This window comes from Mchenga conophoros, linkage group LG6, assembly GCF_057382185.1.
Source record: "Mchenga conophoros isolate Kocher_MC1m ecotype Shallow Benthic linkage group LG6, M_conophoros_male_GT1.1, whole genome shotgun sequence".
In the NCBI taxonomy this organism is placed as follows: domain Eukaryota; kingdom Metazoa; phylum Chordata; class Actinopteri; order Cichliformes; family Cichlidae; genus Mchenga; species Mchenga conophoros.
The window spans coordinates 33,418,337-33,479,657 of NC_140531.1; the positions used below are offsets into that span (position 1 = coordinate 33,418,337).

The 61,321-nt window shown below is 37.3% G+C and overlaps 3 protein-coding genes and 1 pseudogene across 5 annotated transcripts; all 4 read left to right on the forward strand.

Moving 5' to 3' along the window:
- Positions 1 to 2,094: 2,094 nt before the first annotated feature.
- Positions 2,095 to 7,370, forward strand: LOC146573038 (polymeric immunoglobulin receptor-like). Its single transcript, XM_085277559.1, has 7 exons — positions 2,095 to 2,192; positions 2,397 to 2,723; positions 3,015 to 3,335; positions 3,422 to 3,715; positions 5,612 to 5,656; positions 6,029 to 6,118; positions 6,214 to 7,370. The coding sequence occupies exons 1-7, from the start codon at positions 2,156 to 2,158 to the stop codon at positions 6,252 to 6,254; spliced, it is 1,155 nt and encodes a 384-aa protein (XP_085133685.1). The 5' UTR covers positions 2,095 to 2,155; the 3' UTR covers positions 6,255 to 7,370.
- Positions 7,371 to 11,781: 4,411 nt separating this feature from the next.
- On the forward strand, positions 11,782 to 23,921 carry LOC146573039 (polymeric immunoglobulin receptor-like; annotated as a pseudogene). Its single transcript, XR_014892876.1, has 10 exons — positions 11,782 to 11,877; positions 12,100 to 12,426; positions 12,680 to 13,001; positions 13,088 to 13,381; positions 17,338 to 17,373; positions 17,466 to 17,546; positions 17,639 to 17,715; positions 19,468 to 19,567; positions 22,896 to 23,222; positions 23,728 to 23,921. The product of XR_014892876.1 is annotated as a polymeric immunoglobulin receptor-like (transcript).
- A 7,448-nt stretch (positions 23,922 to 31,369) lies between these two features.
- On the forward strand, positions 31,370 to 43,820 carry LOC146573040 (polymeric immunoglobulin receptor-like). 2 transcript variants are annotated; one of them, XM_085277554.1, is made up of 11 exons: positions 31,370 to 31,480; positions 31,678 to 32,007; positions 32,314 to 32,634; positions 32,730 to 33,050; positions 33,181 to 33,285; positions 33,379 to 33,480; positions 35,471 to 35,764; positions 38,387 to 38,422; positions 38,516 to 38,596; positions 38,689 to 38,765; positions 41,382 to 43,820. In XM_085277554.1, exons 1-11 carry the CDS (start codon positions 31,444 to 31,446, stop codon positions 41,487 to 41,489), a joined length of 1,812 nt encoding a protein of 603 aa, XP_085133680.1. In that variant the 5' UTR covers positions 31,370 to 31,443; the 3' UTR covers positions 41,490 to 43,820. The 2 variants fall into 2 exon arrangements, with proteins under 2 accessions (XP_085133680.1, XP_085133679.1); XM_085277553.1 differs by having other exon boundaries at positions 33,181 to 33,480.
- Positions 43,821 to 45,255: 1,435 nt separating this feature from the next.
- LOC146573041 (polymeric immunoglobulin receptor-like) lies at positions 45,256 to 54,317 on the forward strand. The gene is made up of 16 exons (XM_085278518.1): positions 45,256 to 45,358; positions 45,570 to 45,896; positions 46,440 to 46,760; positions 46,884 to 47,180; positions 47,987 to 48,046; positions 48,352 to 48,441; positions 48,536 to 48,609; positions 49,578 to 49,698; positions 50,030 to 50,085; positions 50,350 to 50,366; positions 51,137 to 51,309; positions 51,517 to 51,843; positions 52,818 to 53,138; positions 53,262 to 53,558; positions 53,790 to 53,821; positions 53,964 to 54,317. Exons 1-16 carry the CDS (start codon positions 45,322 to 45,324, stop codon positions 53,976 to 53,978), a joined length of 2,565 nt encoding a protein of 854 aa, XP_085134644.1. The 5' UTR covers positions 45,256 to 45,321; the 3' UTR covers positions 53,979 to 54,317.
- The last annotated feature ends 7,004 nt before the right edge of the window (positions 54,318 to 61,321 follow it).

Below are 61,321 nucleotides of genomic sequence, written 5' to 3' on the forward strand. Positions count from 1 at the left end.
GCTACATTGTAAGAGTCCTTCAGTTCCAGATATTTGGGCAGAAATCGAGCAGTGAAATGTTAAAAAGTTATGTTTACTAATTGCAATTTTCATGTAATTTTTTTTTTCTGTTTGTTGCAACTGAAAATTACCAGGTGCAGTGCTTTTATTTCATTAACATGGTAATGCTGTATTTAGCTTAAATTTATGATAACATTATTATATTTTTATTATTATTGTACATTTATTATTACTTCATATCATTAGTTGACATAAATTAGCCTTTTGCCTTAGTAAACAAGAGCATAGCACTATATTCCCGAGATATGTAAAGTAAAAATAAAATACACTGAAAGAAAAGGAACAGAAAAATCCACAAAACTCTTGACCTGATCAGTTACTCAAACTAATCCAACCTTTTCAGATTTGTAGAGAATTTGTTGCTGCTTGACTAACATCATGAACTTTATTTTTTTCCACCTCCTCTGAAGAAAATTAAATTTTTTTTTTCAAAAGTTACACTTTCAGTGTCACTTGTTAATGTGTCACTGTGAGCACTCTGCTGGTGCTGTTTTATCACTTCAAATACCCTCTTCTCTTGGATATTAGCATATATCACTGGTGAGACTGCTTAAATCTATTTGTGAGTGAAGAAGTAATCTCTGAATTTGTGGAAATGTTGACACAAGTTGTTGTAGCATTCAGTCCTTCACTCTGACAAGTTATCAGCCAACATTAACGAGTTTGCTCAGCATACTACATCCCAAAACTGCAAGGTTGCAGCTCACAGTCACACCTACCTGCTAATCACAGAGTAAAAAATGTTTAATTTTACTCAACAGACCTTGAGTACAGACGTCTTGTACTAGTTGTGCTACATAGCAAAATGTGCTGAAGAGGTCTGTTTTGAAAGAAACAGCTGATGAATTGTCAAAAAAAAAGTCTGAAAAAATATGTAGAAAAGTTACCAAAAGTTACTTTCTGTGTGGAGTTTGAATGCTGTTTCCAACCTTGTATGGGTTCTCTCTGGATTCTTCCCACAGTTCAAAGACACGCTATGGTTTACCCTGCCCTTTGGCCTATGACATCTAGGATACATTCCAGACCCTGAACTGGATAAGAAAATGGATGGATGGATTTTTTCCCCCTAGTTATTTAAAGACTATGGCACTACATGGTGAGGAGCTAATGAGCTTTAAACTATGTAAACTGGCAAACTCTGATAACACTAACAATAATGAACCTGATCCTGGCTAGATATAGTTCAGCTCATTTCAACACACAGCTTGAGCTCTTGAACCAGTCTCTAGGAGAGGGCCTGAATTCTGTTCAAATCTGGAGTTGCCCTTTGTGAGAGGCGGCAGGCAACAGCTGACAGTTCAGAATACCCAGACCTCTTGAATTTACTTTGTGTGGGGACTCTGTCATCTTACAAGGAGACATTAACTCTCACATGAACAATTAAGAAAACCTGGAGGGGCATGAAAGAGACAGACTCCCTGATCTAAACCTGAGCAGTGTGCTGTTATTGGACTTCTGTGCAATAAATAAAAGTTAGCTGAAACCATATTTTTCCTATAACTAATTTCATGCTGAAAACATAAGAGTGTCCACAAGTGCATGTGGAACGAGTAAAACCTAGGCTGCAAGTCGACCTGAATTTACAAAACTTTGGAATACAAGGTATGTTTTTTGTTTTTTCACAGAGAGTTTTACAGACAAGAAGCTTGCCTTAAAAAATAAATGCACTGAAAAGGAGACAAATGGAAGTGAGTAGAGGCAAGAGAGAACGCGTGAATGATAATGAGACAGGTGTAATGGTCACTTTTAAGACTGTTTTCTGAATATTAACAAACCAGGAAATTAATGAACTGAGAACACAGCACAATAATCTTCAAACACAAATGTTTCTCAGATATACAAAATTCATTTCATGCAATGTAGCTGTTTCACTTTTTTTAACAGTGATGTTTATGTAAAACGTTTGAATACTTCCTCTACCATAAGAGGATATATGTCAGCTGTTTCAAAAATGACTGCTACTTACTTTTAGGGAAAGCCCAAGTAAGAATGCTCTACCTCCTCTGTGTTAAAGGTCGAATTCCACCCCTCCTTTCAAACTCCTGTGGCAAGAAGGGACTCCTATTGTGTGCATAATATTGTGTGCAACGCAAAGATGTGGAGCCTTCAAAACCTGCTTTTCATCCTCTGCAGTAAGTCCTTTAAATGAGTAAATATATAAAGATTAACAACAGATGTAGTTTGAATGGTACGTTTTACTTTTTTAGTACTGAGGAGCTGTATGACACACCCGGTATTGTTCTTGGTAATGTCTTTATACAACAATAGCATTGCTATCACGACAGCTGACATGACAAAATTTAAATTATTTTGTTGTTTTCACATTATCTTTCTAGTTTCTCTGAGATGTGCGACCAGTGCAGTAGGGGTGCTCAATGTCACTGGATATCTGAGAAGAGAGGTTAACATTTCCTGCTCTTATGATCCGGGTTATGAATCATATGAGAAGTACCTCTGTAAGAACAGTTGTGGCAGGGGTGATGTTCTTATTACAACAACAAACCCAGTGAAGTATAAATACATGATCCATGATGACAAAATAGCACGAATCTTCACAACGACCATCTCTGATCTTCGTTCCATGGATGCCGGGAAATACTGGTGTGGAGTGAAAAAATTTTTGAAAGATGTCTACACTGAAGTCGAGCTGAAACTAGTAAAAGGTAAACAAAAACTTGGTCAAATTCTGTTGCACACTGAAAGCGAGTTACAGCGAGTTACAGGGATTCAGGAGTTACAGTTAAAGATAAGGAATTCATAGGTAGTTTCTGTTTGTTCAGCATTATCTGTTTCTCTGCTGTAAAATTTAAACCACTATATGAGCATCAAATGATGGAAAACAGTCACAAGTTTAGAAATGTAAACTTCCTCATTGAGTTGAATATAAAATCCTTAAGTTTTATATACAGCTGTTTGTGTAACATGTCTTCTGATGCTTTTACCCCTGTTGACAGACCGCTGCTGTGATACTGTGACCAAAATTCTGAATTATCAGGGATATTCAGAATCCATTAGTTGTCCGTATGAGCGTCAGTACCAGAACAGCCTGAAGTACATCTGCAGAGGAAACCGGCCCTCCACATGTCTTCAGCAGGCACTACTCACCTCTGACAACAAGGAAAATGGACGATTCAGACTTGATGATGATAAAATGTTAAAAGAATTTACAGTGAACATCACCAGTTTGAGCCAAGAGGATTCAGGGTATTACCTTTGTGGTGTCCGAAGAAACTCTGACTTGGATGTTTTCTCTGCAGTTCTGTTGGAAGTTGAAGGTGAGCAGTCAAAGCTTCTGTGCATTTAATTACATCAGTTGAATATTTGATAATTCTGAAATAATCTTTTTCTTTCATTTATACAGAGTTCTGCTGTGTCAAATCAACTAAAATAAATGGTACTGTGGGGCAGCCACTAACTTTGCAGTGTCCTTATTCTCCACAACACCGGGATAACAGGAAGTTCCTCTGTAAGGGAGACCAGCACAACAGCTGCATGGACATGACCAATCAAAGCAGGTTCACTGTCCATGATAATGTTTCTTCCAGCTCTTTCTTGGTGATGATTGTAGAGCTGGAAGCAGCTGACGCTGGGACATACTGGTGTGGGTCAGATTCACAGTGGAAAATTGGAAACTACACCAAGATGGAGCTGTCGGGTGAGTTGGACACTTTTATACGGGATAATGTAATGAATAGATTTGTATGCTATGTTCTTACTTGAGAGCAGTTCAGTTGTCGAACCACAAACTTACCGCTGCTGGTAAATCACTCTGAAATAATAATTGTTGGAACAGGTATTCACTGCCACTTGTGAATTAAATTCTTTGCATGTAAATTCAAAATCAGTGCTAAGAACTCAGCAACCACGCATGCAAGAAGTCATCTGTTTTCAGATTCACACAGTTGCAGGTAACTCTGCTTTTGAAGCTGAATCCTGGCTTCTCCAATCAGCTAGCTTTATATAGTTTGAAGAGTGGAGGCCAAAGTATGAGGGATCCTAGTGTGAATGGTCACTTTCAAAGTAGTGATGCCACAGACTCTGTGATGTACTGATTAAGGTTACTGTTCTAAACCCTATGGCAACAACATAAGCGCTGTTTTAAACCATATTTGTTTACAATTACAGAAAATTAGTTTTGTTGAATTAACTATTAACACTTATATTGTTTGCTCTTTAGCAGTCAATTCCTATTCCATATGTTCAAAATTGTAAGTCATTTTTGCTAGTCGTTCATGTCTTTATACAATGAAAAGGCTATCATTGCACTTTTTTTGCCTTTTAATAGCCTTATTTCTTCGTCATTTATAAACTCTCATAACATCTTGAGTACAATCGACAGCTACATTAAATTCACAAGATCACACAAGATTTCAAACTGCAGGAAAATCACTGGAGTTATGAAAGACAGAAAACTACACACACACTACGTGTCTGCTATCGCTATGTATTATGGTTTAACCTGTCAAGGACAATAGTGTACAGAAAATTCTGCATCAAGCCTTGTAATTCATAGCTTTCCTACTTTTGTTAAGCCTCAATTGACAGCTTGTGGCATGATGGTTAGTGCTGTTGCCTCAAGCAAGAAGGTTCTGGGTTCAAATCCACAATCTTGGTAGTGTGCAGTTGGTTCCCACTGGGTATTCTGGTTTCCTCCCACAGTTAAAAGTCATGCAGTTATTAGAGATAGATTAATTGGTGATTCTAAATAATCCATAAGCGTGAATGTGAGTGCAAATGATTGTTTGTCTCCATGTGATAGACTAGCAAGCTCTCCAGAGTTTACCCTGCCTCTTACCCTATCACTTCCAGGTTATGGCCCAGCCCCCCTGCAATCCAGATAAAGGAAGATAGAAGTTGTTGTAAACCCATTAAATTTTTATGTTAACCAGACTCTAGACTTTGTTGAACATTATGTAATATGAAGACAACATGTAGTATTTAAGTGACCAAGTGAAAATTAATGAATGGGGTGAAAGTTATTGAATAGTGTTGGAATAAAGTGACAAAATTGTGAAGGATCAAAAAATTCCAAGAGCTCAACTTACTTCATCTAAACATGTGTCAGTCATGTTTTATCAACACAATATGCACAGGTTTATTGAATATGAATAAGTTGTGTTGAAAACTGTGTCAACTTTGAGGGTCATATCACTGTGTACTGTACACTTCCTGTACACTTCTCTTTGCTACAGTATCAGGAAAACAATTGTGAAGGACTTTTTGGCACCATGAAATCTAGAACAAAACCTTTGCTCTCAGCATCTAGGAGTATAGCAAGGAACCAAAGACGGTATTTCTGGTTGCGTTGCAACAGTAGTGCTGATCTAGACAGTGGTTGTGCCTTTTTCCTATATTTTAATTTTTAGTTAGATTCAGTTGACTGGAACAACAGTTTGGGATTCTTGTAGGATTCAAAATATCCCTTCAGTCGTGCCATGTTGGCATCAACATCATAGGCTGAAACATAGAACAGAGCAATCCCACAGATGTGTGAGTTGCCGTGGTCATTTTTTTAATGTCATTGTTGAAATAAAGTTGCTTTCTCCTACAGTTTTTCTGCAGCACACTCTGGGAACTCTGGAAACAAATAACCCAGGTAAAGCTAAAGATACAGTATATGTGTCTGTTAGTTAGCTGCTAAATGCTATGACAACAGTAATAGCAAAATAAGTACATTTCCACAATATAATTAGGGTTAACATGTGGTTTTGAGTGCATGCTGGGCCTTTAATTCAAGCTAATGTAAAAAAAAAAAAATCTAATTCAAATTAAAAATCAAATAGGTATGGATGTGTGCATCAATGCAACAGTTAAGTTAAAATACACATAACTTTTAATAAAAAGATAATGAAACCATTATGTAAACTAAGCCCACAGTTCTGCTGTTATGCCTGTGAAAATTGAATGCCTTGGAAAATGCTTGCTTTAAAAATGCTTTTACAGTGTTCTGTTTTATTTTTTTTTCCAGCACTCTATGTGGTTTACGTTGTAACCCCTGTGCTCCTACTGATGTGTGTCCTGTTTATTCTTTATAAGTACAGACGTTCCACAGTTAAAGGTATCATTTACATTCATATACACAGAGAGATCCTTACATTCAAATATGGAAAAGCATGCAAAAAAGTGTAACCAAATCTAATGCTCTGTTTTTAGGTGATGAAGCCACAAGCAGAAATACCCAAAATAAGCTATAGAGCTCAGAGGAAGCGATGCGGGCAGCAGAAAGTGGAGTAAGAGAAGTTTAAAGCCTTAATAGAGTTTTGTTTCTTTAATACACTTAATTATAAATATAGGGCATAAAATAAATGACTGATTTTTATTTTTAGTTGCATTTAATATGTAAAATTTATTTGTGATGTAGCACAACTGGAATTTCATGAAGTCTCCCATTTGGAGTCATTGCCCATACATTTTTATTTTTGATGCTGAGAAAATAGCAAAGTGATGTATGAATGTTGATGAAGTCCACACTATAGCATGGGTTCAGTCTCGTTCTGTGACAGTGGGCAAACAGCTGAAAGTCACAAAGGTCAATATAATTGCAATTGGAAACTTGAATTATGTATTCAAGAAAATAACTTATGTACAAGAGAAGTGCTCCCCTGGCCTTGTTTAAGTTCTATGTGGGTTTCTGACATTAATTGTTGATGAATGAGTATATCATAGTGCAGTCTTTTATTGTGACACATAGGGGAGGCTATCGGCCAGCAGCCTGCACTTACAGAACCATGGATACATAATTTATGTGCTGCTGTTTTGATAATTTCAGTCTTTGTGTTTTAGATTCTGTATTTAAAGAAGTATCAACTGTTTGTACTTTCTTCAGTTTTCTTTAAATATATTACAAGTCTGGAGAGACATACGTGTATCTTCCCTCAGTAGTGGAGGTATACACTTGTATGCAATGACATACAATGACAAACATTCTACACTGGCTGTAGTGCTACAATAGAACATTCAAAAATGTTTCCATGAAATCCCAAGTGTCTGTAATACATGTCACTCATAGTTCTGTTTATTGTGTTGTTGTTGTTTTTAATGGAACTCAAGAAGCTGAGATGACTGGTAGCCACTATGAGGATATCGGTGGAGATGAAGTATCTATCAAAACTTTACCAGAAAAAAAAAAAATCTACCGTGATACAAAATTTCAGCAGAAGACTGTTTTGTTTTTTGCTTGATTTTCATAACAAAATCTGCTGTTTTTATAAAATTGTAGAAAAACCAGAATATAAATTATCAACATGAGTGTAAAGAGAATTAATAAGCAAAGCAAAAAAAAAAGTGCATGGAATTAATTTTAAGTTTAACAGTAGAATTATTTTTGTTTAGCTTAGTATTATATTTTACTGATGCATTCAAAGAAAAAAGAAAGAAAATAAAACACATGTCCACAAAACTGTTTAACTGGTCAGTTTTTCAAAGCACCTCCAGCCCGTTGCAGACGGACATCCTTCAGAGGAGCCAGGAAATTAAACTTCCTTCATTAGCTTTCAATGTCACTGCTATTGTGTAGCAGTGAATACAGTTATTGTGGTGGAGTATTTAAATAAGTGTATTGGAAAAGAATCCTGTTACTCCTGAACTGTTATCAGATTCTCTTCATGTGTGTTAATTTTAAAAGCTAACTTTATAAAATTAATAATAATAACTCCCATTTTAGAGATAGAACATAAATTGCTATTTAGAGAGTAAGTTGTTTAAAATAGTAGGTTTGATTTTCCTGACTAACTATCATGGACTTTCCAGATGACAGAAATATATGTGTGTGTATATGTGTGTGTGTGTGTGTGTGTGTGTGTGTGTGTGTGTGTGTGTGTGTGTGTGTGTGTGTGTGTGTGTGTGTGTGTGTGCAGTCTCCTGGAGAAGCGGGGTAAAGGTAGCTGAGGTAGTGTGTCAGAGAGGAGGATGCTGGAAAAAAAAACTCCTCAGCTTCGGGGACAGTCCATCTCACCGTCTCACCTCATGCATTCATTTTATTCACTGTGTCACTTTCTGCCTATTTGCACTGTGATAGCTTAGTTGGTGTAAAGTGAATCCTGTGACTTTATTTTTAATTGCACTGACTATATAAAAGGCACACCAATTTCCTTTTGGATTAAAAAAGTTCTAATCAAATATTTGATTTACTCTGCTTCTTCAGTGTGTGAATTCAATAGTTTTACAATACATTTGATAAGGATTATGAGAAGTACCTTGAGAGAAATACCTGTGTAAGAATCACTGTGGCAGTGATTATGATTTTATTATAACAGCAAATCTAGTGAAAAACAAATATGCAATTCATCATAACATAACAGTGTCTTCAAAACTCCCACCCCTGATCTTCATTCTACCGATGCTTAGAAATACTGGTGTGGGGTGACCAGAGCTTTGAAAACCATCTACACTGAAATAAAGCTGAAATTGGTACCAGGTAAATAAAAGCAAACTAAAATTCAATTGTACATTGAAAGTGAGTAAAATGAGAAAATACATATGTTGGTTCAGTTGGCTGGAGTGTGATCAGAAGAAAATGACATATTCATTGTTTAACACTAAGCACAGAATAGGAGCTAAAATGTACTAGAGAAGCGAAATCAGTTGTTGGTCTCTGTTGACCTTCTTGCATAAGGTTATTTGTGTTGTTGCTTATGTTACACACACTGTTCTATGTGATGTCTTCAAATGTCCACTGTGTTTATGAATTAGGAAGAAACAGAACTTGATGCATTGAACTACAATTATCATCATATTCATGTTATTCTTTGAATACACAGATACGCATGTCTTTGAATAACAAAACAGCTTGTAAATGGGGGAAATTCTTTGCACATTTGGGTAATGTGCAAAGATCATTGGGATTATTAATGGGAATCATGAGAGTTGCATCACGACAAAGAATGTCTCTCTGTAAACATGTTTACTAACTGAATAGGAGAGCGACCATGCTGCTGTTGACCTGTGACATTACTCTGAACAGAATGCAAGATTTCATGTTTATACAGTAAAGTTAATAACTTCATTAAAACTGTGAAATTATTTTTCAGTTTCGCAAGAAAACCGATGTGTGAGACAGAGTGAGAGGTGTGTGAATCTCTGACTCTGGGTGTGATGGCAGCCCTAACTTCAAACAACACACATGTTAGACAGATGGAGACCCTCAGTTTCAAGAAGTGTGAACCTAAATTTCTATGTGAGGCTGTATCTTGTATGTGCTTATATTTCCCTATTTAGTTATGGTTATTGTTAAATAGTGTATAATTTGATAGTTTCTTATTTGTAATGCCTCATGTTTAGTTTACTTCCCCTCCTGATTCACCGTCTAAAATTACTGTTATCTTCTTGTGTCCACTTTCCCTAGTGACCTTGACCTGCTTGTCCTTTGTCTTTGTTTTCCCAGTGTTATTAATGTCCTCTCTGTGTTTCCAGCCAGTTTTAGATCCTGTTTACTCTTCTGTTTATGGATTTTTTTACCACCCAAAATGGAGGCTCATTTGCATTAGATTTCCATGTGTCTGTATTTGGGTTCTAAACTCTGCAGTGTACATTAGCATTTTATGTAATCAATATCACTCTAGAAACAGAACTGACTGATTCCAGAGACATATGAGTTTGACCATTTAAAGAGTAGCAGTGGGTTTAGCATGTGATAGCTGTTGGTTTGTCGCAAACTGCCTCAGGCTGAAGGTGTTTAAGTATTCCATAGATTTAGTCACATAGGCAAGAGGCAATTTTCCACAGCCTTTAACTCTAAACCATAATGGTATCCAAATAGAAGAAATGTGGGATGAATTACAAAAAAAGGACAACTGTTACTGTATGAGAAAAATGATATAGGCAAAATGACAAATCACTCAAAAACATCCTCTGAAAAATAACAGGGTTTGTCATATAAACAACATAACATCTCAACAAACAGAACAGCAAGTCAACACAAAGCAAAGGGACCCTGGGGTGTAGAGCCTTACGCATATGTATATGTGGAAGACAAAGTGCCAGAGAGAAAAAAAAGAGGAAAAAAGAGAAAAGAAGACAAAAAGAAAACAGAGGGGGAAAAAAAGCTGAAAAAAGATTGACAGAGTAAGAAAGAGCGAGAGCCCTCCTGAACCCTCACTTATGTTGACTGAGGATCCTTGTACCTTTCCTCCTCCATGAAGTACAACCCATGAATCACATAACTTTCTGGGCATTCTACACAGACCTTATCATCCACCTTAGTTACAGTCATCTTTGACAGGTTTATGACCAAGGTTATGCCAGCCTTACATACGTGTGTAGGATGTAATTAATTCTACTTGACAAGTTTTTATTAAAAATGGCTTACAACGCCAAAATAAACCATAAATCTAACTAGTTAGGCATTTTTACAACTTTGAACATTTTGTGGTGTCAATTTTATTATTATAAATTATGGCTCTTTTGAGACATAATTTATAACAGTGCCAGTGCTATTAACAGTGCCATTTATTGTGTGTCTTGTGCATTTGTCTTGTCTTCCTCCTCTCACCCCAACCAGTCGCAGTAGGTGGCTGCCTGAATCTGGTTCTACAGAAGGTTTGTTCCTGTTAAAAGGAAGGTTTTCCTTCCTACTATCTGCAAGTGCTTACTCATAGTCTCAGTCTGTCTGCTCTTCCTGGACTACAGCTTGACATTCAACACCATAATGCAGGGGTGTCAAACTCAAATACACAGTGGGCCAAAATTCAAAACTGGAACAAAGTCGCGGGCTAACATTAATATTTATTGAAATATATTTATTCCTCCAGATATAAGAATGAATCTTTTCTTATGAACTCAAACACGTTTTGCTGAAAAACTGAATATGGAACAAGCAAAGCTTAATACTAAACAATATATATATTAGCTGTATAATACCAGTAGGCCAGCTCTAATAGTAATTTGGTATGGCTTCGCGGGCCAAATGTAATTAGGCTGCGGGCCAAATTTGGCCCACGGGCCAGAGTTTGACACCTATGCCATAATGCCAAACTGGACCACCCTCAGATTCTCCCTGTGAAATTCTCCTGGATCAAAGACTTGCTCACCAACTGGCATCAATCAGTCCGATTCAGTGTGCTCTCCTACTCCCTGTGTGTTTGGCACGCAGGGGCCACAACTGAGAACAGGAAGGCACCAGGGGTGGCTGCCCTCTGCCACCCCTGGAGGCCATCACCAACTCCTCCTGTCTCAGGAAAACCAGGACCATCACAGGTGACCCCTTGCAACCTGCATACCACCTGTTTGACCCCCTGCCCTCTGGTTGGAGCTTCAGGTAAATCAGGTCCTACACCTCCAGCTTCTTTGTGCAGCACGCATATGTCAACCAGCATGCAGCCTGTTTCAGTTGCTCCTGCTTTTTTCTTCATACTTTAACTTTTATTAATTTTTGTCTCTGTCTTTTACTTAGCAATAGAGTGGTAGTTTGTTTTAATAGCTTTCTCTTTAAAAAGGGATTCCTGCTGTCTACTATTTATTTTTTATTCCGGCAGGTGTGGAACACACACACAATTTCATTGTACATGTACAATGACAATACAGGGCTATTCTATTCTATTCTATTCTATTCTATTCTATTCTATGCTATTATGGAAAGCTTGTGAAAACTTCTTTAACCACTAGATGGCATATGTCAGCTATTTCAGAAACCCAACTAAGAATGTTCCATCTGTGTTGATGGTCCAGCCCTACCCCTCCCTTCACATTACTATGGCATTAAATAACGCCTATTGTTCCCATCATTTTTTTTAAACCTGAGAAAATTTCCTGTCAAGCCTCTATTTGGACAAACTAAAGCAAAGATGAGGAGACTTCAAAACCTGCTGTTCACCTTTTGCAGTAAGTTGTTTAAACTGGTAAATAACTAAAATATAAAGATCAAAGGCTGATGTAGACCAAGTAGTACACATATCTCTTCTAGTAATTTAGAAGAACAGTAGGCCAAATGCTTTTTCAGTCTTGGTAATTTCGTTATACAGCATTAACATTGTTAGTATGAAATCTTGCATGATGACCACAAAGAAAATACACACACAAAAACGTTTCACATTCTTTTTCCAGTCGCTCTGAGGTGTGTGGCCAGTGCAGAAGAGGTGATCCATGTAACTGGATATGTGGGGAGTGCGGTTAACGTTTCCTGTTCCTATGATAAGGGTTACGAGTCTTATGAGAAGTACCTGTGTAAGAATGACTGTGGTGACAGTGATGTTCTTGTTACAACATCGGAATCAAGGAAAAATAAATACAGGATCCATGATGACAAAACAGCACGAATCTTCACAACAACCATCTCTGATCTTCATTCTGTGGATGCTGGAAAATACTGGTGTGGGGTGACTAGAACTGGAAAAGATATTTACACTGAAGTCGAGCTGAAATTAGTAAAAGGTAAACAAAGACTTCTTTTGCACACTGAAAGTGAGTTACAGTTAAAGATAAGGAATTCATAGATAGTATCTGTTTGTTCAGCATTATCTGTTTCTCTGCTGTAAAATTTAAACCACTATATGAGCATCAAATGATGGAAAACAGTCACAAGTTTAGAAATGTAAACTTGAGTTGAATATGAAATCCTTAAGTTTTATATACAGCTGTTTAATGGGTGTAACATGTCTTCTGATGCTTTTACCCCTGTTGACAGACCACTGCTGTGATACTGTGACCAAAATTCTGAATTATCAGGGATATTCAGTATCCATTAGTTGTCCGTATGAGCATCAGTACCAGAACAGCCTGAAGTACATCTGCAGAGGAAACCGGCCCTCCACATGTCTTCAGCAGGCACTAATCACCTCTGACAACAAGGAAAATGGACGATTCAGACTTGATGATGATAAAATGTTAAAAAAAATTTACAGTGAACATCACCAGTTTGAGCCAAGAGGATTCAGGGTATTACCTTTGTGGTGTCCAAAGAAACTTTGACTTGGATGTTTTCTCTGCAGTTCTGTTGGAAGTTGAGGGTGAGCAGTCAAAGCTACTGTGTATTTAATTACATCAGTTGAATATTTGATGATTCTGAAATAACCTTTTTCTTTCATTCATACAGAGTTCTGCTGTGTCAAATCAACTAAAATAAATGGTACTGTGGGGCAGCCACTAAGTTTGCAGTGCATTTATCCTTCACAACACCGGGATAACAGGAAGTTCCTCTGTAAAGGAGACCAGCACAACAGCTGCACAGATATGCTAAAGAATCAAAGCAGATTCACACTACAAGATGTTTCTTCCAGCACTTTCATTGTGATAATCTCAAAGGTGGAAGCAGCTGATGCTGGGACATACTGGTGTGGGTCAGATTCACAGTGGAGAGTTGGAAACTACTACAAGATTCAGTTGTCAGGTATGTTATACACTTTTGTACACGCTATGATAATACAGTAAATGTGTTTGTAGGATATGTGTTTGTTTGTGCTCCATTATGGAAACAGAGAGTAGGTGATCATTCATTTGTCTGAGGTTTGATCTAATAAAAACGGTTAGTCCAGTGCTCCCCACCCAAAAAATAAAATAAATAAATAAACAAAACAAAAAAAAACAACAACAACTGACCCTTACTTACTACCGCTGGTAAATCACTACCAAAACTTTTTGCTGCCTCTTACTCAACATTATATATATATATATATATATATATATATATATATATATATATATATATGTATTAGAGATGGACCGATCCGATATTACGTATCGGTATCGGTCCGATACTGACCTAAATTACTGGATCGGATATCGGAGAAAAATAAAAAATGTAATCCGATCCATTAAATATCACGAAAGCACCTCACAAAACTTGCAACACGCCGTAACTCACCTCAGAACGTTAGCAGTCGGAGCAGTATGCATCACGTGATAGAGCAGCTGTGGCATGGACCTGTCGGTGGTCTGGATAGCATGTGGAGCTTCGCTAGCAACCTGGCATTTCATCTCCGACAAAGTTATCCCCGAGAGAAGTAAAGCAAGTGTGTAAGTCCATCTCTGAATGTTTGTAAAGCATTCCCACGTTAAGCTTAACAAGCGACTGCCTCTCTCTCTCTCTCTCTCCTGCTGCTACTTCAATCATGAAACTGCTTAAATGATCAGCTGATCGGCTTTTCTGTTGCGAGTCCGTGTCTCTTGTTTGTTTTTGGCCCACTTTGCACCAGAAAGAGGAAACCAGCGGCTGAACAACAGCAGAACGTTTAAGCTTGATAAGCTGTTGTTAGAATTTATTTAATATTACTTTCTACACCAGGATCTTTTTCTACGTAGCTGACGGCTGGTAACTGTGCAGGGGCGGATCTAGCAAAGTTTAGCCAGGGGGGCCGATAGGGCATGAACAGGGAAAAGGGGGCACAAAGACATACTTTTCTTTCTTATTCTCATTTAAAATGTCGAGCTTTTAATAAATAATTATCTGACACCCAAAGTTTTAATTTGATGTAAAATGAATAGAAGTCCATTACTGTATATAGTGACTATTAAGTCTAATATACCCTAGTAAGCTATAGTACTTTTTCCTTTGTGAAGGTACCATCTGTGCAGTCTGCAATTTTGTTGAAGAAAGATGTTGAATCTATTTAATATTTCTTGAAAAATAATTGATTTCTGTGCATTTTTTTTCACACTGCATCAAATTAAGGTTGATTACGTTGATTAAGCATCATGAGGTGGCGCGTGAGGGGTGGTTCCCTATTTTTTATTTATTTATTTTTGTTGTTGCTGGGAGTTGGAACCCTATTAGTTAGGTTGCTTAATATTTACGCTAAGTACTCTTTAAAATACCAGAATAGGGAGGATGGTGTAGGTTTATGTTTATTAGATTGATCAGTATTGCTGAACTATGAAATATTTTTTTTGTATACAGGTATAACAGAATAGCTTTAGTGTAGTTGTTGTTTTAAACTTGAGTATGAACTTGCAGACTTGCAAAATGCAGCAAGATATTTAAAAAACAGTTTTGTTGATTAAAAAACACTATATCGGATTCATATCGGTATCGGCAGATATCCAAATTTATGATATCGGTATCGGTATCGGACATAAAAAAGTGGTATCGTGCCATCTCTAATATGTATATATATATACATACATATTCTGGTCTCCAAAGAAGTGGGCTACTGGAACAAGAAGGCATCGGTGGGCAAGAGACGAAAACAGGGCGTTGTTGGAATGCTACTACGCAAGTAACCCCGGCGGAAGGGGCTACACGAATAGGATGAGGGACCTATGGATTCTTCGATACCCAACATCCACAATGATGGCGAAACAACTAGTAGCTCAGTGTTCCAACATTCGAAAGAAGGGACTGCTCTCACAGCTAGAGATTGACGAGGTACAACACAAATGCTACGGCAAGGAGGAGTCAGGACGCCAGGTCAGGGGGGAGATATCATCACCCCTACCCAAGATTGGGTACATAGCCCCAAGTGCGATAGGAGAAGGATCGTTGAGTGCGAGAGGAACTGACCTGAAAAATAGGATCATGGCCAAGCTTGAAACCTGGATCCCCCGTAGCCGGTTACCAAGATTACGTGAAGTACCCTCAGAAGGTCTGCTAGATGATGTTAATGCAGCACTACGGGCAATACCTACAACCACGATTACCGACACTAACAAGCTGATCTACAATACGGCAGCAGTGATCAGTGAGATGCTTGGCTACAAGTTGAACAGCCACAAGGGGCAGTACCCTCCATGGAGAAGGAGGCTAGAGGGCAAGATCAAAGTAGCACGGAGGGAGGTTAGCCAACTAACGGAGTTGCAGAAAGGTGCGACAAAGAAGGTGCATAAGAAATACAGCAAGCTGTCCATACCTGAGGCCTTGGAAACTGCCAAGAAAAGACTCACAGCCTTGGCCAGCCGCTTGAGGAGGTACACCAGAGAGATAGAAGGCAGGAGAATAAACCAGCTGTTCTCCACAGAACCAGCAAAGGTGTACTCTCAGTGGCAAGGGGGTAAGTGAGCAAATTTAGCAGGGGAACAAATAATTGTTTCCTACTTTGTTAGAGTGTCAGTTTAGGACATTTGGATTGAAAAATAGAGCAGTGAAAAGTAACAGGGCCATAATACACAGAAATGTGTAATGTGTAAACAGCCCAGCACTCGCCTTTGGCGGATATCCTTCAGAGAAGCCAAGAAAATCTATTTCCTTCCCTTACCTGCCGTATTGCTGGATAGTCTGTCACAGTGAGCCCCCTGCTGGTGATGTATTAGTGTAACATTGATTATAAGAGTAGGACTAGAAGGTTATCCACATTGTGGTTATTTCCTAACAAACTGTCAGTCACAGGTTGTTAATAAATGAGTGCTCAGAGTCTTTGTTTGCATAAGTAGTTCCTTTGTGTATCTGGTTTAAAAACACCTACATGGCAAAAAACCCTGTGTGATTGGACTTTTTATAGTTTTGTACTACTCTCGTTAAAAAAAATCATGGTAATGACACCATTCACCTGTATGTAGCTGTGTTTTTAAGCAGTTATGCTGAACTGTTAATCAACTAATTAGTGCAGAGGTTGTTCTGTACAATAAGTTTCTTTGACAAACTGCTTTCATTGTATGGGCTTGGTTGGCTCAATAATTGATAGTTTCTGTTTAATGATGAGTAAAGAAAGGTAGCATCAAAAGTAATGAAAAATAGAGTATTTACAGCAACAGGATTTGCAAGGTTTTGGGTTATTTATTTATTTACTTTAAACTGTGAGCGAAAAATGTTGCAGACTTCTTTTGCAGTCATTGCTTTTATCCTCACAAGGGCATGTATCTAGTAAGGGTCCCCAGGCTAGATCCCCACGTGCTACCTAAGCTTACCTCGGAATACGAAACAATTGAATCCATATCCCAAAAAGTGGATTCTGTTCATTTGGACATTGCAGAGGATCAAATAATTATTTTCCCCAGTCTATATTTCATATGTTATAAGTAGATTTGACCTGCTACATACTAAAGATAATAATGAAATTCTTTCTACATAATGAGACAGGAAGGAAAGAGTGAGCGGCACGTGATACATTTTTAGTTTATCATCTCCTGCCATTCAATTCAATTCAATTCAATTCAATTCAATTCAATTTCTTTATTGTCCCACAAGGGGAAATTAGTTTAGCAGCAGGAGGATAAAAATAAACAGAACAATACTATAAAATAATAATAACAATAATAATGATAGAAAGTTCAAGGACAATTATTTGCCATTAAGGAGACAAGACGCAGTAGGGATAAAAAGAGACCTGGAGTCTTTTAGTCCTCCTCGGAGGTACTCTAAAACCATTGTATTATAACGTTGCTAAGAGCACTTATAGTTATTTTCTCTTGCAGTCTTTCCACAGAGCACTCTGGGGAAAACAAGCACAGGTAAATAACTTAAAGATATATTATATATGTATGACTGTTAACGTATACTTCTGTGTTATGAGAACAATAGTTTTTGTTTGTTTGTTTTTCAGCACTCTATGTGATACCCCCTGTACTGCTTTTGATATGTATCCTCGTTCTTGTTTATAAGTACAGACGTTCCAGGATTGAAGGTATCTTTTATATTCATATGCACAGAGAGACCCTTACACTCAAATGTGCATGCAAATACAACATAACCATATTTAATGCTGTGTGTTTTCAGAAGCTGTTCTCTCCCTGCGGAGAAATGCATCTAGGAAAAAGAGTACAAAGAAGGTGATTGGTGCAGCACAAAGTGAAGTAAGAAAACTAAAGTGTAAAGTCTTCATGTGACCATTGAATTGTAGTGTCCACTGGGTGGCATATTTTTCCACACAAGACAACAATTGTGACTATCATAGTCAGTATAATAAGCCCTATTAAAAACTGACCTTTTTCATTCAGCCATAGAACTGCTGCTATGCAAGGATGTGGTTAAAACTCTGGGTTATGTTCCAGTTTACAAACAGTTCAAAAACTTCAGCAAATCTGTTTAGACTTGAGAAAAATACTTTTAGATGTAGAAAGTTATTACAGGATTTCAAAATGTCAAGAACTGGAGTGAGATCAGTAAATTCAATGAAAGTGACACATTATGGAACAAGCCTGGGAGAGGTAGGAAAGAAACAATCTCAAGGACAGACGTGTACATAGGGCTGATTTCACTGATTTCTAGAATCGATTTGATTCCAATTCATAAGATCCTTATTTGATTTGATCCACGATTCGATTTGATCCACGATTCGATTTGATCCACGATTCAATTCGATGGGAAATTTTGCCTCAGTCAGAAATATTATAATTCTGATCACTTATCAGTACATATCCATATTTTTATATCTATAAAAATAAAATTGACACTTGTGAAACTTTATCAAAGGTGTAAGCATCACAGCAGATGCCATATGTGTCAAAGTAACTGAGGATAAAACACAGAAAACCTTGAAGGAGATTTTCCTGGCCTGGCTTTTTATAGCAGATAACCTTAAAAATATTCTGCAGTAGAACAAAAACTGAAGAAAACCATGACTCAACATATGAACATTACCTGATGCTGCTGAAGTGAAGCAGAGCAAAGTTACAGAGGCTCTATTAGAGACACAGCTAAGTATTTTTCAATTTTGCATAATTTGATAAAGTTTACATTTCTTCAGTATTGACCACCAGAAGTGAGGCTTTTTTGTCAGAAGTAATTTAGAAAAATAAATAAATAAAAAAACAGCAGCCGACAGCACTGTACACAACGGTGGGTAATAAGCAAGCAAATAATGCAAAAAGCAGATATTTGAGATGGGAAACTGTTCTTGAAATATACTGAGAGAGAGAGAGAGAGAGCTGTGCTTGAAGTGTGATTTTATCGTGGTGGAGACAAAGTAAGAGGGAATTCATGACGTTCATGTGAAGCGAAAATCTGAAGCCAGTTTGCATCTTGTTTTGCTCCTGGTTCCGTCAATTTTGGTTGGAGAGAGACAAAAACCTGCAGTTTCAGAATGTAGCACAAAAAAAGACATAAACACAAAGCGCAGACCCGACGCATCGGAATCAGTGAGCTGTCGGCTTTCAGCAGCATGTACGTGCCATCGGGTGAGAAAGCCGACATCTCACTGATTCTGATGCGTCGGCGGGTCCTTAACGTCTTTGTGCAGAATCTGTGTACCTGCTCTCATTTACTGTTTTAGCTGTTTGGTGGTTGTCGAAATTTTTCTGAGGTTCAACCTGAGATTCTGGCGTTTCGGGCAAAATAAATTTATACTTAAAAATTGATTCAGGATTTTAATGAATCAATATCGCCTTATTCAAGCTAGAATCGACTTTAATTGGAAAAATTATAATCAAAACCCACCCCTACGTCTACACTACAACTTGACTCACTGTTAAGGTGTACAACCATAAGGAAATACTTCTACTGGCTTTAGTGTAATTGTAGAACATTTCTAAATGTGTCCACAACTCATTTCTCTGCAACACGTGTCATTCATTTGTTCTGTGTAATGTGTCTTGATTCTTTTTTAGATTTATAAAAATCAAGGTGTGGTGACCTCCAATGACCAAAGCACCAGTAACGTCTATGAAGAAGTAGATGTAGAAGTACACTACGAAAACTTGACCGCAAGTGAATAAATCTACTGCAATGAAAATTTCCATAAACCCAACAGAAGATACAGTTCAGTCCATAAATATTTGGACAGATACAACTATTTTCTCATTTTGGTTCTTTAAATGAAACAACTCAGATGCAGCTGAAGAGACTCAAAAGTAATTGGACAAATTAAATAGGTGAAAATAAAATGTTAATTTCTAATACATGATTGAAACCCTTTGCTGGCAATTACAGCCCCAAGTCTTGAACTCATGGACATCACCAGGTGCTGGGTTTCCTTCTTTTAGTCTTTAACAAATAAAATGCACGCCCACTTGGGTTAACATCAGGTCACCCACTTGGCCATTCAAAAATATTCCACATCTTTGGTTTAATAAACTCCTGGGTTGCTTTGTCTGTATGTTTTGGGTCATTGTCCATCTGTACAAGTCCATCTGCCCAATCAATTTGACTGCATTTGGCCTGATTTGAGCAGACAGTATGTCTGAACACCTCAGAATTCATTTGGCTGCTTCTGTCCTGTGTCACATCATTAATAAACACTAGTGTCCCAGTGCCACTGGCAGTCATGCACGCCCAAGCACACTGCCTCTGCCGTGTTTTACAGAAGATGTGGAATGCTTTGGATCATAAGCCATTCCACGCCAGCGTAGACTTGGATATCGATACACCTACGTCCTGGAGAGTGCTGTCACTTGGTTGGCTGTTGTAAACGGGTTTCTCTTCACCATGAAATGATTCTGCGATCATCTACCAAAGTTGTCTTCCATGGACATCCAGGTCTTCTTGCGTTGCTGAGTTTACCAGCGCTTGCTTTCTTTCTTTCTTTCTTTCTTTCTTTCTTTCTTTCTTTCTTTCTTTCTTTCTTTCTTTCTTTCTCAGGATGTACCAAACTGTAGATATTATCATTTCAAACATTGAAGCAATTTCTCAGATGGGTTTTTCTGTTTTCTCAGCTTAAGGATGGCTTTTTTCACCTGCATGGAGAACTCCTTTGGATGCATGTTGTTTGTTCACAGCAAAATATTCCAAATGCAAGCATGACGCATCAAATCAACTCCAGGCCCTTTATCTGCTTAATTAATAATGACATAATACAGGAAGTGCCCACACGTGCCCATGAAACAGCCTTTGAGTTGTCCAGTTACTTCTGGTCCCTTTATAAAGCGGTTGGCACATGTTAAGAAGCTGAAACTCCAAAACTCTTTATTCAATTTGACTGTGGATACCCTCAAATGAAAGCTGAGAGTCTACGCATTATGTCCATGTCCACTGTATAACTATAATTAGAATATGTTCTGGCAAAGAGGTATAAAAACAATTATAAACTGGAAGTAGCACTTGCATCTGTAGTTACTAGCTTTGATTTTAATTGCTTAGTGTTCATAAAAATATCTGCTGTTTTTTTAATGTGAAAATCTAATAATGCAAAATCTCACATGATTTTTAAGTGAACAAATACAAAAGTGGAACACAATCAAATTTGTTTGCATACAGTAATAAAACATTACCTTTTATTCTATTTTATATATTAGTTTTTGGTTTGCTTTATTGTTTTGAACTATTTAAAGAAGTCACCACTTTGTTAGAGTGTCAGTTTTAGACATTTGGAGTCAAAAATACAGCAGTGAAAAGTAAAACACACACACACACACACACACACACACACACACATATATATATATATATATATATATATATATATATATATATATATATATATATATATATATATATATACGTGTGTGTATATATGTATATAGCATTTTTCAAATCTACTAAATGCATTTTATATGTTTAATAAAAATTGCAGTATATTATATAAAATTGCCTCATGATTTCTCAGGATAACAATCTGAGAAAATGTATTATCTGTGTTTGTTATTAATTAAAAATGTACAAAAACAAATAGCTTACTGTAAAGAACTGTGTAACATTAAAAACCACCAGGTTCCTGCTTCCTTCCTTGTCATCATCAGGGGAACAGATTTTGAGGTGGTTGAGTACTACAGACACCCAAGATAATAACGATGAATGTGTTTTTAAAAAGGGCCAGAGCTGCCTTTGCCTATATCTAATGAGAATTATCATTGTTACGGCCTTTGCAGGTTATCCTGTGAAACAACAACAACACAATAACAACAAACCTCTCTGCTAGAAGCTAGTTAGGAATTAAATCTTTTGCTAGCGAACTGCCATTTATGCATAACCTCATTTTAACAGAAGCAGAAAAAACTGCTGATAAGTCATCAAATACACTCATGGCTAAACACAGACATAACTGAGTGAAATACAACATCAAATTTACGGTCTTATAATCGCACTGTCAGTTGTTCGGCGGCTGTTTTACTCTGAGCTGAAGCTGCGGACATGCACACCTACGGTGCATTCAGTGGTGCATGGGAAATCCCATACACACCCTACCCTTTTGGACATTAAAGAGAGATTGGGCAAAATTCCATTGTATATTGAAAGTTAGTAAAATTAAAAAATATATTTAGTTAAAGACAAAGACTTCAGTTTGCATGTCTCTCAAAATTAGAGTTAAACGGTTATTTGATTCTGCAGCAGAATCAAATAACCGTTTAACTCTAATTTTGAGCTAATTAATAATGGAATAACTGGTTCGTCTTAGTTCAGTCTTTATTAGAAGTATCTGTGCAGGCCCCAAGTTGAAGACGATTTTTTTTTTTAACTTGTCGTCATTAGATTCAAGCTTTGGGACTAGAACAAAATCAGACGATTAATGATGCTTTTATATTAATGCATGCTTAATGTCAACAGGATGAAACACAAAACCTCTGAGTTGTTTTTCTGCAGTGAAAGCTTTATAGGTACAATTTCCTAAATCTCCTAACTCTTTTATTGGCAGTGCTGTTCTTAACACTTCTAACTTCTGAATACTTCTTTCACCACTAGATGGCCTATGTCAGCTATTTTACAAATTACTAAAATACATTTAGAGGAAGAGACATCGAAGAAAGCGCCATCCCCTCTGTACTTATAGTTCAGCTCTGCACGTCCCTTCTCATTGCTGTAAAAGACCACAGTGTCTGCTTAACATTTTCAAATCTTACATTTCAATCAGCCAAAGCAAAGATGTGGAGCCTCCAAAACCTGCTTTTCATCATCTGCAGTAAGTATTTTAAAAGAATAAATAAATAAACATATAAAGGTCAAAGGCAGATGTAGATTAAACAGTAGATTTATCTGTTTTACTGTTAAGGAGCAGTATGCAGGACCAGTTATGAAAAGTTAGATGGCTGTCCTGGTCATCTGATTTCTTTTTACAGCTCTAACGTTGCTTCAAATAAAACACATTTTCACATTATCTTTACAGTTGCTCTGAAATGTGTGACCAGCGCAGTAGGGGTGATCCATGTGACTGGATATGTGGGGAGTGCGGTTAACGTTTCCTGCTCTTATGATGAGGGTTATGAATCTTATGAAAAGTACCTGTGTAATAATGACTGTGGTAGTGGCGATGTTCTTATTACAACATCAAACTCCTCGAAAAATAAATACAGTATCCATGATGACAAAACAGCACGAATCTTCACAACGACCATCTCTGATCTTCATTCTGTGGATGCTGGGAAATACTGGTGTGGAGTGACCATATTTGGAATAGATATCTACACTGAAATCGAGCTGAAATTAGTACCAGGTAAATAAAGACATGGACAAGTTGAGTTGTCCATTTAAAGTGATTAAAAATTATATAAAGAAAGTTAAACGTACTGCCATTACCAGCTATATCTGCTGTAAAATCAACATACTGTTTAACTGTAGTTTAACTCAATACTCATTGGTTCAGTTTAGTACTATCAATCTTAAGATCCTATGCTGACATCTCAGTGCTTAAGCCCGATGGATAAACATGTACAGACCAGTAACAAAAAGACATAAAACACTCCCGAGTAGATAAAATAATAAATGCAAACAGTAAACGCTCATATAAGTACTGCATGATGCAAAAGACATTAAATCAGTGACTAATGAGGAGATAAAATAATAAATGCAAAAAGTAAATATATTTAAACCCTCATATAAGCATGTATGTGAAGCAAGTGAAAGACTTTAAAACAATGAGTTGAATATAAAACTCTTGTTCTTTATATATAACCATTTTTTGGCTGTAACGCTTCTGGTGCTGTTTACCTTCTTGACAGACAGCTGCTGTGACACTGTGACCAAAGTTCAAAGTTATGAGGGATACTCTGAGTCTGTCAGTTGTCCGTATGAGTCTCAGTATCAGAACAGTCTAAAGTACATCTGCAGAGGAAACCGGCCCTCCACATGTCTGCAGCAGGCACTGATCACCTCTGACACCAAACAAAATGGACGAATTTACGACTGTGCGTAAATCCCCCCTAATATTGGTATGATCCGAGCTCAGACACTTAGGCTACGTTCACACTGCAGGTCTTAATGCTCAATTCCGATTTTTTGATCAAATCCGATTTTTTTGTCTGCGTGTTCACACTACAAATAAAATGCAACAGCAAACGCGCTCTAGTGTTAACGCTCAAAGCGGCCCGCATGCGCAAAAGAAGACTTCACACACAACGCGCTCTGTTTAGACCCAGAGCAAACAGTATTGTTTGATAGATGGCCCTTAATATAAAGAGTTCGGACTTTACATTTCCCAATTTTTGCTTTAAGTTATTTTGTCATTTACATAATAATGTAAATAACCTAATAATGATCCTTATTGCTGTTTTAGAGAGGAGCGGTGCTTCAAAGGATAGTTGCAGATTTCTGTCAGAATCTGCAGATTATAAAGTACAAATAAAATGTTCACGTTTCTCCAACATTGTCTTCCCAACAGTTTCACTGATATCTACACGGGATGGCCAGAGAAGCGTTCGCGATGTCTTCTCCGGCGCTGATAATTGGCGTCTGTCTTGTGTCAGTGACGTAAAAGACGGATTTAATGCGACCTGACCGTTCAAACAGCAGTCGCTTTCTAAAACATCGGATATGTATAGGATTCAGTACCACATACGAAAGATCGGATTTGAAAATATCGGATTTGTGCCGTTCACACTGTCATACCATGATCGGATATGGGTCGCATAGGGTCAAAAAAATCGGATTTGATGCGCTTTCGCTTGCAGTGTGAACGTAGCCTAAGCGACTGAGCGAGGGGGCAGGGGGAGCTGCTACCTGCGAGTGCGCTGTTGGAGAAGCGCAGCGAGGCAGACAGAGGAGAACTGAAGTTTGACCAGGTACCAAAGCAAATCATTCGTACTGTAAAAATAATGTAAATATGACGGTGTATCACGAAAGATTGATATCAAACTGATCACTTGACCCATATTACATTAGTTGTTCTTCAAGCGAATCAACAAATGGCGAAATGAAAAGCCGAACAACAATGCTGTTTTTTTAGAGTCTTAGCTTATATGTATGTTTATTTCATATTTTCAGTTGTTACCCTCCACGGCTAAATAAATCGGTTTCAGTAATGATATACAAGAATGGACATAATGGGCTTCTTTCAAAGAAAAAACTCTGGTAGATGTTATTTTATATATTATGCTTTGTATGTTGTTCAGTATAGGTCTATGCAAAACAAGAGGAATTTCAATACACAGCAGTATATTCACAGTTTAAACCAGATATTTACACACACTTTATGCAAAACACTATAAAAAAATTTTTTTACTGTACAACATCAATTTAGAGGATACTTGTTCTGTCTTGGATAAATAAATATGGAAATATCTTTTGAATTAGTTAAATGTCAGAATAAAGAGAGACAGAGCGGTCTATTTTTTATCGCTTTCATCAAATTTAGGAGTACATATCCACTAAGTTTATTGTTAATTAATAAGAAAACTCCAGACGATTTCATTCTGAGCTGAAGAAGCTTCTGATAGGTTAGTAGAGTCCATGTGAGTAAATTGGTGGCACAGCTGTGGATGCATATAAGGCAAAACACAAAGCCTGTTTCTTTGAAATGGGAAAATCAAGAATTGTCAACCAAAACACCAGGAAAAGAATTGTGGAGCTCCATAAGTGTGGCTCAATTTTGAATACAATTTGGTGCCATTTACAGTTAAGAAATACAGAGTTTCTCTCTTTACTCTTAAAGTTAACGAATGTTTTTTATATTTATCAATCTAAAAAATTTAGTCTGATTTGATGTTACAATTAAAAAAGTGTTTGTGTTTTTATTAAAAAAATATATATAAGTGTAGTGCAAGTCTATGATGATTTTTAGTGCTGCTATCATCTAGTTCTGATTCTGGTTCTGGCTTGGTTAAATCCTAAGTAGTCCTGATTTTGAACTGTTGTAGTCCTGTTTTAATTCCGGATCAGATCTGTGTCATGAATCGCTGTGTGGCAGGCATGAGTTGGACCCAAGATGCAGGCACTCAGACTCGAGGGATGAACTCAAAAAACTCAGCTTTATTTGCTGACAGGGGAAAAGCATACTAAACTAAACTAAACTAAACTAAACTAAACTAAACTAAACTAAACTAAACTAAACTAAACTAAATATAAACTCACACTTTGCAGCGAGGCACACGAGGAAACACACAGCTTGAGGGACAACACTGACTCAGAGAAACACAGGGTTTAAATACACTGGGAAGTAATGAGGGGAATGAGACACAGAAGGAGGGCACAGCTGGGAGAAATCAGGACTGACGAGACAAGGAAGCAAAGCAGGACACATTCACATAAGACACAGACCTTCAAAGTAAAACAGGAAGTATGACACAGACTTACACAGAACCGAGGAGACACAGAAACATGAAGGGCAAGGGATCAAAACTAGAAACCATAGAATAACTCACACAAAAATCACAAAGAACTAAACACGCTGGGTCAGGAGACCCAGGACCCTGACAATCTGGGTCTGGTTGAATTGGGGTTTAGTCCTCGTGTCTTGATACAGACCTGATTTTGTTCTGCCTTGCTGCTTAATTAAAAAACTAGTTTAAGGTGTCCTGCATATGTGATATATATTTTTCCCTATATGAAGTCATTCTTTTTTGAACAAAACTCAAAACAGAGCCAATTAATCTTTCAGTCATTTCCATAAATAAATAAATAAATTTCATACCATGAATTATGGTTAACATTTGGTTTTGGTTATGGCTTCATGGTTACATGAAGTAAATGTAAGTCAAGCCAATATGTTAAAACATCTGTGGGTGTGTGCACCAGTAACCACAGTTAAGTTATAAACGTAACTTATAAACCGAAAATTATGAAACCATTACGCAAGTCCACGGGTCTTCTGTTAGGTGCATGAAAGATTGTTATTGAAAGTGTGCAATTTTACTGTGTTCTGTTTTGGTTTCTATTTTTCAGATGCAGCACTCTATGTGGTTTACACCAGCAGTCCCCAACCCCCGGGCCTCGGACCGGTACCGGTCCGTGAGTCGTTTGGTATCGGGCCGCGAGAGTTGAGGCTCAGGTGTGAAATGTATGGTTTTGAGGGGTTTTATCGGTTTTCAGCATTATTTTGTTTTCGTTTTTATCGTTAACTTGGTTTTCCTGGGTCTTTTCACGTGTGTTATGAATAAATCTTCTTTTTTTCGGTACCGGTACTAGTTTTATTTTGTTGTATTTATCTGCGACACCTTAAAGGCCGGTCCGTGAAAATATTGTCGAGCATAACCCGGTCCATGGCGCAAAAGAGGTTGGAGACCGCTGGTTTACACAGTACCCATTGCGCTGCTGATAATGTGCGTTCTAGTAATTGTTTATAAGTACAGATGTCTCAAAGGTATTGTTACATTCATATACACACAGAGACCCTTAAACTCAGATGTGCATGAAAAACTAGCATAACCACATCTAATGCTGTGTATTTTCTGAAGCTGGGGACACCACGAGCAAACATACACCAAAGGCAAAGAGCTCAAAGGAAGTGATGGGTGCAACAGGAAGCAGAGTAAGTCTTAGAGAAAGAATCTTAATAGAGTTGTGCGTCTATAACACACTCCACTATAAATAATTACAATAAAAGAAATGACTGATTTTACTCATAGTCCAAACAACCTTTAATATGTAAAATTTATTTGGCGATTTAATTAAATAGGAAGATGTAGTCTAACTGTTTTGAACACAAGAGTTAAAAGAGAAGTGCTCCCTTGACCTGTTTTCACTTCTATATCATAGTGTGACATTAACCGTACACTTTTAGGAAGTGTATCATGGTGCATTGTTACATTGTGGCATGAAAGAGTGGCTATTGACCAACAGGCTGCACTTCCAGAACACTGATTATAGAATTTGTGTGCTGTTACATTTATTACCCTTAACTATAATTCCTTAAAAAAAATGTTTACTGAATTTTGGTTATTATAACCCTGGATGGACATAAATTAATACTGCAACCTGACTTGCTGGAGGAAGCATAAGGCTACTTTGGCTGAAATGCCAGTGTATAGACATTTTTTTCCAACAGCCCAGGTCTCTGCAACGTGTGTCGTTCATTGTTCTGCTTACTGTGTGCTGATTCTTTTTTAGATTTATGAAAATCAAGAAAGTGTCTTGACCTACAAAAAGCAACGCACCTGTAGCCACCATGAAGATCCAGGTAGAGATGAAGAGGTCTACGCAAACATGCCCACAACAGAAGAAATCCACTGTAATGAAAGTTTCCATAATAGAAAAACATGAATTGAGTTCACAACTGTGGTTCCATATATTTCATTTCATTAGTATTCCTTAGAGTGTTCATAAAACTTTCTACTCTTTTTAAAATAAAAATGTAGAATTCTCCAAATGTAAATTATCAACATGAGTGTGAACTAACTAAATAAGCAAAGTAAAATAAAGTACAGTCTGGCGAAACATAATAATACATTTAATAGTACACTGATTTATATTCATCTTCATTTATTTTACCTAATTAAACTTTTATTACCACAACTGCTTTTCCAGTTAACAGAGTTTTGTACCCCCCAAAAAAGACAGACATACTTCAGAAGAGCAGGACAATCAACTTCTTTCCTTCCCTTTCAGTGTCTGGATATAACATATATATTCACTGGACTGTAATGGAAAGTATATCACAGAGGTGCAAAGTGTAAAATATAGAAAAACACACAACACAGTTTCACACTACGCCTTGTGAGTCCATATGTTACTTAAAGGAAAAATCATCAGAAGGTTCTCCAAGAACAAATACTTTCTTGTCTTGGTCATGAAAATAATGGAACGCTGAATTTGCCAGGATCTACTAAAGAAAACATGAAGTTCTTTTGTAAATTATGGCCATATGGTAACACGGTGGCGTGGTGGTTAGCATTATTGCCTCACAGCAAGAAGGTCCTGGGTTTGACTCAGCTGACCAGGGCCTTTCTGTGTGGCGTTTGCATGTTCTCCCCATGTTTGCAGGTTCTCTCCAGGTACTCCAGCTTCCTATCACAGTCCAAAGACATGCAGTTATGGGTGTTAGGTTAACTGATGATTCTGGGGATGGAGACAATGGTTGTCTGTCTCTCTGTGTTAGCCCTACGATAGACTGGTGACCTGTCCAGGGTCTACCCTGCCTCGAGCCCTATTAGGCTCCAGCAGGCAAACCCTGACGAGGATAAGCGGAACACAATGGATGGATGACCATTATTAGAGTAACAATAGAAGATTCACTACAATATGTTTATTTTCTCATGACGTGTAAATCACTGGTTGTTTTCTGTGTAAGAAAAACATGGTAATTATGCCATGAACATGTACAGTTTACATCTGAAAGAGAAGGTACAACCTCTCTAATGACCTAAGGATGTGTGTGTATGCCAGAGCACTCTGGAACACACACAGTCTTTGCAGACTACTTGTAGAGGGAGGGCCCAGTGAACCATGTGTCTCAGAATGAAAGCATAATGGTGAAACAGTAAATATGGAACCCCCAGGCCGCCCGACTTGACTGGTTGATGTAGCCTTTTAAGCTTTATACTAGGACATTACTTGTCAAATTGATGGAAATATTTTGATGGGATTTTTAGCAGGAGTGTTTGTAGTGTTTGTAGTAAGTAATTACATTCTCACCCTTTTGGGCACAGTTCATTTTAATGATGTTAACTTTGCCCAAAAGGGTGAGAAACAAAGGGGACCATCTAATTATGTTGGTTCTGAACTTGTCCAATAGAGGTTCAAAATTAGCCTGAAACATGTTAGATATCAAAGGAGGGAATGTAATGCCCAAGTATTTAATACCAGTCTGAAGCCAGCTGAAATCATCTGGCTGGAACAGGGTTTGGGGGCAGTAGGCAGTCAGAGGGAGCGCTTCGGACTTTGACCAATTTCATACTTGAACTTTTATTAATTTTTTCTGTGTGTCTTTTACTTAGCAGTAAAGTGGTAGTTTGTTTTAATAGCTCTCTCTTTAAAAAGGGATTCCTGCTGTCTACTATTTATATTTTATGCCGGCATGGTTGGTGTGGCACACACACAATTTTACAATTTCATTGTACATGCACTGTTAAAAAAAACCATCCTGAAACAAAGGTAATATTCCGGCAGCTGGGGCGCCAAAATACGACCGTGAAATAACAGAAAATAACTCCCCATAAAAATACGGTTATTTCCAGTAATGAAAATACAATTAGTTGCGCTAATTTGACATGGGATCTCGCCTTTTTCAAGTGCCGCTAAACATTAAATCAGGAACATGTTAATGTGATTAAACAATGAAATCATCTATAAATAGGGGGGAAAAAAACATCTTAAAAAAACGGTAATATTCCGGCAGCTGGGGCGCCAAAATACGACCGTAAAATAACAGAAAATAACTGTCCCATAAAAATACAGTTATTTTCAGTAATGAAAATAGAGTTTGTTGCGCTAATTTGACATGGGATTTGACATTCAAAATGTGAAGTCAAAGTCTATTTACGTAACTTTAATGATATTCTAGAAGAACAGAAGATTACTGTAAAATGCACAGTAAAATACCTTCATATTAGGGTTTTTTCCTATGGTCGCAGCCATACCCGCAACCTTGTTGTTGTTAGTTCACATTCATTGGCCAATGCTTAGCGTCATGTTATTTATAATAATTACAATTCCTACCTCTACATTTCTTTTTCAAAATATATCATTAGCATAGCGTGTCCGTGCAATGTTTTACATTGTGGCATGCAGAGAAATCTTAACAAAGAAGCTCACAGAAAGAGATTGAGCTTGTAATTTAACCCCTAGCTGGTAGGGGGAGCTCTTTATTAAAACGCTTGCCGGTGCTACAATATGCCTCAAGGTTCAGCAACAGCACAACAGAAGTCACTCATGGTACAGCACTCTCTCTACAAAACAACAACTGTCAGTGACGCTGCACCACGGCGTAAACATAACATTCAAGATAACAGTTAAAAGTAACGTAACCATAAACAATAAAACAAGAACATCTGAACAGCAGCACATGTCCCAAGGCCTGATGGAAGACATTTCTGGATGTATTTTTACAATCTAAATATGCATATGTACAACAAAATATATTTAACAAACAAGTAAATTGTGTTTTATTACATTTACAGTGATGTTATGTTGTTTTACATCTGACGTGTCAGATCACAGTCTACTTATGTAAATGTAATGATATTCTAGAAAAACAGTACACAACTGTAAAATACACAGTAAAATAATTTGACATTACTATTTTTTGGAACAGTGTGTACAATGACAATAAAGGGCTATTCTATTCAATCCTATGCTATTATGGAAAGCTTGTGAAATCTTCTTTAACCACTAGATGGAATGTGTAAGCCCAACTAAGAATGCTCCACCTCATCTGTGTTGATGGTCCAGCTCTACCCCTCCCTTCACATTACTATGACGTTAAATGACACCTATTGTTGGCATGATTTTTTTTAAACGTGAGAGAATTTCCTGTCAAGGCTCTATATGGACAAACTGAAGCAAAGATGAGGAGACTTCAAAACCTGCTGTTCACCTTTTGCAGTAAGTTGTTTAAACTGGTAAATAACTAAAATATGAAGACCATATAAAGGCTGATGTAGACTAAGTAGTACACATATCTCTTCTAGTAATTTAGGAGCAGTAGGCCAAACGCTTTTTCAGTCTTGGTAATTTCGTTATACAGCACTAACATTGTTAGTATGAAACCTACCATGTTGACTTTTACATTCTTTTTCCAGTTGCTCTGAGGTGTGTGACCAGTGCAGTAGGGGTGATCCATGTAACTAGATATGTGGGGAGTGCGGTTAAAGTTTCCTGCTCCTATGATCAGGGTTACGAGTCTTATGAGAAGTACCTGTGTAAGAATGACTGTGGCAGCAATGATGATGTTCTTATTACAACATCAAATCCAGTGACAAGCAAATACAGGATCCATGATGACAAAACAGCACGAATCTTCACAACGAGCATCTCTGACCTTCGTTCTGTGGATACTGGGAAATACTGGTGTGGCGTGAGCAGAACTGGAATAGATATCTACACCGAAGTCGAGCTGAAATTAGTCCAAGGTAAATAAACCTTTCCCAAAATCGAATTTTATGTTGAATTGAGGTAAAATCATATGTACAAACCCGTTGTTATTGTATAGGTTCCAATGTAACGACAGACAAAAATATAACTGATAGAACATTACTTGCATTAAATGCTATAAATATGACCTGCACCTCAGTTTTAGCCATTATCAATGTTTCAGTTTAGTTCAGGTTTTTTTAAGATCCATTACATACAATTTTGTTGCAGCAAGCTAATTAAATAAAACATCATATCTGTATTGGCTGTAGCGCGTTTTCTAATGCTGTTGATCTTTTTGACAGACAGCTGCTGTAACAGTGTGAAAGAAGTTGAAAGTTATGCAGGATATTCAGTGTCCTTCAGTTGTCTGTATGAGTCCCAGTACCAGAACAGCCTGAAGTACATCTGCAGAGGAACACGGCCCTCCATGTGTCTGCAACAGGCACTAATCACCTCTTACAACAAACAAAATGGGCGATTCAGATTTGACGAAGAAAATATGTCAACACAACTCACAACAAAGATTAGCAGTTTGACCCAAAGTGATTCAGGGCGTTACCTCTGTGGCATCCAAAGAAACTCTGACCTGCATCTTTTCTATGCTTTTGAGCTGAAAGTTAAAGGTGAGAGGTCATAGTAACATCTCATTATATCAGCTGACAGAAAACTAATACATTTTACAAACTCTGTAAAATTAATACATTTGTCTTTTTGACAGACCACTGCTGTGATACTGTGACCAATATTGAAAGTTATGAGGGATACTCTGAGTCCATCAATTGTCCTCATGAGAATCAGTACCAGAACAGCCTGAAGTACATCTGCAGAGGAAACCAGCCCTCCACATGTCTGCAGGATGCACTAATCACCTCTAACAACAGAGAAAATGGTCGCTTCAGACTTAATGATGTAAAAATGTCAAGAATATTCACAGTGACAATTAGCAGCTTGACCCAAAGTGATTCAGGGCATTACCTTTGTGGTGTTCAAACAAACTCTGACCATGATGTTTTCTCTGCTGTTGAGCTAAGAGTCAAAGGTGAGAGGTCATAGTAATATCTCATTATACCAACCAAAAGAAAACAGCTTCTTCGAGAAAAAAAAAAAAAGTCTTTCTGAAAGTTTAATATTTTTGAATCGTAAATAGTTTTTCTCTTTCCATCTGACAGAGTGGTGCTGTGTCAGGTCAACTAAAATAACAGGTACTGTTGGACAGCCACTAACTCTGCAGTGCCCTTATCCTCAACAACATCAGGATAACAGGAAGTTCCTCTGTAAGGGAGACCACCGCAACAGTTGCAGAGACATGGGGACGAGTCAAAACAGATTTGCACTACAAGATGATATTTATTCCAACTCTTTCTCAGTGACGATCACAAAGATACAAGAGGATGATGCTGGGACATACTGGTGTGGGTCAGACTCACAGTGGAGAGTTGGAAACTACACCAAGATTCAGCTGTCAGTCGGTGAGATGAACACATTTTAATAAAGGAAAAATAGACAGAGCTATGAGTTACATGCTTTTTTTACACTGCTTTTAAAGCATACACTGCGGCTGGTGATTCAGTTGTTTGTAGTGTGATAGAATTATGACAACTCTGCCCTCATAGTGTTTCACACAAAGCACAGAATATATGCCAAACAGAACTAGAGGCCAGTTTTTTTTTTTATCTTCTTTACTGGATGGTTTGCTACATAAATGACTAAATTAATTAATTATGTCATTAATTAATAATCTAATTTCAGTTGTGTGAATAGTTTAAGATTTTTAGGGTAGGACCCTCTGCACTAGTCATTCTACTAAAACGTGATTCTTGTGTTAAAATAAAGTTTCTAAGAGAACTAAGAGGGTTTTTTCTCCAACAGTCTTTCTGCAGCATACCAGCACTGTACCTTCTACAATAAAAACTCCTGGAAAAACTGTATCTCCTACAGTAGAAAATCTTGTAAAAACTATAACTTCTACATTGCTTTTATCCCCACAAGGGCATGTATCTAGTAAGGGTCCCCAGGCTACCTAAGCCTACCTCGGAATATGACACACAATTGTATCCAGATCCCAAAAAGTTGATTCTGTTCATTTGGATATTGCAGAGGATCAAATAATTATTTTCCACACTCTATATTTCATATTGTTTTCCAGGGGCCAGAGCAGGCAACATTGAGGGAAATGTAAACCTGCCGGCTAAGGGTAAACATAAATACAGTAAAATCATAATATACGTCGGCAGTAATGGCACCCAGTTACGCCAATCGGAGGTCACTAAAGTCAATATTGAATCGGTGTGTAACTTTGCCAAAACAATGTTGGACTCTGTAGTTTTCTCTGGTCCCCTCCCCAATCAGACCAGGAGTGACATGTTTAGCCGCATGTTCTCCTTAAATTGCTGGCTGTCTGAGTGGTGTCCAAGAAATGATGTGGGCTTCATAGATAATTGGCAAACCTTCTGGAGGAAACCTGGTCTTGTTAGGAGAGACGGCATCCATCCCACTTCAGATGGCGCAGCTCTCATTTCTAGAAATATGGACAAATTTATTAAACCCCCCAAAATATGACTATCCAGAGTTGGGACCAGGAAGCAGAGTTGCAGTCTTACACGCCTCTCTGCAGCGTCTCTCCTCCTGCTACCCCCCCAAAAACCCATCTCCATTGAGACTGTGTCAGCTCCCAAACAGACAAAAAAGAAACTAAAAACCAGCAATAAACAACCTTAACGTAAAAAATCACAAAGAAAGAACAATACAGTATCCACATCTGAACCAAAGAGTAAAACAGTGGAATGTGGATTATTAAATATTAGGTCTCTCTCCTCCAAGTCTCTGTTCAGAAGATATCTACACTGATGTCAAGCTGAAATTAGTAAAAGGTAAACAAAGACTTAGTAAAATTCAGTTTGACACTGAGTTACAGTTAATGGGAATTCATAGAAAGTTTCTGCTTGTTCAGGATTATCTGTTTCTGTGCTGTAAAATTTAAAGCACTATATGAGCATCAAATGATGGAAAACTGTCACAAGTTTACAAATATGAAGTTGTTCAATGAGTTAAATATGAAATCCTTAAGTTTTATATACAACTGTTTAATGGGTGTAATATGTCTTCTGATGCTTTTACCCCTGTTGACAGACCACTGCTGTGACACTGTGACTAAAATTCTGAATTATCAGGGATATTCAGTATCCATTAGTTGTCTGTATGAGCCTCAGTACCAGAACAGCCATCTGCAGAGGAAACAGGCACTAATCACCTCTTATAACAAGAAAAATGGACGATTCAGACTTTATGATGATAAAAAGTTTAAAAAAAAAATTACATACATAAACATCACCAGCTTGAGCTAAGAGGATTCAGGGTATTACCTTTGTGGTGTTCAAAGAAACTCTGATCTGAATGTTTTCATTACATCAGTTGAATATTTGATGATTCTGAAATAACCTTTTTCTTTCATTTATACAGAGTTCTGCTGTGTCAAATCAGCTAAAATAAATGGTACTGTGGGGCATCCACTAACTTTGCAGTGTCCTTATCCTTCACAATACCGGGATAACAGGAAGTTTCTCTGTAAGGGAGACCACCGAAACAACTGCACAGATATGCTAAAGAATCAAAGCAGATTCACACTACAAGATGCTTCTTCCAGCACTTTGATTGTGATAATCTCAAAGCTGGAAGCAGCTGATGCTGGGACATACTGGTGTGGGTCAGACTCACAGTGGGGAGTTGGAAACTACACCAAGATTCAGTTGTCAGGTATGTTAAACACTTTTGTACACACTATGATAATACAATAAATGTGTTTGTAGGATATGTGTTTGTTAGAGCTCCATTATGGAAACAGAGTGTAGGTGATCATACAGTTGTCCGAGGTGTGATCAAATAAAAACTGTTAGCCCAGTGCTACCCACCCGAAAAATAAAATAATAAAATACACAAAACAATAACTGAGCCCTACTTAGTACTGCTGGTAAATCACGACTATATATATATATATATACATGTATGTATGTATGTATACAGACAGACAGACAGACAGACAGACAGATAGACAGATAGACAGACAGATAGATAGATAGATAGATAGATAGATAGATAGATAGATAGATAGATAGATAGATAGATAGATAGATAGATAGATAGATAGATAGATAGATAGATAAAATTTAAGATTTTGTATTATGTTTATTCAGATCTTTAGTTAAATTTCCAAACCTTTGACTTAGTCTTTTTAGAATTTTTGGTTAATACTCTGTCTCTGTCCATTAAAATGAATCTACAATTAAACAACTGGAGAGGAACAAATAATTATTTCCCACTTTGTTAGGGTGTCAGTTTAAGACATTTGGATTGAAAAATAGAGCAGTGAAAAGTAAAATGTCCATGATACACAGAAATCTTTTGAAAACAGCCCAGCACTCGCCTTTGGCGGATATCCTTCAGATAAGCCAAGAAAATCAATTTCCTTCCCTTGCCTGCAGTATTACTACACTACACACTACGCAGTATTAGTACACAGTGAGCCCCCTGCTGGTGATGTATTAGTGTAACACTGATTATAAGAGTAGGAATAGAGAATTATCCACAGTGTGTTTATTTCCTAACAAACTGTCAGTCACATGTTGTTAATAAATGAGTGCTCAGAGTCCTTGTTTGCATAATTAGTTCCTTTGTGTATCTGGTTTAAAAACACCTACATGGCAAAAAAAAAAAAAAAACAACCCTGTGTGATTGGACTTTTTATAGTTTTGGACTACTCCCTTTAAGAAAATCATGGTAATGACACCATTCACCTGTGTGCAGCTGTGTTTTTAAGCAGTTATGCTGAACTGTTAGTCAACTAATTAGTGCAGAGGTCTTATTTTGTTGTTCTGTACAATAAGTTTCTTTGACAAACTGCTTTCATTTTATGGGCTTGGTTGGCTCAATAATTGATAGTTTCTGTTTAATGATGAGTAAAGAAAGGTAGGATCAAAAGTAATGAAAACTAGAGTATTTACAGCAACAGGATTTGCAAGGTTTGGGGTTTTGTTTTAAATGTGAGATAAAAATGTTGCAGACTTCTTTTGCAGTCATTGCTTTTATCCCAACAAGGGCATGTATCAATAAGGGTCCCCAGGCTACCTAAGCCTACCTCAGAATATGACACAATTGTATCCAGATCCCAAAAGGTTGATTCTGTTCATTTGGATATTTGAGAGGATCAAATAATTATTTTCTCCACTCTACACTGTAAAAAAAACAAAATCCTAAAAAAAACCAGGAATATTTCGGCAGCTGGGGCGCCAAAATAATACCAGAAAATAACAGAAAATAACTTTGAGTAATGACAATACAGTTTGTTGCCCTAATTTTACATGGGATTTTGCCTTTATCAAGTGCTTTTAAACATTAAATTAGGAACATTTTAATGTGATTAAACAATGAAATTACCTATAAACAAGGTCAATGAATGCGGCAATATGAATAATAATACTTAAATGTACAGAAATATACAGTTAACAGTTGGTTTAAATAATAATGGATTGCAGTTATATAGCACTTTTCGAGACCCTCAAAGCGCTTTACAATTCCACTATTCATTCACTCTCACATTCACACACTGGTGGAGGCAAGCTACGGTTGTAGCCACAGCTGCCCTGGGACAGACTGACAGAGGCGAGGCTGCCATATCGCGCCATCAGCCCCTCTGGCCATCACCAGTAGGTGAAGTGTCTTGCCCAAGGATGAAACGAGAGAGACTGTTGAACCGGCAACCTTCTAATTACAAGGCAAACTGCCAACTCTTGAGCCAACTCTTGAGCTACGATCGCCCTAAATAACAATGATAATAATAATCATTTGATGTAAAAAAAAGTTTATAAGAATCATTTTATATATTTTTCCATAGCATTACATTTGAATTAAACAGTTCAATCTTTCAAATAAAGGACAAATATTTGTGAAATTATGATACATTTGTGAATGTATTTTAACAATCTAAATATGCATATGTACAGACAAATACATTTACAAAACAAGAAAATTATGTTTTATTACATTTACAGTGATTTTACGTTAATTTACATTTGAAATGTAAAATCACAGTCTATTTATGTAAATTTAATCATATTCTAGAAAAACAGTACAAAACTGTAAAATACACAGTAAAATACTTTTATATTACAATTTTTTTTACAGTGTATATTTCATATGTTACAAGTAGATTTGACCTGCTACATACTAAAGATAAGCATGAAATTCTTTCTACATAATGAGACAGGAAGGAAAGAGTGAGCGGCATGCGATAAATTTTTAGTTTATCATCTCCTGTCATTGTATTACAGTCTGTGTTAATATAACGTTGCTAAGAGCACTTATAGTTATTTTCACTTGCAGTCTTTCCACAGAGCACTCTGGGAAAAAAGAACCCAGGTAAATAAATTAAAGATATATTATATATGTATGACTGTCAATGTGTACTTCTGTGTTATGAGAACAATAGTTTTTTGTTTGTTTGTTTTTCAGCACTCTATGTGATACCCCCTGTACTGCTTTTGATATGTATCCTCGTTCTTGTTTATAAGTACAGACATTCCAGGATTGAAGGTATCTTTTATATTCATATGCACAGAGAGACCCTTACACTCAAATGTGCATGCAAATACAGCATAACCATATTTAATGCTGTGTGTTTTCAGAAGCTGTTCTCTCCCTGCGGAGAAATGCATCTAGGAAAAAGAGTTCAAAGAAGGTGATTGGTGCAGCACAAAGTGAAGTAAGAAAACTAAAGTGTAAAGTCTTAATAGAGAAGCATGTTTGTCTCACACTCAATTATGAATATTTAGGATAAAAAAAAACTGACTTTTTACTGTTTGTTGGGTTTAATATGCAAGATTAGTTTGGAATGTGGGACAACTGGAATTTAATTGGATCTCCCATTTGGATTTGTTATGTCTACATTCATTTACAGATGAGGACACAATTATTAGCCCCACCCTGTGAAACCCATAGGGTGGGGCTGTTTTTTTTTTTTTTAACAGAACAAGTGAATTTAACACACCATTTCTAAACAAACTAATTTGCACACTTTCACAGAAACATTTGGGGGAAATAATACCAGAATCAATGCAGTGTTTCTGGTGTTTATAAGACGACTATAGTGGCAGCCTAACAGAAACTTTCCTGACTTCAGCCCACAGATACATGTGACCATTGAATTGCTTCTCTGTTCATTATTTTCTGTCCCTCTAGTGTCCACTGGGTGGCGTATTTTTCCACACAAGACAACAATTGTGACTATCATAGTCAGTATAATAAGCCCTATTAAAAACTGACCTTTTTCATTCAGCCATAGAACTGCTGCTATGCAAGGATGTGGTTAAAACTCTGGGTTATGTTCCAGTTTACAAACAGTTCAAAAACTTCAGCAAATCTGTTTAGATTTGAGAAATATACTTTTAGATGTAGAAAGTTATTACAGGATTTCAAAATGTCAAGAACTGGAGTGAAATCAGTAAATTCAATGAAAGTGACACGTTTTGGAACAAGCCTGGGAGAGGTAGGAAAGAAACGATCTCAAAGACTCTGGAAAGAAAACTTTGTGATTATGCTGTAGGGATGCTCCAGTGCATCTGGAACTGGGAAACTTGTGAAAGTGGAAGGAATCGTAAAGATATAAAGATATGTGAATATTATGAAAGACAACCTCAAGCAGTTAGTAGCACATCTAGGTCTGGGTCACTACAGTGACTCAAAAGATACCTCACTCTTGGTGAAGAATGACCTCCAGAAGACCAAAGTGAACATCTCTGACTGACTTGCTGAAAGCCCTGACTTTAATTCTATTTCAAATGTGTGGGGTGAACGAAAGACCAAGGTCCATGCCAGAAGACCATCAAACCTGGAGGAACTTAAAAGATGCAACAAAGACAAATGGGCCAGGATTGCCCAGGAGATATGTGTGGGATTTGTTGAAAACTATAAAAAAAAATGACTGCAGTCTGTTGTCTAGCAAAAAGGATACACAATGGACCTAAATCAAGAAGGCTAATCGTTTTTGATGCTTATAGTTTTTGGTTTTTGTGAAATAATTTTAAATCTGTGTGCAAAGTAAATAAATTAAGCATCCAAATTAAAACTAGGCCGTTTGGAAAAGCTGTGTTAAAAGTTCCTTTTTTCATGTGTTAGAATCTGTATCTAGAATCAGTATTTTGATGGCAGTGCAGTGTATGCATATTTTTATATTTATAAAAAGAAAGTTGACTTGTGAGACTTTATCAAAGGTGTAAGCATAACAGCAGATGCCTTTGTGTCAAAGTAACTGAGGATAAAGCACAAAAAAACATGAAGGAGATTTTCCTGGCCTGGCTTTTTATAGCAGATAACCTTATAAATAATTAGCAGTAGAAAAAAAACGAACAAAAACATGAATCAACATATGAATATTATCTGATGCTGCTAAAGTGGAGCAGAGCAAAGTTATAGAGGCTTTATTAGAGCCAAGCATTTTTTAATTTTGCAGAATTTTTAAAAAGTTTACATGTCTTCAGTATTGAACACCAGGAATAAGGTTTTTTTGTCAGAAGTCATTTAAGTTAAAACTAAATAAATAAATTAAAAAAACAGTGGCCGAGAGCACATTACGGTAGACTGGTGGGTAATAAGCAAGCAAATAATGCAAAAAAAAAAAAAAAGATTTGAGATGGGAAACTTTTCTTGAAGTACACTGAGAGAGAGAGAGAGAGAGAGAGAGAGAGAGAGAGCTGTGCATGAAGTGTGATTTTATCATGGTGGAGACAAAGTAAGAGGGAATTCATGACGATGTTTATGTGAAGCAAAATGTGAAGCCTAGTTTGCATCTTCTTTTGCTGCTGGTTCACTCAATTTTGGTTGGAGAGAGACAAAAACCTGCAGCTTCTGAATGTAGCACAAAAAAAAAATAAAGCGCGGACCCAACGCATCGGAAACAGTGAGATGTCGGCTTTCAGCGTGTACGTGTACATGCCGTCAGGTGAGAAAGCCGACATCTCATTGACTCTGATGCGTCGGCGGGTCCTTGTGTCTTTGTGCAGAATCGGTTTACCTGCTGTTTAACCTGAGATTCTGGTGTTCAGGGCAAAATAAATTTATACTTAAAAATTGATTCAGGATTTTAATGAATCAATATCGCCTTATTCAAGCTAGAATCGACTTTAATTGGAAAAATTATAATCAAAACCCACCCCTACGTCTACACTACAACTTGACTCACTGTTAAGGTGTACAACCATAAGGAAATACTTCTACTGGCTTTAGTGTAATTGTAGAACATTTCTAAATGTGTCCACAACTCATTTCTCTGCAACACGTGTCATTCATTTGTTCTGTTTAATGTGTCTTGATTCTTTTTTAGATTTATAAAAATCAAGGTGTGGTGACCTCCAATGACCAAAGCACCAGTAACGTCTATGAAGAAGTAGATGTAGAAGTACACTACGAAAACTTGACCGCAAGTGAATAAATCTACTGCAATGAAAATTTCCATAAACCCAACAGAAGATACAGTTCAGTCCATAAATATTTGGACAGATACAACTATTTTCTCATTTTGGTTCTTCAAATGAAACAACTCAGATGCAGCTGAAGGGACTCAAAAGTAATTGGACAAATTAAATAGGTGAAAATAAAATGTTAATTTCTAATACATGATTGAAACCCTTTGCTGGCAATTACACCCCCAAGTCTTGAACTCATGGACATCACCGGTTACTATGTTTCCTTCTTTTAAATCTTCAACAAATGAAATGCACGCCCACTTGGGTTAAGATCAGGTCACCCACTTGGCCATTCAAAAATATTCCACATCTTTGGTTTAATAAACTCCTGGGTTGCTTTGTCTGTATGTTTTGGGTCATTGTCCATCTGTACAAGTCCATCTGCCCAATCAATTTGACTGCATTTGGCCTGATTTGAGCAGACAGTATGTCTGAACACCTCAGAATTCCATTGGCTGCTTCTGTCCTGTGTCACATCATTAATAAACACTAGTGTCCCAGTGCCACTGGCAGTCATGCACGCCCAAGCACACTGCCTCTGCCGTGTTTTACAGAAGATGTGGAATGCTTTGGATCATAAGCCATTCCACGCCAGCGTAGACTTGGATATCGATACACCTACGTCCTGGAGAGTGCTGTCACTTGGTTGGCTGTTGTAAACGGGTTTCTCTTCACCATGAAATGATTCTGCGATCATCTACCAAAGTTGTCTTCCATGAACATCCAAGTCTTCTTGCGTTGCTGAGCTTACCAGTGCTTGCTTGCTTTCTTTCTTTCTTTCTTTCTTTCTTTCTTTCTTTCTTTCTTTCTTTCTTTCTTTCTCAGGATGTACCAAACTGTAGATATTATCATTTCAAACATTGAAGCAATTTCTCAGATGGGTTTTTCTGTTTTCTCAGCTTAAGGATGGCTTTTTTCACCTGCATGGAGAACTCCTTTGGATGCATGTTGTTTGTTCACAGCAAAATATTCCAAATGCAAGCATGACACATCAAATCAACTCCAGGCCCTTTATCTGCTTAATTAATAATGACATAATACAGGAAGTGCCCACACCTGCCCATGAAACAGCCTTTGAGTTGTCCAGTTACTTCTGGTCCCTTTATAAAGCGGTTGGCACATGTTAAGAAGCTGAAACTCCAAAACTCTTTATTCAATTTGACTGTGGATACCCTCAAATGAAAGCTGAGAGTCTACGCATTATGTCCATGTCCACTGTATAACTATAATTAGAATATGTTCTGGCAAAGAGGTATAAAAACAATTATAAATGGACCTAACTGGAAGTAGCACTTGCATCTGTAGTTACTAGCTTTGATTTTAATTGCTTAGTGTTCATAAAAATATCTGCTGTTTTTTTAATGTGAAAATCTAATAATGCAAAATTTCACATGATTTTTAAGTGAACAAATACAAAAGTGGAACACAATCAAATGTGTTTACATACAGTAATAAAACATTACATTTATTCAATTTTATATATTCGTTTTTGTTTGGTTTATTGTTTTGAACTATTTAAAGAAGTCCCCACTTTGCTGAAAATGTCAGTTTTAGACATTTGGAGTCAAAAATACAGCAGTGAAAGGTAAAATGTTCATGATACACAGAAACATCTACAAAACTTTCAACTTGAACATTTGACAAAACTTTCATATTGTATAAATTATCTTCCTTTACGTGCAATATTACTGGTTAGTGTTTCACAGTGAGCCCCCTGCTGGTGATGTATTTGTTTAACACTGATTATTAGAGTAGGAATAGAAGATTACCTACGATATGCATATATCCTAATGACCTGTTAGTCACAGGTTGTTAACAAATGAGTGCTTGTTTGCATAACTAGTCCCTTTGTCTATCTGCTTTCTAAACACCAAGATGGCAAAAAAAACTCCGTGTTATTGGGCTGTTTACTAATTTGTACCACTGTGTCTTTTTCATGTTAACATCAGTCCTACATAAGAAAATCCTGGTAATGACACAATGCACCTGTTCTGTTTGAGCAATGATGCTGAACTGTTTATTAATTAATATAAAGCTCTCCAGGCTTTTGGCTGTCTTATTTTGTTGTTCTGTAAAATAAGCTTCTCTGTGTAAGCTTATTGGCTCAATTAGCTCTTTCAAAACTTTTTGATATACCACATTTTTCAAATCTACTAAATGCATTTTATTTGCAAGCAGCTTAGTGTATGTTTAATAAAAATTGCAGTATATTATATAAAATTGCCTCATGATTTCTCAGGATAAGAGTCTGAGAAAATGTATTATCTGTGTTTGTTATTAATTAAAAATGTACAAAAACAACTAGCGTACTGTAAAGAAATGTGTAACATAAAAATAAAAAAGCAGCAGGTTCCTGCTTCCTTCCTTGTCATCATCAAGGGAACAGATTTTGAGGTGGATGAGTACTACAGACACCCAAGATAATAACGATGAAGGTGTTTTTAAAAAGGGCCAGAGCTGCCTTTGCCTATATCTAATGACAATTATCATTGTTACGGCCTTTGCAGGTTATCCTGTGAAACTGACCTTGTGTGGGTTTGTCCTGCTGTCTTCCTGCCTTAGTTGCCACCCTTTTGTACAGCTGACTCTAATCAGCAATTAGGAGTACTTAAGGCCAGGGAAAGGTGTGCTCTAATGCCAGAGAGCCTTGTTGGTTTTGTAGCTAGTGAGCTGTGAATGCATATGTGGTTAAGGTGACAGCTGAAACTAACAGCTGACAGTAAATATGGCCGAAAGCACAGCACCCAACCGAGTAAGGCGAGGAAACAACTTACCTGGCAGAAAATATAAGTTCTGGGAATAGCACAAACCTGTGTAACTATACTAAGCAATAAGTATCGAAAGAGAGCAGTGGCAGCAAAAACACGCCAGCGTTCAGTCCCTCAAAAGACCTGCTCCCTTAACTATGATCTCCAATCTATGGATGTTGGGAAATACTGGTGTCCAGTGACCAGAACATTTGATGATATGTAGACTGAAGTCGAGCTGAAAGTAGTACAAAGTAAATGTTTTTTAAGGTTTCATGAAATCTGAGTTGACAGCAATCGCTTCAATGTGTCAGGTCAGAACACTTATAAATGTTCAGATGAGAGTGGCAGACTCCAAGAATTAGGTTGTTATACGTGTGTGTGTGTTTTCTGTAGACAATGCAAAGCAAACAAATATCAGAAACCGAATTACATTGCATTACCTTAATTACATAGTTAAAGGCAAGGACTTCAGTTTGCATGTCTATAAACAGTGGTACAAGTGGTACAAGTAACTGTTTAACTCTAATTCTGAGCTAATTAATAATGGAATAACTGGTCCGTTAGTCTTTATTAGAAGTATCTGTGCAAGCCCCAAAATGAAGATGATTTTTTTTAACTTGTCATCATAAGACTATAAATTCTCCCCATTTTGAATTAGGTTCAAGCTTTGGGACTGACACAAAATCAGGGGATTAATGATGCTTTTATATTAATGAATGCTTAATGTTAACAGGATGAAACACAAAACCTCCGAGTTGGTTTTCTACAATGCAAGCTTTATAAGTAAAATTTCCTAAATCTCTTAACTCTTGTATTGGCAGTGCTGTTCTTAACACTTCTAACTTCTAAATACTTCTTTCACCACCAGATGGCCTATGTCAGCTATTTTACAAATTACTAAAATACACTTAGAGGAAGAGACATCGAAGAAAGCGCCATCCCCTCTGTACTTATAGTTCAGCTCTGCACGTCCCTTCTCATTGCTGTAAAAGACCACAGTGTCTGCATAACATTTTCAAATCTTAAATTTCAATCAGCCAAAGCAAAGATGTGGAGCCTCCAAAACCTGCTTTTCATCCTCTGCAGTAAGTATTTTAAAAGAATAAATAAATAAACATATAAAGGTCAAAGGCAGATGTAGATTAAACAGTAGATTTATCTGTTTTACTGTTAAGGAGCAGTATGCAGGACCAGTTATGAAAAGTTAGATGGCTGTCCTGGTCATCTGATTTTTTTTTTTTTACAGCTCTAACGTTGCTTCAAATAAAACATAATATTTTCAAAATGTCTTTACAGTGACTCTGAGATGTGTGACCTGTGAAGCAGGGGTGATCCATGTGACTGGATATGTGGGTAGAGAGGTTAACGTTTCCTGCTCTTATGATGAGGGTTATGAATCTTATGAAAAGTACCTGTGTAATAATGACTGTGGTAGTGGCGATGTTCTTATTACAACATCAAACTCCTCGAAAAATAAATACAGGATCCATGATGACAAAACATCACGAATCTTCACAACGACCATCTCTGATCTTCATTCTGTGGATGCTGGGAAATACTGGTGTGGAGTGACCATATTTGGAATAGATATTTACACTGAAATCGAGCTGAAATTAGTACCAGGTAAATAAAGACATGGACAGGATGAATTGTACATTTAAAGTGATTAAAAATTATATAAAGAAAGTTAAACGTACTGCCATTACCAGCTATATCTGCTGTAAAATCAACATACTGTTAAACTGTAGCTTAACTCAATACTCATTGGTTCAGTTTAGTACAATCAATCTTAAGCTCCTATGCTGACATCTCAGTGCTTAAGCCCGATGGATAAACATGTACAGACCAGTAACAAAAAGACATAAAACACTCCCGAGTAGATAAAATAATAAATGCAAACAGTAAACGCTCATATAAGCACTGCATGGTGGAAAAAAGTCACAACTTTATAAATGTATGTGAAACAAGCAAAAGACATTAAATCAGTGACTAATGAGGAGATAAAATAATAAATGCAAACAGTAAATATATTTAAACCCTCATATAAGCATGTATGTGAAGCAAGTGAAAGACTTTAAAACAATGAGTTGAATATAAAACTCTTGTTCTTTATATATAACCATTTTTTGGCTGTAACGCTTCTGGTGCTGTTTACCTTCTTGACAGACAGCTGCTGTGACACTGTGACCAAAGTTCAAAGTTATGAGGGATACTCTGAGTCTGTCAGTTGTCCGTATGAGTCTCAGTACCAGAACAGTCTAAAGTACATCTGCAGAGGAAACCGGCCCTCCACATGTCTGCAGCAGGCACTGATCACCTCTGACACCAAACAAAATGGGCGATTCAGACTTGATGATGACAAGATGTTAGGAACATTCACAGTGACCATTAACAGTTTGACTCAAAATGATTCAGGATCGTACCTCTGTGGTGTCCAAAGAAACTCTGACGTGGATGTTTTCTCTGCTGTTGAGCTGGAAGTTGAAGGTGAGAGTTCATAGTTATACTTAATTACAGCAGCCTGAATATATCAATGATTTCTCTTCAATAAGCTCCAACAAGCTGAATATCTGGTGATTCTAAAATACCTTTTCTCTTTCAATCTGACAGAGTGGTGCTGTGTCAAATCAACTACAATAAATGGTACTGCAGGATATCCACTAACTTTGCAGTGTCCTTATCCTCGACAATATCGGCATAACAGCAAGTTCCTCTGTAAGGGAGACCACCGCAACAATTGCACAAAGATGGCGGTGAGTCAAAGGAGGTTCACACTGCAAGATAATGCTACTTCCAGTTCTTTCATGATGAAGATCACAGCACTGGAAGCAGATGATGCTGGGACATACTGGTGTGGGACAGACTCACAGTGGGGAGTTGGAAACTACACCAAGATTGAGCTGTCAGGTATGCTATGAACAATTTTGTATATATAATGCAACTAATAGATGTGTAAGCTGTGTGCTTGTTTGGGCTCAGTTCAGCTGTCTGAGGTGTGAACAAATGAAAAAAGAAAACTGTCTGCATGAAGCTCACAGTGAGCACAACAAATAGCACCACCGAAATAGAACTACTGACAACCTCACCTACTCGTTACTTATCAGATGAACATTTATCTGAAATCTGTTTTGGGGTCTGTTTTGTTTTGCTGTATGTAAGAATTTGTTAAGTTATACAAGCTTATGTGCTATGTGCTCACATGTATTAACTACAAATATAAAATAGGAATCAAGCAAACCTTGAAAGTGTAACTATCACCTGAGTATTAATACTGTGAAAACTGATACCATGGAATATATAACAATAACTTCATTTATGTAGCACTTTTAAAAACACAGAGTTAAAAAATGTTTCGTCAGGCTGAAGATAGGGTGGATTGAAGATTGAGTCAGCCAAGCTGACTGACTGGGGACGTCTGTTTCACAGCTTGTGCGCTACAACCTCAAAAGCACAATCACCTTTGGTTTTAAAAACAGATTGACAAACATGACCAATTTAATGTCTATGAAACTCCATGAAATACAGTAACAGAAATAAGCACTGGTTTCTTGGTTGATTTATCTGTTTCCTGGTAATTCAATGGAGAAAACGTGAAAAGGTGTTTTGGTACAAACATTTGGTCAAATGACCCAGTGTTTTTGACTTTTTTGACTATAATCTGTCTCTGAAATATAGTTGCTGAGAGCACTAAGAGGTTTTTTTTTCTCTTACAGTCTTTCTGCAGCACACCAGCACTGTAACTCCAGGCACCACAGTGGGAACAAGAATCCCAGGTAAAACTTTTACAGATACAGGAAACACGTGTGTGTTTGTTACTGTGTACTTCAGCTGATAGGTGTTGTGACAAGAAATACATTTTACACCATGAATTATGGTTAACATTTGGTTTTGGTCAAGCCAATATGTTAAAACATCTGTGGGTGTGTGCACCAGTAACCACAGTTAAGTTACACACATAACGTATAAACCAAAGATCATGAAACCATTACGTAAGTCCACGGGTCTGCTGTTAGGTCCATGAAAGATTGTTATTGAAACTGCAGTTTTACTGTGTTCTGTTTTGGTTTCTATTTTTCAGATGCAGCACTCTATGTGGTTTACACAGTACCCGTTGCGCTGCTGCTAATGTGTGTTCTAGTAATTGTTTATAAGTACAGATGTCACAAAGGTATTGTTACATTCATATACACACAGAGACCCTTAAACTCAGATGTGCATGAAAAACTAGCATAACCACATCTAATGCTGTGTATTTTCTGAAGCTGGTGACACCACGAGCAAACATACACCAAAGGCAAAGAGCTCAAAGGAAGTGATGGGTGCAACAGGAAGCAGAGTAAGTCTTAGAGAAAGAGTATTAATAGAGTTGTGCGTCTATAACACACTTCACTATAAATAATTACAATAAAAGAAATGACTGATTTTACTCATAGTCCAAACAACCTTTAATATGTAAAATTTATTTGGCGATTTAATTAAATAGGAAGATGTAGTCTAATTGTTTTGAACACAAGAGTTAAAAGAGAAGTGCTCCCTTGACCTGTTTTCACTTCTATATCATAGTGTGACATTAACTGTACACTTTTAGTAAGTGTATCATGGTGCATTGTTACATTGTGGCATGAAAGAGTGGCTATTGACCACCTAAGGATCCAGCTTGGGAGTAAATTAGTTCTAAGACAGGGATGGGCAACTCCAGGCCTCGAGGGCTGGTGTCCCGCAGGTTTTAGATAATACCCTGGGTCAACACACCTGAATCACACGATTAGTTTGTTACCAGGCCTCTGGAGAACTTCAGGACATGTTGAGGAGATCATTTAGCCAGCTGTGTTGGTTCAAGGACACATCTAAAACCTGCAGGACACCGACCCTCGAGGCCTGGAGTTGCCCACCCCTGTTCTAAGATATAGTTGGGGACCACCAACTCCTAAGGCCATAAAAGTAAGAACCAGGATTTGAAATAATACAATATGGAGATAAAGCACCTGAATTTCAGTTACTGACATGAAAGAGTGACTATTGACCAACAGGCTGCACTTCCAGAACACTGAGAATTTGTGTGCTGTTACATTTATTACCCTTAACTATAATTCCTTAAAAAAAAAATGTTTACTAAATTTTGGTTATTATAACCCTGGATGAACATAAATTAATACTGCAACTTGACTTGCTGGAGGAAGCATAAGGCTACTTTGGCTAAAATGCCAGTGTATAGACATTTTTTTCAAAATGTTTCCAACAACCCAGGTCTCTGCAACGTGTGTCGTTCATTGTTCTGCTTACTGTGTGCTGATTCTTTTTTAGATTTATGAAAATCAAGAAAGTGTCTTGACCTACAAAAAGCAACGCACCTGTAGCCACCATGAAGATCCAGGTAGAGATGAAGAGGTCTACGCAAACATGCCCACAACAGAAGAAATCCACTGTAATGAAAGTTTCCATAATAGAAAAACATGAATTGAGTTCACAACTGTGGTTCCATATATTTCATTTCATTAGTATTCCTTAGAGTGTTCATAAAACTTTCTACTCTTTTTAAAATAAAAATGTAGAATTCTCCAAATGTAAATTATCAACATGAGTGTGAACTAACTAAATAAGCAAAGTAAAATAAAATACAGTTTGGCGAAACATAATAATACATTTAATAGTACATTGATTTCTATTCATCTTCATTTATTTTAACTAAATTAACTATAATCACCACAACTGCTTTTCCGATTACATCTGTTACTTTCATTTACTTTTTTAAATAGATAGGTTGGGAAGCGTATCTGTAACCAGAAGGTCGCCGGTTCGATCCCCGGGCTCTCTGTCCTGGTCGTTGTTTCCTTGGGCAAGACACTTTACCCTACCGCCTACTGGTGTTGACCAGAGGGGCCGATGGCGCGATATGGCTCGCTTCTGTCAGTCTGTAGCTGCCTCCACCAGTGTGTGAATGGGAGAGTGAATGAATAGTGGAATTGTAAAGCGCTTTGGGTGCCTTGAAAAGCGCTATATAAATGCAATCCATTATTATTATTATTATTATTATGAGGACTGGGATCTGTTAAGGTCTGTCACTATGTGTTGGCAGTTTGCAAGAGCAGCAGAGTGAAGGCAGCCAATGCCAAAGGAGTCGGTGAACTGAACTTTAGACTCCAGTTGAGTTGTCTGAGAGGAGAATTTGGAAGAAGCTCCTCGATCTCACAGACAGTCTATCCTATCCATGCATAGAAGAATCTGTGCAGGTCCCGAGGTGCAGATTATTTTTTCCCTACATGTCGGCATTGGCCTCTATAAATTCTCCCCATTTTGAATTCATGCTTTGGAACTGAAACAAAATCAGGAGATTAATGATGCTTTTATATTAAAGCATGCTTACCCATATGGAAAAGATATATGTAAATCTTATAAAGTTTTTATCTGTCTTGTATGAAACTTGTATGAAAAGCATACAAGAGTGAAAACACATATAAGATCCCTTGAAAAATTATATAATGAAACTTGTATGTTTTGTATACTTACTAAAAAAATATATGAAAGTAATGAGAAAGTGGCCACTTTCATGAGTAAATCATGTAATCCTTATATGATTTATATATGATTTACTCATGAAAGTGGCCACTTTCATGAGTAAATCATATATGTTTTTACTATTTCTTTTCCTTATGGGTAATGTCAACAGGTTAAAAGACAAAACCTCTGAGGTTTACTTTTCTGCAGTGAAAGCTTGGACTTTCAAATCTGTAGGTACAATTTCCTAGATGTTATAACTTTTTTTTTTTGGCAGCGTTGTTCTTAACACTTCTAACTTCTGAATACTTCTTTCACCACCAGATGGCCTATGTCAGCTATTTTATAAATTACTGAAATACATTTAGAGGAAGGGCCATGGAAGAAAGCGCCATCCCCTCTGTACTGATAGTTCAGCTCTGCACGTCCCTTCTCATTGCTGTAAAAGACCACAGTGTCTGCTTAACATTTTCAAATCTTAAATTTCAATCAGCCAAAGCAAAGATGTGGATCCTCCAAAACCTGCTTTTCATCCTCTGCAGTAAGTATTTTAAAAGAATAAATAAATAAACATATAAAGGTCAAAGGCAGATGTAGATTAAACAGTATATTTATCTGTTTTACTGTTAAGGAGCAGTATGCAGGACCAGTTATGAAAAGTTAGATGGCTGTCCTGGTCATCTGATTTTTTTTTACAGCTCTAACGTTGCTTCAAATAAAATATAATATTTTCAAAATGTCTTTACAGTTACTCTGAGATGTGTGACCTGTGAAGCAGGGGTGATCTATGTGACTGGATATGTGGGGAGAGAGGTTAACGTTTCCTGCTCTTATGATGAGGGTTATGAATCTTATGAAAAGTACCTGTGTAAGAACGACTGTGGTGACAGTGATCTTCTTATTACAACATCAAACTCCGTGAAAAACAAATACAGGATCCATGATGACAAAACAGCACAAATCTTCACAACAACCATCGCTGATCTTCAATCCACGGATGCTGGGAAATACTGGTGTGGAGTGACCAGAACTGGAATAGATATCTACACTGAAGTCGAGCTGAAATTAGTACCAGGTAAATAAAGACATGGATTTGTACATTTAAAGTGATTAAAAATTATATAAAGAAAGTTAAACGTACTGCCATTACCAGCTATATCTGCAGTAAAATCAACATACTGTTTAACTGTAGTTTAACTCAACAGTCACTGGTTGGGTTTAGTTGAATCTTTAATTAAGATCACATTCATTCATCCCACTGATTTAGCCTGAAAGATAAACATCTACAGACCAGTAGCAACAACACTTAAAAAACTGATGAGGAGATAAAATAATAAATGCAAATAGTAAATATATTTAAACCATCATACAAGCACTGCAAGATAGAAAAAAGTCACAACTTTATAAATCTATGTGAAGCATTTGTGAGTAGAATAAAAAAATGATTAGAATAGAATGTGCTTAGGTTTACTTACATAATACGGTGTGACTGTAGATTAGAAGAACGGGAAATGATTCATAACTGTGTTTTGTTGGGATGACTTTGTCAACCCCTGTTCAGAGGACTATAGTGGACTTTTGTTGTCAACTAGTTGGTTTAGCTATATGTTCTGGTGTGTAACTGTGTAGAATAAGGAATTTATTGACAGTGGGGGTCTGCCTGTCGAAAATGAGAAGTAAAAGCTGACTGAACAATAGAATTAGTGGAAAACTACTGAAGAGGGGTGGCACAGGGCAGCCCCTCCACTTACTCTATAACGGTGTGTATGAGGGGTGCTCCTCAGATCCACTTGGTGCTTGCTGTGGCTGCATGTAGGGGGATCTCCCAGTGTGCATTGTTAATAAAGCTTTGATGAAAAATACTCCAGCCTCATCTGACCCTTCTTCTCCAGCTGGGATATCAAACAGATCGATGAGGTCAAGAAGAAGTAAACCTCAACAAAACCAAAAAACATTAAAACAATGACTTGAAATATGAAAATTTTATTCCTTATATATAGCCATTTATGGGTGTAACACTTCTTCTGGTGTTGTTTACCTTCTTGACAGACAGCTGCTGTGACACTGTGACCAAAGTTCAAAGTTATGAGGGATACTCTGAGTCCATCAGTTGTCCGTATGAGTCTCAGTACCAGAACAGCCTGAAGTACATCTGCAGAGGAAACCGGCCCTCCACATGTCTGCAGCAGGCACTGATCACCTCTGACACCAAACAAAATGGACGATTCAGACTTGATGATGACAAAGTGTTAGGAACATTCACAGTGACCATTAACAGTTTGACTCATAATGATTCAGGGTCATACCTCTGTGGTGTTCAAGGAAACTCTGACGTGGATGTTTTCTCTGCTGTTGAGCTGGAAGTTGAAGGTGAGAGTTCATAGTAATAGCTCTTTACACCAGCGCCAAGAAGACATTATTTGCTGTCAAATAGTTTTGTGAAATTTGAATACTTCATGATTAAATAATACCATTTATTTTTTGATCTGACAGAGTGGTGCTGTGTCAAAGCAAAACACATAAATGGTATTGCAGGAAATCTACTACTGTTGCAGTGTCCTTATCCTCCACAACACCGAAATAACAGCAAGTTCCTCTGTAAGGGAGACCAACGCAACAAATGCACAGACATCTCGATGGATCAAAGGGTCACACTGCAAGATGATGCTGCCTCCAGCTCCTTCACAGTGAGGATCACATACTCAGATGTACATGATACTGGGACATACTGGTGTGGGTCAGACCCACAGTGGAGAGTTGGAAATTACACCAAGATTGAGCTGTCAGTGGGTAAGATGAACATTTTTTGATGCAAATGAAATTAATTGAGTTCCTTCTTTTGGTCCCCACTGTAGAAACAAAGGCTGTGGCTTGTTGTTTAGTTGTGTGCGATTAGATCAGAAAAAAAATTAGCAATACCATATTTTACACTAAGCACAGACTGTACCAGTCATCTAATTTCTTTTTACAGCTCTAACATTGCTTCAAATAAAACATAATATTTTCACATTGTCTTTATAGTTACTGTGAGATGTGTGACCTGTGATATAGGGGTGAGTAGTAACATATATGCACTTTTTTCAGACCTAAAATCATAAGACCGTCTGACCACTAAATAAATAAATGGTAGGTTAGCGTGTGTGTGTGTGTGCATGTGTGTGTTAATTAAGACCTTGTGGTTTTCATTTTTTACAGAGGACACGCAGTTGAGTTTTTCTACGCAGACCACTATGACAAGATAATGAAGAGACTATGAATGCCACGGCTCATCCCTGCCATCCGACTCTTCCTCTGGTCACACAACATCTGGAAGGCTAAGAATGATCCCACATGCATTGTGATGTCTGTTCTTCATGACCTTAAACCATCATTAAACATAGAACTAGCCATCGATGATGTGCTCGACCACATACTGGATTATGATGATACTGTTAAACTGAGACTGGTCCGCATGATCATGAATTACTCATAGGGAAGCGTAAGATTTAATGTATGCTGTTCAGTATTCATTGTGAATGTGAATTAAATAAAAAGATGTCTTAACATCAACATCTGCGTCATTTGTGCCTCAAACAGATCATGAAAAACACCTTGTATAAAATATATCATGATCCAGCCCATTCTGCAGGGCTGGGTGGTGTAAATAAGCTACGCATAGCAGCGGGAGAGGCAACAGGTGTAACGCCACCACTATTGCAGGTGACACGTTATTTAGAAGGAGATGACACTTACACTCTTCATAAAACTGTGAGGATACACTTTCCCAGAAATAGATTATTGGTGAATGAGATCGACAGACAGTTTCAAGCCGACCTGGTTGATATGCCTGAATATTCAGCAGATAATGATAATGTGAGATACCTGCTAACATGTATAGATGTATTCTCAAAGTATGCATGGGTTAGATGTCTCACAAACAAGACAGGGCAGCTGTAGGATATGCTTACTGCGGGAAGGATCCCTATGAAACTACAAACCAGTAAAGGCTTTTATAATACAACCTTTAAACAGCTGATGAAGCAATATAATATCAAGCATTTCTCAACAGCTAGCAGGGTTAAATCTAGCGTTATGGAGAGATTTACCCGAAGCTTCGAGGGTAGAATGTGGAAGCACTTAACATCTGCCAAGTCCCAGAGATACGTAGATGTCATCCTTGATCTCACACAAGCATATAACAAGTCTTATCATAGGTCTATTCAAATGGCACCAGCAGAGGTGAATAACGATAATGAGAAATTGGTCTTTAACACGCTCTACAAGACGAAGCCTCAGAAGAAAACATGCTTTAAATTTAATTTTCGTGACACTGTACGAATATCAAAACTGAGAGTCGTGTTTCGAAAAGGGTATGAGCAGACCTACACCGATGAGATCTTTACCGTGAAGGAACGCATAGGGAGACAGCCACCAGTGTACAGACTAGCGGACCTTGCAGGAGAGGTATTGAAAGGAACATTTTATGAGCCTGAGATACAATGTGTGATTATTGATAAAAACAGAGTGTGAAAAAAAAGTGGGGCAGAAAAAGCTGGTGCTAGTGAAGTGGTTAGGATGGTCCCCCTGCTTTAATTCGTGGATTCCATAAAAAGACATCATCGGTGTGTGATTAGCCCAGATGACCTGTCTCTGCATACTTTTATTCCCCGCTGGGCAGAGACAGAGGAAGAAAGGGTGAATAAAAAGAACAACATCGCCGGCTTTTATGTGACCCTCTTCTTGAATGCTTTGGGACATGTTTATCCAGGCAACAAGATATCTAATTTTAGAACAAAGCTAGCAAAACCTATTGTTTTGAATGAGCCATATGAGATGGGTGTTATAGAGTTTCAGTGCCCTATCACGACCACATTCAAACTTGTTGTGGGTATTGTTTGTTGTATACAAATGTTTACCTTTCTTTAACAGTGTCTCGTCGTATGGCTTGTGGGATAGTCTTGAACGAGCAGAGCCGCTACTGTTCTACGTGACTGACAATAAACTCTAATTCATCATCACCGATAGATTCATCATTCTGCATCATTTGAGCTATTTCATCAAGAAACAGATCTGTATTGTACTCATCTTTAGCATTTAAAACAGGCTGTACATCAGAAGCCAGGGATGGGCTTCTCAAAACGACGTTCAAAACACTGCCCGGTTGAGACCCAGACACAGCCCTGTCTATTACATTGGCTAAGAAATCTCTTACTCTGCCCAGTGCCAGTTCTGGATTAGTAACACTTATGTCTCTAAAATCAATATTCTCATGCAATTCTCAGGCGTTAAAATCAGGTATCAGGTACATTTGGTTATTATTTCAGTCCACTGATTAAATGCCTCAAAGTCAAACCATCTAACAGGCCTAGTGGTACCATTATTGTGTTTGAATAATTTATTAGGTAGGGCTTTAAAAGTCAGACATTCAAAATTCTGGTACAGATGTTACAGTCCATATTCTGGAGTGATTTAGCCTTGCCTAAAATCCAGGTATTTTATAGCAAAGGACATTAAGAAAGGATTGCCTGCATCCAAATTCAGCCAATACTGTCGACAATTACCTGCATTGGAGTTAGGCATGCAATGTAGGCAGTGGCTAAAAAGACAGCTATGGCTGGACATTGTGATCTGTAGTGAGAGTAGGGGCCAGGTGGATGGAAGAAAGCCTAGAGAGGTGTAGGTATACTCTGAGGAGAAAAATACATGTGCGTGAAGGAGCTGGAGATATATATGACAGTAAAGATGCAAAGTGTAGGGGCAGTGATAGTAGATCAGTTTAAGAACATGGAGTGAACCATACAAAGCAAGAAAGTCCAAAAGAGAGGTGAAGTTACAGTATAGGCAGGATGGAGTGGCTGCACACGTGTCAAGTGTGATTTGTGACAGAAGAACAGCAGCTATAATGAATATTAAGGTTCACAACACAGTGAGGCATGCTGTGATGTAAGACTTGGAGACGTGGCACTGACAAAAAGACGAAGTGACCACAATGGAAAGGATTGGAAATGAGTAGGTCAAAGGGACAATTCAGGCTGAGGAGTCTAATGGATAGAGGTAGACAGGCAAGGCTGACATTGCTTGAACAGAAGAGCTGAAAAGGTGCAGAAGTGCAGAAGAGGGATGGTGGATATATTGGATAAAGGATGTGGAAACTGGAGCTACCAAACATTAAGTGTTTTTATTGAAAATCTGAAAACACCCTGGGAAATGTGTGCAGCAATAATAATTGTTTTATTAGTCTTTCTATAGTCACCTGAATACATTATACCTAATACAAAAATCAACATTACATGTGTTAACAGATTTTGTATTTATAAGAAAATGTTATTAAAACAACACCTTTCTCAACACATTTATGTTGTTTTACCTTAAGTAATGCACCGTGACGCAGAATTCTAAACATTTAGTATCACAAGTAGCAGCTGAACGTCATAAAATATATTGTAAGCATATTGCTTACTTTATTTAAATAAATGTTATGTGTTTATTTTTACGTGTGTATATGTGACAACCATTTTTATTTTATTTTATATATACATTTTTTGTACAATGCATTGCAGTAATTTACTTGTTTTGTTTTCAATACAAACTTTATCAGCTTGAAAATAATTTTTGTTATTGGTAGACGTTCTGAAATCTACCAATAATGAACTGCAGTTTGACCCTCCATCAAGTCTTTTATGCAAATATCGACATGTGTGTTATTCACAGAAACCTCAGAATCTCAGCTAAAAGCTAATATAAACCAACATGACGAATGTACGCTGACAGTCTGAGGAAGTTTTTGGACATTTGCAAACTAAAAGACATTTTTCAAATTGAAAAGAAAAAAAACTGAATTCTATGGTGGTTCTGAGTGTAAGCATTGTTTTGTATGGTAATGTAGTGTTTCATGTTCTTTTTTAATTCAAGTTTAGTGAAAATAACTCAGCTTGTCTCCATTTTATATGCTCAGATGATGCCTATGCTCTCCAAAGATTGATTGTACATATCATTGTATAATTTTCAATAAGAAATGGAGAAAAGTTATTATCACTGTATTAATTTTATAGGTAATATAAAAAGTCAGTTGAATAGTCAAATGTCTAATATGCAGAAAATTACTTAAGCAGTACTTACTTAGCTACGATACTTAAAATTATTTAAAGTACAATTTGGGTTTCTTGTTGAGGATTCTTTTCTTCTGAGACAAAAGTGGGATGTTGCCTTAATTCAATCTTTAAGTATTTATTTGCCTCAAGCAGTTTTCCCTCAGTCAAAAAAACATAGTTTGTAAGCAGTTAGCTGTACCCAGCTTCCTGAAAGAGAATGAGCCTAATTTATCATTACACCGGATTATATATTGAATTGTGCTTCAATGTAATTCATCAAAACTGCTGGAGAGAGGCCTTGGTTTAGACTTGGCGTTCCCTCGTTCGTGGACAGGCTGGTCACAACCTCTTCTCACTCCTCTTTCCACTGGTCAGACGAGGTCACATCTGGATTAGGAACCTGCCTCTCCTATTTCTTTATAATGACTTTTACCCTATTTATGTGTCCCCATCTCTGCACTCAATCCAACCTTCACCCTGATTTCACTTCTTCACATCTGTGGTCAAGCCAACCTTCACCCTTGTTTCAATTCCCCATCTCTGAGCTGGTCCTCGCTCTGATCTGCACAAACAACATCTAAATATACTCTGGCATGGTGGTGGTCAGATGTATTTATGCTAGCCTTTGTTTTCTAATACACTTTAGTCTTTAATCTTGTTGTCTGCAAACTGCATGCAAGTATAGGGTACTTGCGTCTTAATGGCTGGTTTTACATCATAAATGTTTCACTGTTTCCTGCAAAAACCTGACTTGTTGCCCGCAAAATGCACGTAAGTACAGGGTACTTGAGCCTTATTCAGGGGTCGTGTTATGAGGTGTTACCGTTTCCACTAGAGCAATGGCAAAAAACCAAAATGTCCTCCACATTTAGATCATCTTGGCTGCTAGATCTAGTTGCTCTAAGAAAACAGCAATGTGACCAGGCTGGAACTGTGTGCTGTGCTTGCCCAGTTCACAATAATACTGCAGAGAGTTGACTAAGAATATCTGTAATATCATCTGGTTGGGTTATTGTGAGAAAGACCCTGCTGTCTTGGCCCTACTTTCCTGCAAAAATCCCCTGAATTCTGGCCCACGCAGCCCACAACAAGAGACAGAGTATTCTATTAAAGAAAACCCACTGCGATAAACATTTTTGTTTTAAAAAAAAGTTGGTAAGAGAAACAAAAAGTAACAAAAGTGTTGTGAGAACAAGTATATTTCCACAATAGGAGTTAGAATAAATATTTGGCTTTGGTTATAGTAATGGCTTTATGGTTACTTTAACTAAAAGTAAATGTAAGCCAATATGTCAAAACATGTTTTGCTGTTATGTCCTTGAAAGTTTGTTATGTTCATTTTTTTGAGGAAGTGTCCACTGTTTTCTGTTTTGGTTTCTATTTTTCAGATTCAACACTGTGTGTGGTTTACACAATACCCTCTGTGCTGCTACTGATGAGTGTTAGTTATTTATTCTTTATAAGTTCTATAAACAACTTATAATGTTCCAGGGTTAAAGGTATCATATATACTCACAGACCTTTACACAATAATGTGTAAGTTAAAATAACCACATGTATTTTTGTATGTTTTCAGCAACTGAGGTCACTGTGAGCAAATTAACCCCAAGTCAAACACCTCAGAGTAGGTGATGGGTGCAGCAAGAAGTGGAAGAAAACTGAAGTCCTAAGTCTTAATAGGGTAGTGGGCCTACAACACATTTAATTATGAATATATGGGATACAAGAAAACTTGATTTGCTGTTAGTTGTGTTTAATATGCAAATTTTGTTCAGCATGTGGCACAGCTGGATGCTCATTATATCTCCTATTTTTATTAAATATCTGCACATTTTTCTTTTTAACACTGAGGAATGAAACTCCAACTTGACTCACTGGCAGAGGTTTGCAACTGTAAGTCAATAATCCTACTTTGCCTGCAGTGATATGTAGGGGAGGGAAATCCAAAATGTGTCCATCAGTAATCAAGGTCCCTGCAGCATGCACTGTTCATTGGTCTGTGTTTTCTTTGTTGAGCAGTTATATGCAGTTATTCAAACCCATCCAGCCCTTTCCTCTAAAACAACTTCCTTCCTTTTTACTGGATATTGTGTCACAGTGAGCCTCCTGCTGGTGTTAGTGCAACACTGAATACAGTGTTTATAGTGCAATATTTGAAATAAATGTAGACTTCAGATTGCATCACCCAATAATTGGTATTGTGTTGGTTTCTTATATGTTAATTATAAAGCTTGTTATTAAATTTACTAACTTTATGAAATGATGACGTAAATGACGGAGGATGGAGTATACCAAAGAAATTGTAGGTATATTAGTAAGAGTAATTTTCTGGGATGAACATTTATTGACTTCTGGATGACAAAAAAAAGATGTAGATAAAAGACAAAGGATGTTCCCCTTTTTAATAAATAAGTATAGACAAATATTATAGATATCTCTATTAAATTTGAAAAATGACTTTAGTTGAAAACATAGACCCTAAAATATATAAAATTACCTAGCACAGTGTTTACACTAATTCTTAACTGTCAGCATGTTACTTTAATAGAAAGTCAATCAATAAAACGTATCTAATTGTGACAAAAAAGATTGCAGATTTTTCTCAGTGCTGCAACATTTGAATATAATTGACTCTTATTTTTTTGTTCACCAAAGGGTATGAATATGTAATCCTTTTTCGTTTTTATGTTTGCTTGTTTGTCCGTATGTCTTGTTTTTTTAACATATCATATTCAAATTTTGCATGATGGTAGATACCAATAAACACGCAACTTTTTTCATTCAAATTTTTGCACAATATTTCTGGACATCAGGTGATTAAATGTCAATAATTGAATGTTGGATGGGTGTGAGGGCAGATGTCATCTCAGAAGATCTAACACCCAGAAAGAGAGGGGGAGAGAGGGGGAGAACGGATGACCAGGTGATAAATGTTTTATGGAGAGCAGAAAAGTGGTTCTCCCCTTTGTCTTCTGCAAGGTGAGTAGTGTGGAAGATTTTTACTTCTTCACTCTAGATACTGTAGTTGCTGTGAAAAAGAGCCTCAAATCAGAAGTACTTGACTCCCTGGTATAACTCTCAAATGTGCACCTTAAAACAGATAACTCATAAGCTGGAGAGGAAATGCGGTCTCACTGGTGGATGAAAGAGTGAAAAAGTGTGCCATCCTATGATATGATATTATCACAATACTCCACTCATGATATATTATTCCAATTTTTAACATTTTCTGATATGCTGAGCAGCCTCCCTGTTCTGTATTCTCCCTGTATTCTGATGACCAGAATACACCCAGCTGGCAAGCAAGTTAGTCAAGTCTCCTCAAATTGTGCACACTGACAAAGACTCATTTTCACTGCTGGAAACACGCTGGCAATCTGTCTGAATTTATAGTATTTGTTGCATTTTTTAGAGAGTGAAAATCTCTCTAAAAGTCATTGCAACCAGTCCAAGTTAGTTGTGCGTCTCTGTCAGAAGATCTGT

What these genes read in the sequence shown, in the direction of transcription:
- LOC146573038 (XM_085277559.1), top strand. Translation starts at nt 2,156, where the DNA reads ATGTGGAGCCTTCAAAACCTGCTTTTCATCCTCTGCA. An exon ending in AGTTCTGTTGGAAGTTGAAG is followed by an intron (nt 3,336 to 3,421) that starts GTGAGCAGTCAA and finishes TCATTTATACAG; the next exon opens with AGTTCTGCTGTGTCAAATCA. An exon ending in CACCAAGATGGAGCTGTCGG is followed by an intron (nt 3,716 to 5,611) that starts GTGAGTTGGACA and finishes TTTCTCCTACAG; the next exon opens with TTTTTCTGCAGCACACTCTG.
- LOC146573040 (XM_085277553.1), top strand. Translation starts at nt 31,444, where the DNA reads ATGAGGAGACTTCAAAACCTGCTGTTCACCTTTTGCA. An exon ending in CGAGCTGAAATTAGTCCAAG is followed by an intron (nt 32,008 to 32,313) that starts GTAAATAAACCT and finishes TCTTTTTGACAG; the next exon opens with ACAGCTGCTGTAACAGTGTG. An exon ending in CACCAAGATTCAGTTGTCAG is followed by an intron (nt 35,765 to 38,386) that starts GTATGTTAAACA and finishes TTTCACTTGCAG; the next exon opens with TCTTTCCACAGAGCACTCTG.
- LOC146573041 (XM_085278518.1), top strand. Translation starts at nt 45,322, where the DNA reads ATGTGGAGCCTCCAAAACCTGCTTTTCATCCTCTGCA. An exon ending in CGAGCTGAAATTAGTACCAG is followed by an intron (nt 45,897 to 46,439) that starts GTAAATAAAGAC and finishes CCTTCTTGACAG; the next exon opens with ACAGCTGCTGTGACACTGTG. An exon ending in CAAGATTGAGCTGTCAGTGG is followed by an intron (nt 53,559 to 53,789) that starts GTAAGATGAACA and finishes TTGTCTTTATAG; the next exon opens with TTACTGTGAGATGTGTGACC.